Source organism: Canis lupus, chromosome 12 (genome assembly GCF_048164855.1).
Source record: "Canis lupus baileyi chromosome 12, mCanLup2.hap1, whole genome shotgun sequence".
Classification (NCBI taxonomy): domain Eukaryota; kingdom Metazoa; phylum Chordata; class Mammalia; order Carnivora; family Canidae; genus Canis; species Canis lupus.
The window spans coordinates 40,146,161-40,217,767 of NC_132849.1; the positions used below are offsets into that span (position 1 = coordinate 40,146,161).

General features: G+C 45.1%; 1 protein-coding gene across 1 annotated transcript; it reads left to right on the plus strand.

Moving 5' to 3' along the window:
* The first annotated feature begins 11,100 nt into the window (after window positions 1-11,100).
* CAPN14 (calpain 14) lies at window positions 11,101-49,261 on the plus strand. The gene is made up of 23 exons (XM_072770625.1): window positions 11,101-11,225; window positions 12,593-12,678; window positions 24,887-25,162; window positions 26,418-26,487; window positions 27,295-27,413; window positions 27,550-27,686; window positions 28,172-28,346; window positions 28,928-28,993; window positions 31,172-31,257; window positions 32,463-32,537; window positions 33,615-33,778; window positions 34,699-34,862; window positions 35,362-35,370; window positions 36,748-36,953; window positions 37,901-37,937; window positions 38,399-38,455; window positions 39,779-39,836; window positions 42,464-42,528; window positions 43,631-43,699; window positions 44,341-44,419; window positions 45,034-45,150; window positions 45,505-45,560; window positions 47,872-49,261. The coding sequence occupies exons 1-23, from the start codon at window positions 11,171-11,173 to the stop codon at window positions 47,896-47,898; spliced, it is 2,253 nt and encodes a 750-aa protein (XP_072626726.1). The 5' UTR covers window positions 11,101-11,170; the 3' UTR covers window positions 47,899-49,261.
* Window positions 49,262-71,607: the final 22,346 nt, after the last annotated feature.

Consider the following 71,607-nt stretch of genomic DNA (forward strand, 5'->3'; position numbering starts at 1 on the left):
TTAAAGATGTGGTTTATGAAAAACAAAAAACCTAGGGATAAATCTAACAAAAGATGTGCAAGAAAATAATAAAACTCAACAGAAAGATGTGGTAAGAAATGAGAGAGTCCTTGCATGTCTAATTATGGAAAGATTCCATGTCTCAAAGAGGAGAATTTTTTTTTACAACATAATTGCTAGATTCAATAATTGATAGGATTTAAATTAAAATCTGAATAGGGTTTTTCCTTGGAAGTTAACAAGGTGATTCTAACAATACTCCAAGAATAGCTAAGACATTGAAAGAGAAAGAAGAGGAGGAGGTACCGGAGGAAGAGGAGGAGGAGGGCGAAGGAGAAGACAGTAACTCCAACAGAAACAATGAGGTGAAGGGAACTTGCCCTAGCGGACATCACTATCAAGTTGCAATAGTTAAGATGATGTGGTTTTGGTTCAGAGAGACCAATGGAACGATGACATGGTAGAAGAGCCAGCAAATGTGGGAACCTGATTCACAGAAAAATTGCAACAGCTATCACATATATATTACTACAAGGTCAGAAAGAATGTTTTCAACAATTCAACAGAATGTTTTACACCAAAAGTATAAACTGAAATGGAAAAGATTAATGAACTTGGCCTTGGTGAATGTAAGCATTAGTGCTCAATGGAATAGACAAAGAGAGTGAAAAGAATTACGTTACAATACATAAAACCTCATTAGTAGTTAGAGAAGCACCAAGCCACCATTAGATAACACTTCACATCCACCAAAGTGATCAAAAAAAAAAAAAAAAATTTGGATGACACCAAGTGGTAGCAAGGATGCGGCACAATGGATACTTTGCCACGCTGTGCGATTTGTAGATTGCACAAATTCTTTGGGAGACCATTTGGGATTGTCTGGAGAAGCTGAAATCCTCCCCTCTGCAACTCTGCTCCTAGGTGTGATCTAGAGAAACTGTGCATGTGCCCAGAGAGATCAGGATAAGAATGTTGATGGCAGCTCTGTGTGCGGCAGCCAAATATTACCAAGAACTGAATTTCCCTGACTAGAAAGGTGGATAAATAAATTTTGCCATGTTCATACCATAAAGCAAATCTCTTACAAAATACACTTCATATAATAAAATAAATACAGTACAAAAGAGAAAATAGAGGAACTAGAACTACCAATGATAAAACAGCGCTGAATAAATCAAGCCAGAGGGGAGCTGTTATATGTAGCCTAACGCCATGTCTCTCAAGTCTGGGATCTTGCAAAAGCAACACCAGTGCATTGTTTGGGGATGCGTGGAGGTTTTTGAAAAGAGAAGCGAGGGAATATAAAACAATCAGGAAAGTGGTGTCCTCTGGGGACTACGAAGGGAAATGGAATTGGTGATAATTTACATGGGGGGCTCCAACTATATTTGCAATGTTTAATTTATTAAGTTTAAAAATGGATACTTGGCTGTTCATTTATAATTCTCCCTACCCTTTGAAAAAAAATCTGGTCCTTGGATGCACAAAATTAGATTTTTTTCATAATCTGTGTGTGGTTCAAAATGAGCTCTTTGTATTTGGCATTTTTTTTTTTTTAAGTAAGTTCTGCTCGTGGCATGGAGCCCAATGCAGGACTTAACACATTTTAAAATAATGTAATGGAGCACCTGGTGAACCCATCAGCCAATCCAAGGACTAGAAAAATAAGCAATAATTTACATCTACCTACGTGTTCCTCCCCTACCCTGCTCCCACCCCACCCGGAGTTTAGTGTGCTCTATTTCCTTGCTTTTTAAATTAATGTCAGCACATATACATGTAAGCCTGAACAACACATTGTTGAGGTCTACGGCTTCGGAACTTGATAAACAGCATACTGGGTGGCACGCAGTTGCTTGAAACTCCATTTTTTCTTACTGGACATTCTGTCCGCAGCATTGCTTTTCAGCCCTCTCTGGCTCCTGGGCGCCTCTCCTGCCAGATGCCTCCCCAACACCCAGCACCTGGCTCCTCTATTCTATCACCCCGACAGCTCGCAGGGGGTCCCAGTCAGATCCCCTGCAACATCCTCGCTGTGTGATCTTGGGAAAGGGACTTCACCCTCCAAGCCTCCACTCCCTGGTCTCTGGACTGGAGAGAGTAATAGGATTTGGGGGGATTAAAGGGGACAATGGGTGCGCAGGGCTTAGGTCAGTGCCTGGTCCACTGACAGTGCTGGATGTACACTGTCAGGCCTGCATCTAACAACCACCCTGACTCTCAGACACTGCGCACACGCTGCCCTGTGCTCTGGACCCGTTTCATAAGCTGGCGCATAAGTGAGTATCTCTTTTGGTTCTTTTGTATCTTAACTAAAGATGGCTCACTAGCTCAAAAGAATATAATTGCTAATAGAATTTGTGGCATTTGCTATAGGCTCTTGGGAGTGACACTATGAAATAGGAGACTTTCCCTTCTTTTCCCCTTTCTGTGTCCTTTCTCACCAAGATCACCAAGGTCTGGTCAGAAGTGGAGGAAAAGAGGTGGACACTGCAGAGGTGACTTGGAATAAGCTTGATTCCTGGTTCAGGGAGGCTGGCGGAGTGAGGAAGAATTCAAAGGGGGGCCCAGTATCCACAACCCCAGAACCCAGGCCCCTCTCAGCCTGGCCCCTGCCTGGGGAAACTATAGTTTACTCATTTTGTTGGCCTCCGTTAGAGGGGAAAGTGCGTCAAGTCAGCCAATTCTTATCATTGAGAATTAGGCTAAGCTTTTTAACCTCTTTATAAAACATCCTCATCTGTGACACCAGACCTAAGAATGATACTTATACTATTGTGGGAATAGAATGAAACAGTGTGGGCTGGGGATCTAATACAGTTTTATGCATTTAGATCTATCTATTTAGCTATCTGTCGATATAATTATAGACTAGATATATAGCGCTCAGTAAATAGCAGTTCACTTCCCCTTGAATGAATGACAACTAAATACACATAAAGACAGGGAAGTCTGGAATAAAAATAAGATTAGCAAATCGTGCTCCAGAAGTGTATAAACAGGAAAGGGGATGAAGAAACAGGGTCAGGCTGAGTTCAGTTGTCCAGTTGTCTAGGAACTGCTTTCCCCAGTCATGCCATTACTGTCACATCTACGTAATCGCTAGGACACATGTGTGTTGTACACAGCAATTCTTGTGGGAAGGAATGTAGTTTCATCTCAAGGTGTACCAGGAACAGAGCTAACCTGGAAAGTCCAACATGACAAAGAGGAAAGCCCACACCATGGAGGCAGTGGTGTATGTCTGGTTTTATTGAAATGCCTGCTCGATGAGCCTCTATGGCTCAGTTTTCTAAGAACCTCATTTCCCAAAGGCAAGACATATGTAACTTGCAAATGTGAGTTATAGTTAGAAAACCTGCCCACCATTACCTTCAACCTCAGACTCTGCTTTTGTAGCACCGTGATTCTGGTGGGGGAAGGGAGCAGGGAAGGGTAGGGCATTACCCTTGCAGCAAGGGGTCCTCACAACAATTCTGCAAGTGAAGACATGGATGTTTCCCAGGGTGGGACACTTAAGCACAGACAGGCTGAAAGCTTTGCCCACCCTGGCATCTTCTATGGAGGTAGCTATCATTCTACTTACTTTCCCCCTCCATCTGCATAAGGTGTGAGGCAGCTTACCAAAATCTCTGAATGCTAAAAAATAATTTAACCCTGAGGCAGTAGATAGGAGGGGAATGGGCAGGTAGGTAGGTGGTGCAGTGACTGTTAGGAGTGGATGAACTCACCTGGGGCTCCTTGAAGGTGAGCAGCTCTGGTGGCTCTGAGCTCCTTGATCAAAGCAAAAACAGAAACAAGTTCTGCACCCAGATAGATCGGTCTCTCCCTGTCAGCGGTCTTGGACTACTCCATTCTGCTAGACAGCCTCCCCTGGGTGAGAAAAGTGAAAAAGCAGTGAAATGCCAAAGCATAAACATCCAGAGCTGAAGGAGCCTAGAACTAGCAGGAGTCCCGAGCACCTTTCCCAGGTAGTAAGTTTTGTTGGTCCATCCACCAGGGGGAGCTAACAGGAGGCTCCTGGAGGAGGAAGACTGGGCTTTCATCTCAAAACCTAGTGTAGGGGGCATCTGATTGGCTCAGTCCAAGGAGCCTGCAACACTTGCTCTTAGAGTTCTGAGTTCAAGCCCCACATTGGGCGTAGAGACTAAGTAAAAGAAAAAAAAAATCCCTAGCTCAGGGCTAGTCCTTGACCCTAAACTTCACGAATGGCTGAAGTAATTCTTGATGAGCAGAGACTGGAAATGTGAATTTCCTACATCTGGCCAATGATTATAAAACAAGAAGGCCATGACCATCCCAAAAGGTGCGTGGGCAGAGGCAACCTGATAAGGCAGAGGATTTTTTTTTTTTTTAAACACGAGAGCAAACAACAGTGGAAGTTACAGCCTGCTCACATCTTTAAAGGTCAGGTTCTTAGTAGCTACCTTTTGCTTTGTCTCTATTTTAAAATCGTATGTCTTACATTTTATTTAGTTTGCATTTTGCTTTCTATTTCTGATTATAGTTTTTTTTACTTACTGAAGTTTAACATTGATTTATAGTAAAAGCTATTGATTTTATTATTTATGATTCCTTTTCTTAATACACTAAACTTAGAATTCCCTTGATAAGAAATTTGAGATTTTTTTCTTGAAATTGTTCTGTAGTTTAAAATTTTTATATCTAACTTTTAAATTCATCATTACTTTCATTATTGTTGTCGAATGGGGTGTTTCCAGATGCTTGAGAAGTTCTCTGTTAAATAATCTTCCATTCTCTTTTCCATAGCAAGTCTTCTTAAAGATAAATTAGTATAAATGATTAAAGAATGTGGGATGCCTGGGTGGCTCAGCAATTGAGCATCTGCCTTCGGCTCAGGGTGCGATCCCGGGGTCCGGGATGGAGTCTCGAATCGGGCTCCCTGCATGGAGCCTGCTTCTCCCTCTGCCTAAGTCTCTGCCCCTCTCTCTCTCGATGTGTCTCTCATGAATAAATAAATAAAATCTTTGAAAAAATTATTAAAGAATATAAAGTCTATTTCAGAATGATCTATTCTGTTGCAGTGAGCAATTTGTCTATTTTTAGTAACATGCCATTAAAATCACTGCGATCTTATGATACATTTTAATATCTAGGATGAATATCCACCTTCCCTTACTTATGTGGTTTTAAAATTTCTTAGATATTCTCTTTCCTCTTGTCCTCCTGTCTTCATCCTCTCTCACTCTCTTTTGTTTCTTCTAACTGAAAATTAATTATGCAAATTCACTATGCTGTTGTCTCCAGTCAACATCATACTATGAGTATTGCACATATCTTAGAAAACTATTGTTTAAGTTGGAATGAATGCTAATACTCAACTACATGGAAATTTCATTAATTGAATTAGCCGTACTCCATGGTGGACATAGAAGTAATTTGCAGAATTCTTGTCCACCATAATAAAAGCTCTATTTCAAATTTATCTATTCTGTTTTAGTGATCAGATGAAAGATGAATATTTATATATATATGTCTTCTTTCCTGGTTTTATTTACCTAATTTATATAAGTGGAATTATTGGGAACATCATTAATGCTTTTGATACTTATCACCAAATTGCTTTCCAAAAGAGGTACATCAATTTATATCCCTATCACAATGATACCAGAGTTTCTAGGGTTTTTTCCCCTTTTAGCAAAGTATGTTATTAATTAAATATATTCACTGGGACGCCTGGGTGGCTCAGCAGTTGAGCATCTGTCTTTGGCTCAGGGCATGATCCCAGTCCCTGGATCGAGTCCCATATTGGGTTCCCTGAGAAGAGCCTGCTTCTCTGTCTGTGTCTCTGCCTCTCTCTGTGTGTCTCTCATGAATAAATAAAATCTTTTTAAAAAATATTCACCAATGTGGGAAGTGGGCTATGATATTTCATTTTTTAAAATTAGTAGATGTATCATTACAAAAAGTTTGAAATTTTTCTTGTGTTTATTAACCATTTATATTTCTTCCATGATTGTCTATTTTTGTTTATCCATTTTTTGTGTGTGCATGCAGGTCATGAGAGACACAGAGAGAGAGAGAGAGAGAGAGAGAGAGGCAGAGACCCAGGCAGAGGGAGAAGCAGGCTCCACGCAGGGAGCCTGACATGGGACTCTATCTGGCGACCCCAGGATCACGCCCCGGGGCGAAGGCAGGTGCTAAACTGCTGAGCCACCCAGGGATCCCCCTATCCTTCATTTTTCTTTAAGATTTTATTTATTTATTCATTAGAGACACACACAGAGAGGCAGAGACATAAGCAGAGGGAGAAGCAGGCTCCATGCAGGAAGCCTAATGTGGGACTCAATCCTGGGACTCCAGGATCATGCCCTGGGCAGAAGGCAGGTGCTCAACCCCTGAGGCACCCAGGCATCCCTATCCTTCATTTTTCTAAAAACGTTTAGTTTTTTTTTTTTCATGGTTTTGAAAAGAGCTCCTTATTTACAATAAGGACATTAATCTCTCATGTGTTTATTCATCCTGACTGATTTTAAAGAAATTTTGTCAATTACCTTCTCTGTCTCTTCAATCCTCCACAATCCTCCACAAAATGGAATCAGTGGGATTTTTTTGAATCAGAATCTTATTAAAATTATAAATTAACTTTAAGAGGATGATCACGTTCTTAATGTTTGCTCTTTTCATCCAAGATGGTTTGACTTGCTGTTTATTCAAATATCTTCTTTATCTCTATAAACTGTAGCTCTTATCAAACAGGTCAAAACATTTCCTTTAAGATTATTCTGTTATTTTATATTTTTATTTTTTTTAAGATTTTATTTATTTACTCATGAGAGACACAGAGAGAGAGAGAGAGAGAGGCAAAGACACAGGCAGAGGGAGAAGCAGGCTCCATGCAGGGAGCCCGTGGTGGGACTCGATCCCAGGTCTCCAGGATCACACCCTGGGCTGAAGGTGGCACTAAACCACTGAGCCACCCAGGTTGCCCCATTATTTTATATTTTTATTGTTACTCTGAATGAGATATTTCTATTATGATAACTTCTGTTTATTGTTATATATAGGGATGCCATTACTTTAAAAAATTTGTCTTAAGTATAGTTGTTTTACTTAATGCTCATTAATATAATAATTTCTAGTTTATTCTTAGTTTTTCTAGTTATATGAGGATCATCCAACTAGTGTTTTTCCTCTTCACAAATACTATTTTGGTTTATAATTATATTTCATATTTTGAATTTTCAGAACAATGTTGAAAAATTTTTAAAAGGAAGCATTCTTGTTTTGTTCCTAATTCCTAGATACCTATCTAGCTTCTTCTTTCTTTGCTCCCTTGACTTGGGAGTTTTGATCTCTATCAACACTTTTTTCTTTCTTTCTTTTTTTTTTTGGTCAGATAAAAAATGTTCTGCTAAAACAGAGCATCTAGTATGTAGCATCTTCTCAAATTTAATGTGCATATATTGTGTGTATATAGAATCCTACATACCTAATTATATATATATGTAACATACTCTGAGTGTTCTGTTTTAGAAGTCTGGATAGCTGGTGATGCATTAGTAGAAATGAGACCATGGGAGGAGCTTGGGGGTTATCTAGTGATAGCCACCAAGGTACTGAAGCACTGTCCCAGTATCTTCTCAAAGGGTCTTCCTTTACAGGATGGGACAGCATTCACATGTTAGAGACATGAGATTTAACTTCTGGAAAACTCAATGTGAGTTAACACTTAGATGTATTGCCAAAAATAACTCTAAGGTTCTAGCTGCCTGAAGACAAACATAGGAAATGATGACTATTGGTATTCACCAAGAGCCTGTTAGATAGCAGGCATGATGCTAGGTGTTCTCACACAGATTACTCACATCATTTTCATGAGGACAGTTCAAAGTGTCAAGAGAGAAACTGAAGCTTAGTACCTAGAATGAAGCAGAGCAGCAGACATGCCACAGTTTTTATGAAGTGTAGTGTCTTGAGCTGAAATAGTATACCCCAGATATGGCCTGATGTGGCACATTTAACAGGGAGGGAGCCGGTCCCTGCATTGTATTATGAAGAGTTTAAGGAACTAAACTAAAATCTTTATTTTATTTAAAGATTTTTATTTATTTACTCAGAGAGAGAGAGAGAGAGAGACAGAGAGAGAAGCAGGCTCCATGCAGGGAGCCTGATGTGGGACTCGATCCCAGGTCTCCAGGATCATGCCCTGGGCTGAAGGCAGAGCTAAACTGCTGAGCCACCAGGGCTACCCAAGAACTAAAAATTTTAAAGTTATATTTGAGGGGCTATCACATGGGAGAGCAAACACTATGGATATAGCCAAACTACTACTGTGATATTACCCACTTGCAGATTTCAATTACTATCTATCTGCCTGCCAATAATCATGAACATTCCTATCTCCAGCCTAGGCATTCCCTGGATGGCCTATAGGCAGCACACACTCAGTCCCAGGGATTAGGGGGTCCTCAAAGACCTCTCAGAAAGCACTGAATCTAATCATATGGAATAATCATAATCATTATTTTAACAAAATTTATTGAGTGCTCTTTATGTACTAGCCCCTGAACTAAACACGTTGTATTCATTGAATACAATATTAGTCGGATTCCTCCACTAATCTTTCCAAGTATTGTATGATTACTGTGTTGTAGATGATTAGAGACCCTCAGAAGTTAGTTCAGAAGTTGATGATCAGAAGACGGTTAGAGACCCCAAGAAGTTAGTTCAAGCTATCCACCTGAAACCAGTAAACTAATAAGCACAGCTGCAACTTTTTACTCAGCTCTTTCTCATTTGCCTTTAACATTGCCTGACTCGCCTTGGGGAGGCGGATTTGGGGGCATTGCCTTCCTGTCTCTGTGTTTGGCTGCCTCTCAAATAATTCCTTTTCTTTCTGCATGTTCCGGGTCCCAGTGATTGTTTCTGCTGTGCATCTGGCAGATGAACTTGGGTTCAGTTACATAACCTGTAAATGGTGGAGTCAGGTTCAAGCTTCCAGGTTTATCTGGCTCTGAAGGTGAGCTCTTTCTAGGACACAAGTGCCACAGAATGGGCAGATAGAGGTTGAAGGCACCACACACTGGGGAGGCCCAGACATGAGAGCCCTCTAGGTGACTGATGTTTTCACAGCTGCTGCCTCGTTCCAGAAGCCTATCAGAATTATGCTTTTCAGTTAAAGGGATGTTCAGGTTTTTTTTTTTTTTTTTTTTTTTTAATGTTTTGAAAGGCACACACAAACCCTTCCATGGAACTGTAGGAGGACAACATGTTTCAGCACAAATCCCTGCCACGTTCCCGTTGAAGGCTTTCGCCCACACAACTCCATAAAAGCCTGTTGTTTTCTGGATGTAGAGAAACCCCTTATTTTCAGAGAATGCAAAGTTGAGGATGGCTAACAGATATTGTTAAGGTTAGGAATTCCTTCTATTGCAGATCCTGCAGCCTGCATGCTAAAGACACCACTTTAAGATGGTTATGCATGACAAAACGCTCAAGAACTGGAGCTGCCATTTTGGCAACTCTTCTGGAGTCATCACCCAGGTGGGATACTGCTGACTACAGGATGCTCTTGTCCTCCTTTCTTGGATCTCTTGGGCATTGGGCACCTGTCTTACTCATTTTTGTACCCCTGGAATTAGTTATGGTTTATTTACCATTGGGACTTCTTTCCTAACAGAAACCTGGCCACCACCTCTTGGAAGGAAATGCGGAAACCATGCTGTTTTCCTCAGCAGTCAATTTTCCCTGTCATGAGCATCCTAATGGCAAACAAACTTTCTGCCAAGAAAGATAGCCTAGGTCACAAGTCAAAAGGAAAATAACAAATCAACCAAAACAAAAAGCAAGTAGAGGTAAAATTGTAAGACACTCAGGGGAAAAGGATCTCAGGAAGAAGTAAGGGTCAGGAAGAAGAATGGTTAGAAATACATTCTATAGTTGTGTATTGATTTGGATGAGTTTAATAATGCCAAGAACACAATTAAGAATAGAGGCAGAAGACAAGGTGTATACAATGAGACAATGAAAGAAAAAAGTCTAGACAACATTTTTATCTGTTAGGGAATCAGACTAAGAGCTAAAAAGAGAAATGAAAACAAATCATGTTGTAGACCTTTTTAAAATTTTCTTTGGACAGTTTTTCTTTGAAGGAATAGTCAATAGCTTCATAATTGTGTGATTTCTCTTGTGCTAGGAAGACCCATCATGCAAAAAAGACTCCCTCAGTGGCTTATTATTAATAGATGAAGGTCTATGCATCAAGGTCTGTATTTTGTCCTGTTCTTTTTTTTAAGATGGATTTATTTGAGAGAGAGAGCATGTTGGAGAGAGGCAGAGTCTTAAGCAGACCCTATGTTAAGTGCAGAGCCCAATGTAAGGCTAGATCTCACCAGCATGAGATCACGACCTGAGCCAAAACCAAGAAGTCAGATGCTTAACTGACCATGCCACCAGGTGCCCCAATCAAGGTCTATATTTTGTAATTGAATCATTGGTACTTGACAATTCAACTATTATTAGCCACAAGCATCTTTTCATGATTAGGTTATCAGATTCCAATGGTCATGGGAGAAAATATGTGGGGGAAAAAAAAAGAGGCAAGAATGTTGGATGAATGGAGGTTTCACAAACTTGCTACAGAAATGCTAACATGTACTTACCCATCTGAGTGAAACATTAGGTGCCTGCCATATATGTGTCCTAGATATTGCCCCAGTATGACTCCAATTGTTGTGCAAACCTGCTCTGCTGGTCCAATACTAGATCAGAGAAGGTAGGAGAGAGAAGATGTAACTGGAATGGAGGCTGATGGAAGAAGGCTCTTGCTTCTGCTTCCATTTAGTTTCTTTCCACCCAAGATTTAGTGAGCAATTCTGCCCCAAGATTGGGGAAATATCCAGGCCCCAACTGAGAGATTCTGTGGGCTCTTGAAGTCTGTTTCAACAACTTTGCTTGTTTGCTTTTCTAGGATCAAGCAATTGACTTGCATCCTAATACCTCATAGGTCCTCTCTGCCCAGAACCTCCCTTCCAATTAGATGGATATCAGATGTGTTTCTGCCACCTTTCTGGGAATCCAGTTGTGCTCTGTGGCCAGGTCACTATTGCTATTTTGGACTATCTCTGATGCGATCTGCCTGCCCGCCTGGTGCTTAACCTAGTATATTTCTACATTTCTTCACCCTTTCTGCCCTCAGATCATCATGCCCTGCCTCCCTGATCTGCATGGCTTCCAGTGCACCTCCAAGCCCTTTCCAGGTACAGCAAACCCTGTCAGTTCAAGTTCACTTGGGTTATGAGTTAGAAATAAGTGTCCTTGAAATTCTGGTGAGCTCTTTGATAATGTAGGAAAACACTCTCTTGTTGAAAACAAGCAAACTTATCTGTTTTTTTTTTTTTCCAGACTTTGTAATGAATTTCTTAAAGGATATTTTCCTATGACATTCTGAATGTTTTGAATGTTTTGAATATAAAAATATTGACAACCTAGGTCTTAGAATTTACGTTGGAATCTTGGAGATGAGTTAGCCCACAAAGCCTCTTTTTATAGTTGTGGTTTTTGGATAAATTTCTAATGCTTGAAAGTCATATATGGAATCACTCAATTTTTCCTTTCATTCTTTTGAACTTGATGTGGTCCTTTCTCCAACTCACAAATCAAGTCCCTCTTCTTTACCTTGTTTGACCCTAGCTTTGAAAACACATAAATGATTAAACAAAAATCAAGCAAGAAAAAAATATCAGAGAATAGTATAATCTGTCAACTGATTCCATGAAGCTTTGGTGCTGCCATAAATAACTACCAAGACCTTAAATTCCAATCTAGAGGGCTGCCAGTAGTAACCTTTGCCAGAGCCATAATGCCTCTTGACTTTCTTGTTTTACTCTTGTATCCACAGAGAAAGGAATCAACACAAGAAATGATAAGAATTTATCCATAAGTATTTTAGTAGTCTTTCCCATTTATGGTTGTGTTGGACACCTAATAGTTTTACTTGTTTTTTTTTAATGTGAGTTGAATTAAACAATGGAGGTGACCCATATGAACATGAATGAACACTTGTGAGCGGTTATATGTACTATACTTGGCACCTTAACTTCATCCTCAACTCGACTTTTTCACTTATTGTTTCACTGCCTGAAATTCAAACAATCAGGAATTTGTTTGGACAAGGAGCTCTCTATTTAAAAGAAAAAAAATGTAAATCCTTATAGTAAGGTTAAGAATGTTATGGGAACTAGTTCCATTTATGAGAACTAGTTCTATCAGATTTAAGAGAACTAGCTCTCACTTATGAGGCATTTATGAGAACTAGTTCCATCAGATTGTTTTCTGGTGCCCTGAAGGAATGAGAATTTTGCTTGGAGGAAAAGGAAGGACCCACTTTGGAGAAAGCACTTAGGTTTGTGGAAAGAGTAGGTTTGTTTAGGGCACTTGAAGAGTCCCTGAAGTGGGGTAAGAAGGTGCCAGAAACAAACTTGTTTTCCTTTGAATGTTTGTTCAAGGCAGGTCCCAAACAGAGTCGTAGAGTGTTATAACAAAAAGCTGAGAGATGATGGAGTACAACTTCCTTGTTTTATGCAACCTACTAAGTCCCTACTAACCTATTTGCCTGGCTTTACAGAATCAGGGACAGAACTTGGACCTGAATCTGCATTTCTTAACGCTCATGCCAGTGCTCCTTCTCCAATATTCTGCTGCATAGCACAGGTAAGGGGTCACTCCTTTCCCTTTGGATTTTCCTCTAAGACCCAGAACCCAACAAGTGTTCAGGCCCTGCTGCCTTGGAGCTTATATAGGCCACTAGAGGCCTCCTGGGGACTTTACCACTTCTTAAGCCTTGTTTCCCCTGGAGAATGACCTCCTGGTCGTAAATCATGAATTCACTTAACCCACTTTTATCCACAGCACACTACTGGGTCAAGGGATCTCCATGTTGTACAAAGATAGAAGGATTCATCCCCAGATGAGGAGGGAACATCTGACTTCTGAATGACTATAAGTCATAGGGCTCATGTGAGAGGCCAGTGAGCCTCCCTGGCCTTGTTTCTTTCACCCTGAACAATAATTCACAGGAGGGTCAGAGGAGGAAATGGTCACTGGGTTTTGCCCTCTTCCACACAGTTCATGACAAACCTAGTGGGGACCTAACAAAAATAGCTCTGACATAGAGTGAGTGAGTCTCAGCCCTGCACTGGGCGTGGAGCAGGTAGGTATCCAAGGTTGAGAAGCAGCCCCAGCCAGCAGTTCCTGAAATAACAACCAATATAAGAGGAAAGATAAGTGCCAGTGTGAGGGCATAAAAATGAAAAAGTTAGGTCTGAGACATAACTTGGAGATCAGTCATAGCAGCAGTCCTCTGCATGCACATAGATTGCTACGGTTTTTAGAAAACATTTTCACATTCATGACTTGATGTATTACTAATAGGGATGAATCATTATGCTGATTTTTCAGAAGAGAACATTGAAGTTTTCTTAACCAAACTGGATTTTATCCCCTGTCTTTTGATTCCTAAATCCACTATTCCTGCTATCCACACAACACCCTCTGACCAAATAGTGTAAGGAGGGCTGGCTGTTTAAACAAGAAGGGGGGTGGCGGGCGGCAAAGAGTTCAAAAAATTTTGAACTCAGGAGGAACGCTTTGGATTTGACTTACTGGTGACAGAAAGATGTGGTTTATTGATCAATGTGGTGAAAAGCTAGGGGATTATGATGCGCCTGGGACTGAGTTCCATCTCTGTTACTAACCAGCTGTGGGTTTGTCGGTGGGGTCACTGCTCTGTACCTCAGCTTTGTCTTTGTAAAATGGGGGTAATAGTACCACCTCACAGGGTTGCAAAGATTCATTGAGATTCTGCATGTGGTGTACTTAGCATTGTACCTAGCATGTCACAAGTGCTCGATAAATGTTGGAATTTTGGCTATTGTCTTAGTCTGCTCAGAATGCTATAGGAAAAAAACATAGACTAAGTGGCTTTAACAGCAGAAATTTATTTAATTTTATTTATTTATTCATAAGAGACAGAGACAGAGGCAGAGAGGCAGAGGCAGAGACACAAGCAGAGGGAGAAGCAGGCTCCATGCAGGGAGCCCGACGTGGGACTCGATCCCGGGTCTCCAGGATCATGCCCTGGGCTGAAGGCAGCGCTAAACCGCTGAGCCACCCAGGCTGCCCACAGCAGAAATTTATTTTCTCATGGTCACAGATCAAGATCTGGTAGGCTCAGTTTCTGGTGAGAGCTCTCCTGGCATTTGGACAGCTGCCTACTGTCACTGTACCTGCAAATGGCCTTTTCTCCATGTGTGTGTGTGTGCATGCACACACACACACACACACACACACTGGTATCTCTGGTGTCCCTTCTTATAAGGACAGTAATCCTATGGATTACTTGTCACTATGACCTCCTTTATTTCCTCATTTAATACAAATACAGCTACACCAAGGGGCTGGGGCTTCAACATGTCAATTTATGGGAAGACACAAATATTCAGTCCATCATATCTATTATTACCAGTATTATTTTTCTTACCAGTACTATTAAAATGTGTGAGGGATATTTGCACCAAAAAAATCAAGGTGTGTAGGATTAGAGTCAGAGCAAAGGCTACAGCAGAGAAGCCGTTGGAAGGAAGAGGAGGAAGGAGTTCCAGATATATAAGGGACTCATTAATTCCACTGATAGTGGGTGCCAGGCATTGCTCCATGTCCTGTGGGAGCAATGGAGTACAAGCATGGAGTCAAGCAAATGAGAGCTGACTCAGTCTCTGTGCTGAGCTCTGCACAAGCCATGCTAGGAGCCTAGCACAAAGGTCCTGGGGTAGCCAAGAAAACCTAAAGAGGAGTCACCACATAAATGCCAAGAAATGTTTGGAGAGAAGAATAACAAGTGTGGAATACAAGGAAACAATCAATGGAGGTCATTTCTAGTCCTGAGTGGCCAAAGACAAGAAGACAAATGGACAGAAATGGGGGATCCAGGACATGGGGTTGGTAAAGAAGAGGGAGATTTCTTAATAGCACAGAGGAATCACTGTGTTCCTTCTCAGCAGAGAATATCCCTGCGGGCTCTATCAAACTCTAAAGACCACAAAAGACCATAAACATTGTATTATTTCCTGTAATGAAATAATGTTCTAAGTCATATCTCCAAATACCTTCCCTTATCTGGAAGTGAGAAGATGACTAACTCTCTCTTGTCGAGGCATTACTGAAACAAATTCTGTCTGTGTGGTTTTCTAAGAAAATAATCGGATTTGTGCAATACCGTCACAAAGCCCTGGGTGCTCCACTCCCTTCCAGAGAACTTACAGTGGGGAGGAGCTGAGGCTCTGGGAGCCAGAAACCCAGACTTACAGACAAGTACATATGCTTAGAAAGGTCCATATATAAGGCTGGTCTCAGGCAGCAGGCTTGATTACACTGGGACTAGAGCCTGTCCATTTTCTTAAAGGAACAAGATCTTCAGTGCAGGTAAATTTCTTGACCTCCAAGGGTCAAGTTTAGCCCAGAGTCCCTGGGGGCCCCTGGAGTGCCTGGGTTCAGACAATGAGAAAGAGGTAGTTGCTTCTGCTAGTTTGAACTTTGTAGGTTAGAGTGTATATGGAAAGACTCCAGACCTTCAGGAGTCTGAAGACCTGAATTGTGTTCTCAACTTTGCTGTCCCTAATACACGTGACCTTAAGGGACAGACTTCAGCCTTTTGGCCTCAGTCTCATTATTAAGATAAGGGGATCTTTGGGCATAGGGGATCTCTGGAGTTCCTCCAGTTTTGGTTGTTATCAGTGGTTATTTTGTGGAGTAATTGATGTCGCTAGGTGCTGTCATTTCCCAGGGCTCAGACCATTCCAGGGATTTTCTGAGCCTCCTTGATTTTGGAAGGGATCTGGAGGTGGCTGGTTCTTGTCTGGGACCTTTTGTGGGATTCTGATGTTCTGGGAGGCAGGCTGTTCTCTGGGTGCTAATAGACAGTGAGGCTAGTTTGACTTCTGTGAAAGCAGATGTGAGGAAGACACCAGTGATGATGCTTACATTCTGTGAGAGGGAAATAATTCCTGAAGGAGACCAGAATATGTCACCCCAAAATATGCCTCTTTGATATAAAACTTATTTTGAACTGAAGGCACTTGAGAAGTGGTAAACATAGAAAAGTTCTCCCTTTTCTGCCTAAAGGCGGGAAGTAAATTTTCCTTTTATTGGAGACATACTCTTATAGGCCCAGAAAAAGGTACTAGAGGAATCTTCATATAAACCTACTGAAAATAACCCTTATCTTCCTTGTTCTTATCTTAATTAAGGAAATTCTTGTCTTAGTTAAGGAAAATAAGGACTACTTAGTTCTAGCTGGGCTACCTCTAGCCCAAACTTCTTTGTCTTGTCAATTATTCACAGATTAATTTTTTCTTTGTCTAAAAGATAGGAAAGTTTCCAGCTCTGGCCACTTTAAGTCTTCATTTTATAAAGGCTCCCATGTTTGTGTAAAAATTCAATAAAATTTGTGTGCTTTTCTCTTGTTAATCTGTTTTTGTCAGATTTATTTTTAGACCCAGCCAGGACCCTAAAAACTTCAAAGAGAACTTTTTCCTCCCCTACATCTCTCACGTAGTAGTTATCAGTATGGCACTAGGACTCATTTAAAGAAGAAATCACCATGGTTGGAGCCATTTGCTGGCCTCTGGACATGAGAAGTCACTAACTGGGGCTATGGATGATTCTGGAGGAAGGCTGGCAGTTCTCAGCTCAGTTCATAATCCTTTTTTATGGTTTGGGTGGGAGGTCATCTGGATATAGGCTAAACATTATTGCTCCAGAAATGCCAGGTATAGTCTATAGGAACTCAGGGCTGGAATAGTGATCTTAACCATGAGCTGGTGAAGTAGACCTAGGTTTTTCAACCTGGGGACTCTCCCTGACCAGGCAGGATGAGAAGGTGTCTTTGACTTTTAGAATGAAGATTCTTAGGCTGGTGGGTGCTGACCATTATACAGAATGAGCACCTTGCAGTGAAAAGAAGGCCTTCTGTAGAGTGGGAGCCTGGCCACTGGCCCATAACTTCCCTGTGGGCAGAAATTCTAACTCATCTTGTACTCCTATCATCAAGGGTGATGCTTGGCTCATGGGGAAGCACTCAATAAAGCTTGAATCTACCACTTTTCAATCTCCCTATAAATCTCCTGACCATCAAACCAATCAATAGAAAAGAGTAGAATAGACTCATATATTAGTGGTATAATTGGCTTTGTGATAAATGTGTTCACTCCAAGGGTAACCAGTAAACTGATTCCTAACACATAGATTGGTTTTCCTTTTTTTGAAAGTTATGTAAACGCTGTCATAGGGTCTCTGTGTCTAGATTTTTTTCACTCAGTACTGGTGTTTGTGAATTCTATCCATATTGTAGCAAGTAGTTCTTATTTGTTCAGTCTCAGTGCCATATAGTATTCTGTTGTGTGAATGTAGCCCAATACTATTTATCCATGTCCATGAGCATGTGGATAGTTTCCCAGTCCAGACCTAATTTGAATAATGCTGTTATGAGCACTGTTATTATAGGTCTTTTGATGCATAAATTTAACCATTTTTGTTGGATAATGCCCAGGGATTGTTGTCATGGGGTGTATATATGTTTAGCTTTAGTATTCATGGCCAAACCATTTTCTAAAAGATGTTTTTGATTAACTTACTTTCCCCAGAGTTTTGTCTTAGTTCCTAACGTCACAGCTTGGCATTCTAGAGTGCAAATCCTAACCTAAGCTGCAAAGCCATCATTCCTCAAGTCCAGGACTGAGCCTTTGCAGGAGGCAGGGGATACTCTTACCCAGCATCCTTCTACCCAGTTTACATACTTGGACAATGGGCAAGCAAGTGCTAGGTCAAAACAGATTGAGGACTGTTCTTTCTGAGCAGCTCCTTTTACAATGGTCTCTGCCTGTCACGCAAGATCAGAAACCCTTAGAATACCTTTTCTAAGGTGAAAACATTGGTACATCATTGGGGTGACTCAGCTGTGAGGAGAAGAATCAAATGTGCTGGAGGGGCAGAGAGGACTCTGGGGAGGAAGAGAAACCTGAGCTGAACTTTGAAAGGTGGATGCATTTGAAGCAGAAAGAGCAAGAAACACCTTATATTTGTGTGCACATAAAAAGAGAAGTTGGGATAGAGAAGAGGTGTGTGCTGTAGGCTGTTACACAGAAAGGTGCCCAAACACCAAGAGCCTGACCATTTGGTTTGAGGCCATGGGCTGTGTGGATCTGAAGGGAGTGATGTGGAATGGCCACTTAGAAGATAAATGCAGGACCAGTCAGAAGAAAAGCTACCTCTCTCTGACCAGGTAATGTATCACTAAATCTGTGATTCTTTTAAGATATAAATACTCCTGAAAAAAAAAAAAAGAGGAACTAATTTAGATCTGTTTTAAAACTCTTTCCTATTCAAATGTGTTTGAAATGTTCAGAAGAGAGAAAAATTGAAAGGGTTAATCCATTGAAAGTGTGGAAGGTGATGGAGAAATAAGAACAGGCTAGGGTTTGGCCATTTCCTGGGTGGGAGCTATAAAACCAGAAGCAGGCCTGAGGGAATAGAGTGACCCCACTGGGATTCTGGATGAGGGGCTCACTCCCGTAAGGCTGAGCAGGCTGAGTGCTCATTGGACATCCTCAGAAGTCTCACCTGTACACAGGAGTGCTGACTGGGGCGACCACCAAGTTCCTTCTAGCCTTTGATTCATATACAGTGACATCTTCCACACAGGCTAAGTGGATATTCCTAAGCCCAAGGAAAGCTATCTTTATGTGGGGTGTCTGCACTTCTACAAAGCCACAGATTTATGCCTGTTCAGTGTTCCAGGAAGTCAGATGAAAGATGGGGCTGTTGGGAGTGGGTAGAGAGCTCCACAAAATTTTCACATCTCCAAATAAGCAGTAAGCCAGCCCATAGGAACCCCTAGCATCACCAGCGAAGACAGGGCACTTCCTGCCTCTCCCCTTGTCTACTCCCAAGGTATATGTTCTCTTTGGAGACTTTTTTCTTTTTGAAGGCGAAGGCTGATCTTGATTTTGCTTTGTTTCCCAGGGTGCTTTGCCCTGGAATCTGCATAATTCCCCTGGAAAATAATCCCAAAGCCAACATGGGTTAGAAGGAAAGGCTGTTAATGAGGCTCCTGAAAGCAACCTCAACCTAAAACAGTTCTTGGGGATGTGACCAGAACAAGAGAAGAGCAGCCAAATGATTGACAGCTCACAAAAAAATTCATATCCTGTATTTCATTTCAGCTTCACATCAGGAGGGACAGAGAGGGCAGGCTTTATTATTCATTACATTTTGCAAATAAAGAACCATTTATTCATTCATTTAGTCAACCTGTCAGCAAGCATTTATCAAGCATCTGTTTATTCATGATATATATTGCCTAGCTCTGGGAAGCCAGAAAAAAATATATACCATTCTTATCTTCTATAGCTCATAGTTGGGCCACATTCATTGTTTCCTCAAAGTCAAATGTCTTCCCTAATAAATAAAGGAATGCTTAGGGTCTTCTGCGGCAAACTATATCTAAATTAGACATACCTAAATAGTAAAAAATTTCATGATCTTTTCAAACCATTAATTTTGCTGTTGGGGAGGAAAAATTTTCCTCTACCCTTCCAGCTTCTTTTGGCTGGTCTAAGAATTAAATTGACATGAAACGGATGAACAGGAGAAAATCAAACTTAATTATGTAAGCAAGAGGGCTCCAAAAATATGAGGTCCACAGGTAGTCAGCAATTGAAGCATATTTATATGCCATCCAGAACTAATGAAAAGGATGCAAAGATCTAGGGCTTGAAAGGAAAGGAAGACAATCTGTCCAAAGATGAAAAAGAGTAAGAGTAGAAAAATGTTTGCTGGGCTTAAGCAACAATGGTAGATAGAGAGGAATTTTAACCAACAGACTTTTCTAGGTCCCATCCTCTCTACCGCATATAGTTCATATTGTCCTGTAGTTATTTATAGTAATGGTCCCTTTTCTGAAATAAGTCCTCTATCTAAATTCTCTTCGGCAGTTAGGAGAGAGCCAAAAAAGACAAATTTCTTGAATCTTCTGTTTCTTAAAAATAAATAGCCTAATGTAATCCACATGCCAAAGAGACACACCTTGGGGTGGCAAAGTTTGCTCCCCTACATAGCAGAACAATTTCCTTTTTTACAGACAGGTCGTGATCTGTACATAGAGATGTGGGTTTTCCTATTCATAATCAGTACCCACAAAACCACCTGAGAACTTCCCAGGAATGTCTGATGTCATCACATCTAAAAATGAGTTAGAGATGAGACTTTAGCAAAAAGAAATGGTAGGCTACATCTTTAAGTCTTTTTGAGACATAAATGTAACTAAGTGTTGAGTCTATAAAAAATTAGTGAATCAATTAGAGATAAAACTCTGTTGCATTAACATAAGTTCTTAATGATGGACCTAGTTAATCACATTTTATTCTATGAATTCCTGTTTGGAGCCTACCACCATGTCTAGCATTGTGCAATATCAGTTTATGTGAGTTAGACTGTGATTTAAACAACTGTGTCTGTAAAGGGCCAGCCAGTAAATATTTCAGGATTTTTGACTGTATGATGTCTGTTGCAACTACCTGACTCTGCTGTTGTAATGTATATTGTGGAGATAGCCATAGACAGTACATAAACAGGTAGTGTAGATATATTTCAATGAACTTTATTTACAAAAACCATCAGTGGCCAGATTTGGCCCATGGGCCATGGTTTGCCAATTCCTGCTTTAGACTAAAGTTTTTTCAAACTACTTTATATCATCTATTTTGAGTCCTAAGAGTATACACAGTATACGTGTATGTATGTGTTGGCTCCATTTTACAGGTAAGGAAGCCAGCTCAGAGAGGGTAAGGGGTCTGCCCATGGTCACACAAGTAAGAGGGGGCAAACCCAGATGCCTCCCGGGTTTTCTAATTTCGAATCTATTGCTCCATGACCACAGCCTATGACACAAAAGAAATACAATCCCTGCCCAAGATAAATCAGGTAGAGCCGACAGTTAGTCTTGTTCCTTTGTTCCAGCTGTCAAAAGCCTGGAATTGATCATGTTTCCCATCCAATGCTTTTTATCATGCAGACCGACCATTGTGCAAGAAGCCTAGGTTTCTTTTCCAATTTTACCTCTGACAGCTTGGTGGGAGTGGCAGGATGCCAGAGTTCTCTGCAAATTAATCATCCCCTAGGAGGATTCTACAGGTCTGTAGCACCTGTGAATGAGAATGTGGTTCTTATTTGTTTTGTTTCCTTTCCAGATCCCCAAAACTACCTTTATGTGTGTGTGTTTAGTATAGGTACAGTGTCTGACACATAGTAAGTGCTTAGGACACATGTGAAATAACCGAATATCAGGGCAGGGACTCAAGGCATGGAACACTCAGGTGTCTTACTTGGTAATGTCCCTCAGTGTTCATCAGCAATTTAGAACCAAAAGGCTTCATCTGGATTATGAGCACCAGGGACACCCCTCACCATCATAGAGCTCCACCTTGCATCTAATGTCTATAGAGAAGGCAAGCAGAGCCAATGTAGGAAAGGGAAATGGAGGTTCTATTTGCTGAGTAAATAGATGCTCAGGCATGGGCAGTGTGCCTTTAGGCTGCACACTCGAATACCGTGTGCCTCAGTCAGCTTTTCCCTCTTCATTTGCATGGTCTGATATTATGGGTCTGCTCCAACACCATGTACTTATAATAGTTAAAATTAATTTCCAACTACAACCAAGATGCCCCTGGCCCTTTGCAGAATGCTGTGGCAATCTGAGAATGAGCCAACTTCAGCCACAGGTTGTAACTTACAGAAGACACATAAGAACTGCCAACTCCCCACATTTGGGTCTAGATTCCCCTTAAGGGGCCTTAAGAATATTGTTTAAAGACAAGATATTTATGTGTTTGGCCTCATTCTGAAATTTGGAGGGTGAAAGCATCTTGTGATGGGCATTTTGTCCTCTGAACCCCAGCAAGGCACCAAAACTTGTCATGAGATGCAATGTTTTCAGGCATGGAGAGCAATCTGAGTGTGACCCAGCCCTTGGGAGGGAGGGCATGGGAGGGGCTGGTCTGGTTCTGAAGCCAAAGGACCTACTGTTACTTATCACAGCACAAGCTGTGAAGGATTGCTGTTCAGGTTTGAAGGGACAAAAAAGTAGGACTTAGCCTCTTTGTGGCCTTGTGTTTGTGATAGTCCATATCAGGAAGAGACTCAGGGGAAAACACAAAGCCCCAGTAACAGCATTTGGATTCCTGTAACCCAGATTAGGAGAGTGCCAGGTCTTCCCCCAGGAAGTATGCATGCATTTGTGACAAATAAGAACAGCCAGAAATCGGACTGCCCTAACCTCCAAGAGAGGTAAGGGTGTGAGGCAAACAGCATTCCATCAGTGTTAATCCTGTGGGGGATAAAAACAGGTATTAGGCAGAGGAGGTTTCTGTGTGTGAATCAGTCAGAGCAAAGCCCACAACGGGATCCAAGAACAAGACCATTTCATGAACTGATCACTAGCAGTACATGATGGGCTAAGAATAAAACTAAGGGTAAGTGTTTAGAAATGTTTATAGTAATTGATCAAATAATTTTATTTCTGTTGAATCAGAAAAAATTTTTTTATTTATTTTATTTATTTTTTTAAAAGATTTTATTTATTTATTCATGACAGTCACAGAGAGAGAGAGAGAGAGAGAGGCAGAGACATAGGCAGAGGGAGAAGCAGGCTCCAAGCAGAGAGCCCGATGTGGGATTTGATCCCAGGTCTCCAGGATCGCGCCCTGGGCCAAAGGCAAGGGCTAAACCGCTGCGCCACCCAGGGATCCCAGAAAAAAAAATTTTTTTAAAGGAGGGCTTATATTTTATATATCTTTTTAAAATTTCATTTTTGTATTGATTTATTTTCATTAAACTCTATGACAAGCTGAAAATAAAAAATATAGGTGTTTCACTAGTGATAATTTGAGGAGCACCAGTTAGGAGGCAGTAAGGTGTCCTATGTGGTAGACAGTGACAGTCTGGATGAGGAGAACTCTGTGAAGACCAGACACACAAGGGAGATTTCTTGGTGGAGGAGATAAAGTTGGACTTTGGAGGATAGACAAGATCTTGACAAGTGAAGAGGCCCCTCAGATCGCTCCTACAGATGGAGGGAGTACTCATACTTGGCATAGACTTGTCTGTAGGCTGCTTTTAGTGCATATACTTTCTGTCCCAAGTACTGTACTGGTGCAAATGGAGGCAGTTGGCATTGAGTGCCAAGCACTGTTATGAGAGTGAGAGCCCTGGGTTCAGGAGAGGGCTCTGATGAAATTTCCCTGTGTAGCACTGGGAAAATCACTTGATCCCCATGAAGCTAGAAAAGCCATGAGGGCTGGTACTGTCTCTGATGAATGGTGCTTAGCTCAAGCCTGGCCAATAACCAATTCCCAATAAAATTTTTGGTGAGTCAATGGATGAATGGGTTTTGGTTTTAACACTTGAAAAATGAGAGAGGATAGATAAGATTGGTGGTTTTCAAACCATAAAATGAGAAATCTTGCAAAGATGCACTGTGGTCCAACCTGCAAATTTAAGCCTGTACACTTGGTTTTCTGTAGGATTTCACTTGAAGAAGGAACTCCACCGCTAAAATAATTTTGGGGAAACACTGGATATGATGACTCATTACTGCACAAAAACAGATGTAGGAGATATAAAAATATGCTAAAATTTTGGGTTTGGTGGAGTCCACTTGGCCGGCAGAACTCTTAATGTGAAGCTTGTTGACAAGCTTCAAAGAAGGATCCATTGATCTCTCACAAGTGTATGTAAAATTTTACAGGCTATTGAGTATCACTTGAGAATGCTATGATTGCATGCAATAGAAACACATAACACTGGCTAACATGGAGAGCACTGCAGAGTCTGGTCATTACCAAAGCTTAAGTAAGCAGATGGTTTATCCTTCTCATGTAATAAGTCTAGAGGCAGGCCACCAAGGCTGGACCATTTGTTCAAGGAAGTCATAAAGATCCAGACTCCTTCTAGCATGTGGCTTTTTCCTAGTGGTCCCTCTCGAGGTGTTACTTCTACTTTCCAGGAATGGGAATGGGAGGAAGTCAAAAGGAAATTTGGGAAAGTCACAGCTTTTCTAAGAGCCCCACCTGGGAGACTGCCACCTTTATCTCACTGGCCTGCTGTATATTGGTGGCCAACCTGTCCTGCAAGTAGCTCTGGGAAATCAAGTGTTTAAAACTAGAATCCTATTAATAAGGCAAAGGAAGGAATGGGTAGGTCCAGGCAACTGTCAGTATTCACCATAATATGTATGTGATTTTTTTTTTTTTACATTACCAAAAATGTCTTTAAGGTAGGAGTTAATTTGAAGAATATGTAGAAGGAGGAAAGCAAGAGACATGGTTTTGCAAGGAAGACAGAGGAGGACATTAGAGCAGGAGGAAGGACATGTATGAGCTTGGGGGTGACAGCAGGTGGGCCCTGCCAGGCAGGATAGAAGGGGCAGCTGAGGCTCCTTCCTTGTCTGACACAGGGACCCTCAAGCCCTATGACCCGAGCTTCAACTTCCTGTTGCTCTCCTCCCTGCCCCACCCCCAAGCAGCAATGTCCCTGTGACATTGGTATAGTCAGGGCCCCAGGTCCCAGCCCTGAGCCTGGAGAGATCCCTCCTTTTCCTCAGGTCTGGGCTGGGGGAGCCCAGAGCCCCCACCAGAACAAGTGCTCAAAGACCTTCAATCCCTAGGATGAGAATCAGACCAGGTGCTGCAGTCTGCCTCACCGCTCTATCCTCTTCCTCCTCCTCCTCCTCCTCCTCCTCCTCCTCTCCAGGGGAATGGCATGCTATCAACAGGCAGTGAGTAAACTGAACGTGGGCTCTCCATTCCAGGCAACAGAGACCATCCAGGAAGACCCCTGGGGTCTGTATCTACACTTGGCCATGTCTCTGTGGCTACCTTTCCGAGCCAGATGGAAGCTGGGGCGGAAGAACTCATTGGGGGACTCCTCACAGCTCCCCAGGCAGGACTACGATGCCCTGAGGGAAGTGTGCCTGATGGAAGGCCGCCTCTTTGAAGATGACAGCTTCCCAGCCAGCCTGCACTCTGTGGGCAGTGGGCCTTTATTGAGGAAGCTGCCGCCAGGCCTGCAGTGGAAGAGGCCTCCGGTAAGGGAAGAGGGTGCTTCCCTACAACACACTCGCACACACACACACACACACGCACACACAGGTCAACCCAGACTTTCCTTGAGATGGTGTTCCAAATGCCATGTCTTACTGACGTTGGTCCCCACATGAGGGGCATGGGCGAGTGCCCACATTCCCATTTTCAAGATGGATAAAACCAGGGGTGGCGCTGAGAGGGCCTGAGATGTGGCTCTTCCTCAGCCTCTACCCAGAAATGGGGGGGGGGGGCAGCAGCAGCTGAAGTACTGTTGGGCCTCATTCAAGATGGCAGGGCATCCTGAGCTGCCATCGATGTTACCGGCCAGAGAGGCACATTCTCACATATCTTCACTCCCAATCCCAAATCAGGCCCACGGAACACATAAATTAAGAAGTTATTAATCACCTTACAACAACACTATTCACTTTCTAAAGTGCTTTGACAGTTTCTTTAAAAGACAACTTAATGTGTTCAAAGGCAATCCAGCCCCCGCCCAACTTGATTTACACAATAGATTTCCCAAACATGGCTAGGGAATGAAGTGGAGTCCTCAGCCTGGGCTGCAGATTCCCTGCCCTTCTGGGCCCTGTTCAACCTTCTCACCAAAGTGTATGGCCCCAGACTAAGTCCCTTATGTGTGCAAAATTCCTGAGTGGGCCTCCTAAACTAGAGAGCCTCCAAGATCCTTCTTTTCCCAGAAAATTTGGGAACCGCTGACACAGAGTCTATCACACACCTGACCTTGGGTGAGCTGTGCCAATGCAGAACCTGAGGGTCTTAATGCAGGGGGAAGAGCAGGGACTATCTGCTTTACCTCCTATGGCTGCCTCACCCACATCTCAGCATGGAAACAGAAATGCAAAGATGACATTATGTTGGGGGGGGGGAATGGGAGGGACTATTCTAGGACTAGAATAAGGAGAGTGGGAAGATCTCTAGGAAAAATGTAAACATCCCCTAAGAGGCATACTTCCATTTTAACAGAAACTCTAAGGAGAGGCATTTTGGACACAAGTGTTATACCTCAGTATCCACACAGAGTCCTCCAGGACTCCGGCTGACATGGGCTGCCAGAAGCAATGGGAAATGAGACGGGCTGAATCTGTACGCCAGACTCTCTGGGATAGCCCCAATTTCACATATATTCTAAATCTAAGTCCCCATAAGTGCGGTCTTGGGGTATGGGAAGCCATGGTCACTGTAGCTCAAGGAGCTTCTTCTTGGTTAGAAGGACAGTTCTATCTATCCCCACAGGAGCTGCACAGCAATCCCCAGTTCTATTCTCCTAATGCCAAAAGGCTGGACCTGTGCCAGGGAGTGGTAGGTAAGTCTGTACAGCCCTTGGAGACACAGGCCTGGCAGCTTCAAACCAGGCCCAGCCAAGGCAGAGTGGGGTTGGAAAGGGGGGAATTGAGAGATCCCAGTGGGAGAGATGGCCACCCCGAGCTCCACCTTGAAGTGCTGTGTCTTTTGCCAGGAAAATCATAACAGCTGGTCTTCTGGGGATGCATGGGAATGCCAAAGCTTGCCCTGGGATAATTCTCATTACCAGTTTACAGGTCCAAGTTGTCTTGGGAGGATGTGCTCATTCTGCTCTAGTCCCCACAATGAGTCCTTTTTGGCACAGAATTCACTAGATGCCCAGGTAGAGTTCAAGCAAGTCTATCCTCATCCCCAACTTTCTTTTCAGGGGAATAGAAAAACCCTTGGCCACAAGGGAAGGCACAAATGTAGTGATACCTGTTTCACAGACGTGGAAATAGATCCCAGAAGTGTTGAGGCTTTCCCAGAAGAACATAAACCAGTTACGGAGGCAGGACTTTAGAAGATTTTGGTTGTGTTTGTTCCTGAGGATGTGGCATTCAGGAAGCTAAAAGGTGGTCCAGGAATGTGGCTCAATTCTTGGTGGCAAGTTGAGATTCCAGCCAATGCTCCTGCCCACCTTCTGCTTACTCACTGTCTTTTCCCCCCAGTATATCTTTCCCTTCTACTAAACTAGGCTACAAGCCCAGAGAGGGAAGCAATTGGGACGAGGCACAATAAGTCTTCAATAGATCCCGGCAGACACTTGTAGAATGTGCCTGGATGTGCAGTAAGTACATCCACGCAGACACTATGCTCTCTGGCTTAGGTGACTGCTGGTTCTTGGCTGCTTTGCAAGCTCTGACTTTGCACCAGGACATCCTGAGCCGGGTCGTACCCCTGAATCAGAATTTCACTGAGAAGTATGCTGGCATTTTCCGGTTCTGGGTGAGTAACCTCCTGGTGCCCATGACTGGAGGAAGCCAAAGGAAAGAGGGTTCTTAGAAGAGTGATGTTTTTACCTCCTGGGCTGACCATCTTCCATGGCAATCTTCACTCACCAGTGGGTACCTTCCCCTTCCAGTTCTGGCACTTTGGGAAGTGGGTTCCTGTGGTGATAGATGACCGACTTCCTGTGAATGCAGCTGGCCAGCTGGTCTTTGTCTCTTCTATCTACAAGAACTTGTTCTGGGGAGCTCTTCTGGAAAAGGCCTATGCTAAGTAAGACAAATCTTTTTGTCTTTTCCATTCCATTCCATTCTGTTCCCTCCCCTCCTCTCCCCTCCCCTCCCCTCCCCTCCCTTCCCTTCCCTTCCCACCCTTTCTCCTCCCTCTGTCTTTCTGTCTCCCTCTCATCAAGGTTGGGAGAGTGCAAGAGGAGATAGGTAAATTTTATGATGTGAGACACTGAGGCATGATTCAGTGAATATGGAAGTGGTGTATCCAGAGTCTCTTGTGTAGGGTTTATCCCATCTGAACAAGTGTTTGGGAATTTTGCCTTCCCCTAATGGATTGAGGTTTTTAACAAGAATAGGAACTCAGGGTATACATTTTCCCCTTTGCCCCTGGGATGGAAGGAAGGGGTAGCAGGCACATGCCCAGAGAAGAGCAAAGGAGGCGGTTCACTAGACTCATGTGGACCATTCCAGGCTACAGTATAAATTCCCCTTCCCTTCTGCTACCATGTTTACTCCTTCCCTGGGCAGACTCTCTGGCTCCTATGAAGACTTGCACCGTGGACAGGTGTCTGAAGCACTTGTGGACTTCACTGGAGGAGTGACCATGACCATCATTCCAGCAGAAGCCTCTGGCAACCTCTGGGACATCCTAACCCGAGCTACCTGCAGCAGAACCCTCATTGGCTGCCAGACCCACTCAGGGGTGCGGCTGGACACACTAGCAGCATGTCCTCTCTTGCTTCTATCCCCTTTGCCCACCAGTCCCAAGACCCCCATCCAGCTCTTGCTTTTAGAGTCCTCATGTTCAAACCAGAGCAGCCAAGTTGAGCCCTCGGGGCAGGCGAAGCTGCAGTAGAATGCAGATGGTATGGGGACACAGGTGCTAACAGTGACTAAGCGTCAATGTGGTGCAAAGTGCTTTACTAGCACAACTGGTCTTTAGTGCCTGATTTAGTAACGACCAAGCACGGGGAGCTAGATAGAGTAGGGAGCCCTGGAGTGAGTGCTTCCTCTGTGAGCGACCACCATGGCACCCTGTGTGATGGTTTAGCTGCTCTGAGTCCATCCTCTGTACAATGGGACAGGAATCACTGCAGAATGGCCCCCTGACGTAGAGGCTCCAGCGAGACTATGGGTGCTGAAGAGCCTTGGCCACTGTGAGGACACAGCGTGGGTCTGTCCCAGCCTTCTGCATAAGCCCTTGCTCCAGCCACACAGGTCCCCGTGACCCCCAAAGAAGCCGTAGGCAACAGCAGGCTGAGAGGAGCTCTCTTGTCTCCACAGAAGGAGAGGGTGCTGGAGAACGGGCTGGTGGGCGGTCATGCCTATACCCTCACAGGAATCAGAAAGGTGGGTGGAACCAGCCTCTCTGTTTCCCTTTGGGCTCCCCCCTCTCTCCCTGGGCTTCTCACCTAGGCTTCAGTGAGCATTATTATCTGTTCCCAGTCTAGGGGGCACATTCTTGGAGGGTTTTACGATCTTTGGTTTTATCACCAAAGCAGGTGGTGGGTTCCCTGAACGTGTGCACCTGTGTTCTGGAGATATGGGGGGGGGTCCAGCCAGGGGCACCTGCAGGGCACCCTCCCAGCCCCCCTTGCCTGAGGGCGGCCCTGCCAATCAGCCATCCAGCCCTGCTGGGCCTCACAGCCCTTTCCTAGAGACCCCCTTTGCTCTGGGCTGCCACTGATGACCTGCATATCTGGGGCTTCCTGCCCCAATTCCTGCTTCTTTCTCTTCTCACACACTCCTTTTCATCAGCCTCCCAGGTTCCTTCCATGGCTATTCACCTTCCGAGCTGTGCTAAGCATGGAGGGAAAGATGTCAGACAGGGACCCTGCCTACACAGAGGTCACAGTTAGGAATGGAGACAAACCATACGTAAAAATGGTATGGAAGCAAAGTAGAAAGTGGAGGGAAGAAAGAGTAGATGAAAGGCTTTAGGGGCTCAGAGGTAGGAGAGAAGACATTTGACTGGTTGGGTTGGGGAAAGTCAGGAAAGACTTTGTAGAGGAGGTGGCATTGAGCTGGCTCTGGAAAGGTCAGGAGATTTATCTAAGGGAGAGGGGTGCTTCTGGGGAAGGGAGCTGCAGGAAAAGCATTCGGGTGAGAAATCTGTAGGTTCCATCTTAAAGAGCCTTCGATGTCCCCGCATCCTCCAAATCCCTTTTATTCTTTCAAATTTCTTGAACCTAGCTCCCGCCTATCATCTTCTTCCTCCTGGATCTGCACTGGTCATGTCTGTGTGTGTGCCAAGAACTTTTCATCCATCCTCTTATTTCGTAACAAACCTTCAATTTTATTAATCTTTAGAGTGATATGTTTAGGTCTGTATTTTGTTTTATATTTATTTAACATAGCAAAATTTAGCATTTACGATGTCCTAAGCAGTGTTCCAACTGCTTCACGACTGTTAACCCAATCTGTGTGAGGGGATATATTAGCGTCCTAGAGCTGCCATTACAAATTACTACAAATTGGGGGACTTGAGACCATGTAAATGTATTCTTTCACAGTTCTGGGGGCCAGAAGTCTGAAATCAAGACTTTGCAGGCTCTAAAGGGGATCCTTCCTGGCCTCTTCTAGCTTACGGTGGCTCCCTGCATTTCTTAGCTTGGGAAACGGAGCTCCAATTTCTTCCTTCATCTCTGCATGGCCTCTTCCTCTGTGTCTTCCCCTTTTCCTTTCCCTTCTCTTGTCACTGGATTTAAGACCCACTGTAATCCAGGGTTATTTCTTTTCTTCTCTTTAAAGATTTTATTTATTTATTTGAGAGAGAGAGAGAGAGAGAGCATAAGTAGGGGGAGCGGCAGAGGGAGAGGGAGAAGCAGGCTCCTCGCGGAGCAGCAAGCTGGACTCCAGGCTCAATTCCAGGACCCTGAGATCATGACCTGAGCTGAAGGCAGATGCTTAACCAACTGAGCCACCCAGGTGCCCCTCCAGGATGATTGCATCTCAAGTTCCTTAATTTTATTTTCTCTGCAAAGACCCTTTTAATAAATAGGATTACACTGGGGTGCCTGGATGGTGCTGTCAGTTAAATGTCTGATGCTTGGTTTTAACTCAGGTCATGATCCAGGTCCTGGGATCATGCCCCGAGAAGAGCTCTGCACTCAGCAGGGAATCTGCTTGTATTTCTCTCTTACTCTCCCTCTGCCCCTCCCTACTGTGTGTTCTCTCTCTCTCTCTCTCTCACTGGAATAAATCTTTAAAAATAGATAAATAGATAAAATCTCACTGACAGATTTTGGGTAGATCTATCTTTGGGGGGCCACCATCCAATGCATTATAGCAGACGTGGCTATAAGCCTTGCATTACAGATGAGGAAAAAGACCCAGACAGGTAAAGAACTTGCTCTAGATCTCAGCAGCTCATAAAAGACAGAGCCACTTTCTCTTCTCCCCATGCTCAGGGCCTTTGGTCTTCCACTTCAAGGTCTCATCTGGCAGGGAAGGATCTCACCCAGATATCTGCAACATTTGCATTTGGCACTCAGCCCAGACACCTAAATTGCTTCTCGTTTTGTGCAGGTGACCTGCAAACATGGACCAGAATATCTAGTCAAGCTGCGGAACCCCTGGGGCAAAGTGGAATGGAAAGGAGACTGGAGTGACAGGTGAACACGGGAGACGGGCTGGCAGGGGTAAGGATGGGGCAGGGCAAGCCTGCAAAGGAGGCTGCCATCTGCACACAAATTCAAAAGTGTTCTTTGGTCTCCAGCTGAATTGGGAGAGCATTCGGATTGTGAAGGTCAATCACTCACATTTATGAGACGCTTAATGACATATAGATGGTTTTCTCATTCATTATAATAATTGAGCTAATGTTTATTGAGAGCTTGCCAGCACTGTGCTAAGCACTTTGAATTTTTTTCCTGCCCTTATTTATTTAAAACTAAAAATTACCTTGACTTCAAATGTGCTGCGATGTCCCTGGTATGCAGTCTGGCATATTTCCTTCAAGCACTTTGAATATTTATTATCTCTAATCCTCTGAACAGTGCTCTTATAAGGTGGGGAGTTTCATCCCCATTTTACTGATGTAAAAACTGATTCTTAGTAAATGAATTACGTAAGGTCTTTGGAGTCTAATCCAATGTTCTTTCCCAGGCACAGTTTTGTGTGCTTTTGGTCTCATTGAGTCAGAGGTAGACAGATCTGGATTGGCCCCATCCTTCTGGCTCCGTGTTGTGACCCCTGGGCATTCTGTCCAGATCAGAATGTGATTCCCGTGTCACCCTCCAGGGACTTAGTTTCGGGCTGGAGTCTGAGCGACATTAGGGCTCACCTCATTTGTTTCCCCCACTCTTAGGGTCATAACCCTGTGCTATCTGCTGTCAAACGTCTGAAAACAGTGGTTTTAAAAAAATATTTTGTTCCATTTTTAGTTATTTATGGTGGAAAAGTGATGTAGGAAAACCTTACTCCTTCGTGGTCAAACATAGAAGTTCAAAATGATGAGCTCTGAAAATACGTAGTACCGATGTAGGTTCAAATGTGCTCAGACATTTCATAACCTTGTGACTTTGGGAAAGTGACTTAATCTCTTTTAACTTCTATTTCCTAATCTCTAAAATGGCAATAGAAATTCCTACCTAGTAAACTTGTTGTTAGCCTTACATGAGATAAAGTATGTGAGGGGCCTGGCCCAGAGCTTGGGTTAATGTGATGTTATTTTTAGAAGACATGATGTGAGATTATTAGTCTGCCAAGCAGCATGAAGATGAGATAAATAATACACTATCGAGCATTTACTGGAGTATATCTCCCATGTCTTCCATGATCCTTCATTCCCTACAGAAGCACCCTTTTCTGTTTTCAGCTCAAGTACATGGGAGCTACTGAGCCCCAAAGAGAAGATTCTACTGCTGAGAAAAAGTGATGATGGAGAATTCTGGTATTTGACTTGGGGACTCGGGACAAATGCCCTGGCTTACATTTGGACACCTAGCCTACAAATATTTACTGGCCACACATATGTCAGGCACCTCTTGTGCAGAGATCAAGAAGACCTGTTAGGGATTCACAGCCCCTGCAAACAGTCACAGTCTCTATGATGAGAATAGTGACAGCTGGCATGATGCTCAGTGGACATTCAAAGCAAAAGCGAGGGTGGCCACCTCCTTCTCTATGAATTCTGTTCTGTCTCTTGTATCACCCAGTACACTCAATCCCAAGGTATTGTCTTTCCTGTCCTACAAAGGAGATGAGGAAAGAATGTACATAAACTATAAGCTACCTTAGGTCATCATGGCATGACTCCCACCCCCCCAAAGTCACTTATCCCCTTTTATGAAAAGCCTGAAGACGCACTGAGCTGATGCTGTTTCTGGGTCTTATGCAAGCCTCATCTGCTCCCCTTTTCCTTCACTTTTTGCTCTTACTATTAACTTCCACCCTTGTTCCCATGGGCCTCCCTTCCCCCATTTTGTACTCTTTCTAGACTACTGTGACCCCTTTCTCCTTGGAAGTGGTCACTGAACTCAAGAACTCTGAAAATACTATTAACTTCTACTTTACAGATAAGCAAACTGAGCATCAGCCAGTTCAGATAGCATGCCTTGGGTCACAAAGTTAGTGAGTAGGGGGCTAAGATTTTTGTCAATTAACAGTTGAGAACTGACTTACGCAATTATTATTGAACATTTATATCTCAATTGGCTAGCTATGAACGTCTCAGTTCAGCTTTATCACTGCGGTCAGCGAAACAAGAACATTTCCCCCCCCACTCACATGTTGCAGGAGGCTGCTTCCAGCTATAGGTTGGGGCTGGAGGGTGGTTTTTTGATGGCTCACCTCTCCCGCTGCATCCTCACACTGACCTAGCCAGCTCTGCTCTTCTATGTCCAAGGCCAGCTCAGCTGTACAGAAGGGTGAGATCATGGGGCCGGGGCTGCTAGGGCTGCTTGGTTCCAGCCCCTGCTTTGGTCCTGATGAGTAGACATCATACTGTTATCCCCATTCCTCTCCACAGGATGACACTGAAGGACTTTCAAACACATTTCATGCTTCTGGTTATCTGTAAGCTGACCCCAGGCCTGCTGAGTCAGGAGGTGGGCCAGAAGTGGGCATGTACCACGCGGGAGGGGAAATGGAAGAAGGGAAGCACAGCTGGTGGCCAGATGAAGTTGCCCCGAGGTAAGCATGTGCACAGGAGCTGGGGCTCTTGGGGTTTCAGTGGCAGGTTTGCCAGGCAAGGGTGAAGATGCAGGCAGAGCCACTGTGGAGAGTGGTGGGGCCTGCGCCCTGCCCAGGGCATCTGGCTGAGGCTTCAGGGACTTTGCTGACTTAGCTGCATGCTCTGGCCCTGGGTTGTGTCCTACTCAGCACCGAGAGGCCACTGGCACCCATGGATTGTAGAAGGGTGGGTTCAATCTTTGGTTTTAGGACAAAGCCATCTCTTTGCTGAAATAACCACCCCTTTAAGGCAGGATCAAAATAGTAATTTTATCATATGTATCAGGCCCTCCTTCCCTGGAGGTTGGTGGTGAAACAAAATCAAGGATTCCCAGCTCACCAGTTACAGGAGACAAACATGTCTGAATTCTCAAAGAAGAGAGATTTGGTCACTGTGTCCCTTTACCCACAAGGGAGATGCTGAGCCATCTCTTTGGAAGGAAAGATCCATGGGGTATGATCCCAGTGGGCCAGGTGCCCTGGGCTCTGGCTTCTCCCTCTTGCAACAGAGGTCCCCCCAAAGGCTGAAGCTGCCCTTAAGCTAAGGCTTGGTCTCTGTTCAAATGCAAATCTGCCTGGGATCATAGACATGTTCTCCTCAGATAGTTAATATAGTCGCTTCCTCAGGCAGTCAATGTTTATGGGGCACAAAGTCTATGAGAGGAACTGTGCTACGCAAAGAGGCTATAGTCATGAGAATAACTCTTGGTCTGTGTGTCTATAGAGCATAGAGATTGGGGTGGAAGAGGTGGGGTGGGAGGGGGATACAGGGAGGCTGAAGACCCCACTCTGTGCAGATGGACCTCTGGGTGGGAATCCCTAGGCAGGTGCAATGCTAGGTGAGGCAGGGGCCTGGCTCACCTTACTGTGCTCTGCTCCAGACACATTCTGGAAGAACCCGCAGTTTCTGCTGTCTGTCTGGAACCCTCAGGAGAGCACAAGGTTCCTGAAGTCCTGCAACGTGCTGGTGTCCTTGCTCCAGAAGCCCAGGCATAGGCATCGCAACTGCAAGCCTCACCTTGCCATCGGCTTCTACCTCTTTCGGGTAAGTGGGCCTCTACGGCCCATGGCCTCATAGGGCATCTCCTAGCCCTGGTCATCCTTCCTTCCTGTTCCCTGTCTTCTTCACCATCTGCCTCTGTCTACACATGGACCTGGGTGCAGACCATGGCTCTGTCTCTTAGGAATATGTGATCTAGAGCATGTCACCTGTTAACACTTGAGCATCAGCTTCTGCTGTAAAGTGGGGACACTGATATTTATGCAAAGGGTAGATTAGAAAAACATTGTGTACCAATGCTTCTCTTTGTGCCTGGCACACAGTTTGTACAATCAATACCTGTGTTCTTTCCCTCTCCCAAAAAGTCAAGGTTGCCTTCCCTCACCCTTTTCCAGAATTCCTGATGATGGATGAAAATGTCACTGACTAGAACAGCAAGTCTTATGGGAGAGAAGGGAGCCCCTGGGTGGGCCTCTGTTAGTTTGTGTTTCTGGAAGAGTTGCCTTCCCTGCCCAATGATGCTTCTTTTTTTTCTGTTTTTCAGTTGAGCAAAGTAAGTGTCACACTTGAGCAGCTGGCCCTGCTTTGGAGTGATGTCAGCTTGACCATAGCAGCCTTATGTAAGGGGCTGTGGGGACGTCTGGCAACAGTGCTGAAGTGATGAGCACCTGCCATTCTTTTTACCTAAGGACCTTGAGAAATCCTTCTGCCTCTACAGGGAGGTCTCTGAGCCTGGTGTAGAACCAATACATTCTAGAATTGATTAAATCCCTGCATAAATACCTAGCGGTGATATTGAAGACCATCACAGCATAGGAAGAACAGTAAATCACCATCTTGCCTGAGATGTGAAGCCCATAATAAGACAGATTTGTAGCATATGAGATATGAGGAGACCATGCAGCCCGCCTCCTTGGGGACAAGGGACAAAGACTGGGAATATGGGACAGAAACAAGCAGAGGACAAGAATAAGTGTGGATCTCATGTGCAGTGGCAGCCTAGAGGGAGCACTTGAGAAGCTTAGAGATAACTCAGCCTCTGCGAGGTGGCAGCTATTACTTTGTTTCCCATCATAAACAAGAGTGGAAAACTTCATTTTCTCAGATTAGACTGAATGGAGTAAAAGGGTTTTTGTAAAATAAACCATTTCTGCATTGGGTATCTTGGGTCAGTTTTGTTTTTTTTTTCCTCCTGTAGAAACAGTGAGGGCTCCTAAAGTAGCCTATAAATTTTTTAAGTTATTTATATCATGCATGTTTCTAAATAGAATTTGGGTCAGCCCACAGTAAAATTGTAAACAGAACAAAGCTATAAGCCAGTTAAAAATATAAAAGGCAAGAAAAAAGTCACATTTGGATAAGGTAAGCAGTTGAGTCTACCAGGAACACTAAACGTAGGACAGCTAATATGGCTAATTATAAAATTTAGTTCTGAGATTCCTAGTAGCCAGGGCAAAGATGGCAACAAGATGGTTCTCTAGTTCTCACTGTCTGATAAAAGAAAGCATGCGTCGTCAGAAGATACATGTCGTTTCCTTAGTCTTGAGTGGAGCCTATGATATAAATATTTTTATGTGAATGAGTAATGTCTTTGTTATCTGTACATAAACTGGAGTGAAGATCCAGTACATGGTCCTCCTCTCCCTCCACAATCCTTGAGGGAGAGCAAAGAGGAGAGGCAGCAAGAAGGAAAGAGAGGGGAATAAAGGAGGGAGAAAGAAGAGAGACAAAGAAAATGAAAGAGAGAGAGAGAGAGAGAATATGAGATAAAACAAAAAATACATGCCCAGGCAATGTCAGAGCCAGAGCCTGATTCAGATCTTCTGAGATTTTTGTCCAATTCCCTTTCCCTTCACTGAGATGATGTAGGATGCCCAATTTATCTGTATGTAGCTATTTTAACTAGGGCTCTTCCGTCCTCCACCCACAGTACTATGGTGACCAGAAGAGACTGCCTCCTGAGTTCTTCTGGAAGAATGCCCCCGTAAGTTGGCCTGAAGCATTTCTCACAGAGAAAGAAGTGAGTCGGGAGCTGCATCTGGAGCCAGGGACGTACCTCATTGTGCCCTGCACCTCCGAGGCTGGCCAGGAGTCAGAGTTTGTCCTGAGAGTCATCTCCAGGAAGCACATCTTTCAGTAAGGGCACGGGATTCCCCTGGAGGTTGGGGTCCACTCGGGCCAGGGGAGGTACGGAGGAGGAGGTGGAAATGGCAGAGGATGGGGTCTCTGTGGCCAACACAGGAGAGGGGTAAGGAGAGCGGGGAGCTCCTGCATGGAGAGCATCCTTCCCCTTTCCCTCCACACTCTACTAAGAAATAAACAACCTGCTAGGCAATCAAGAGAAAAAGCTAGAACAAGCCTGGCCCCTACCCTCCAGAAGCTTGAGGCTTAGAAAGGACAGGGATGTATGAGCAGTGGTTTATGCTACACTGTGTCCAGTGCAAGCATTTATCTACACAGAGGGTTAGCAGAACAAGGAGGAGCATCTGAGCCAACCTCTCATGGTCCTGGGGGGAACAGGGGTGGCTTTGAGGAGGTGTTCACTTCTAGAAGATGCATAGGGGTTGTTCACATGAGGGGAGGCTGTCATCAATGAGCAGGCTCAGATGCCATAAGTGTGTGCAACGGAATCAAGAGACACATGTCCCAGCCCAGCTTCTTCTGCCTATAATTGTTTTGACACAACAGCCCTTCGACGCTTAGAATCCAGTTCTCTTTCTTTTTTATTTCATGGTTTAGCTCCAGGTGGTTTGACTCGACCTCAAGCCTCACTGCCTGTCAGTGCTGAGTCATATATATGAGTAGGAGTAGTTCGGTGTGGGTGGGGATGGTAAACGGTGGGCCCGGCACAGGGCTCAGTGTGAGCAAAGGCATCAAGATGGGCAACAGCACCGGGACATGTGGGGGATCCACTTGTGCTGGGCCATGTGGCTGGATTGTCAACTCCAAGGAGAAGTAGGGGGGAGGGTGTGAGAGCTGGGCAAGCCCACATGGCACATCAGCTAGGGAACTCGTTCCCCAGGAAGGGAGAATTTTGGCCAAAATGCTCCCAAGAAGTAATCCTGCCTTTTGTTTTCCCTCAGTGAAATTGGCTGCCACACCAGTGCTGTCTTCTCTAAGGTACGTAGGCAGGTGGGAGTGCATGTGCTGGGACTGTTTCCAAAGCCTGGGTGGTGGGCTTCTCCCCTCACATTCACATGTTGGGGGAAGAAGTCCACAGATCCTGAGGACCCCACTCTATGGCACCCATACTACGTTATCTATGTGCCCTAAGAGCCTGGGTTCTGCTCCTTTTGCACCAGGGCATGGAGGGTCCAGACTCTAGGTACATGAGTTATACATTGACTCGCTTCTGTTCCTTTCTACCTTAAAAGAAACAGGTGTTTCTTTTACCTGTTTCACTGTTTTTGCTACTTCCCCAAAAGCAGTGAGAACTGGAGAAGCAAAGGATGTGTGAATGCCGTGGTAGAAAACTTAAGAGCATGCTCAAGGTCCAACTTATGGATTTCTGGGGCCTGTGTGCATGAGCGTCCAGTTATCCAGGTGAATGACAAAGTCTTGCCATGTGTCTGTTCCTCTAGGAAATAGTGGACCAAAATGCAGGGCAGGATGAATTCTTCACAAAACTCTTTGAGAAGGTAAGTTGGCCAGATGTGGTGGTGAGCAGGGGGCAAAGCAGGGGCCAGAGTGGAGCATAGAATCCCACGGGGGATGTGTTTGTCTCTGCCTGCTCCTGGGTACAAAGTGTGACGTGAGACTACTGTTCCCCAAACTGCCACTTTCTATTCAAGTCCTCAAGTTTTTAGACAAGTAAGTAGAAGTGGATCTTCTCCGGAAAACTCCTGCAAAATGAGTATCTGATCTTGGAAGTGACATTGATTAGTTGTAGGAGAAGCAGCTTTGATCTTTAATCCCTGAGAAAATGTACTATAGAGTTAGGAAGCAGTGTTGGCAGTTGCAAGAGCGTGGTAATGACGAGCCCTAGGGATCTCGGGGAGTCCAAGGAGAAAGACCCCTTGGGTGGTCTCCTAGAGAAGAGATAGGGCTGGTAAGAGGGCATTAGGGAGGAGGAGGGTCTAGGGCTGCACACCTGTCCCCTTGAGGTCTTTCCTTGCGCTGACCCAGATCAGGAGGCCAGTGGCATGAGTGCAGGACTCTGGAAGCCACTCTGTCCCTAATCTGCAGGATGCTAAATCCACTGAGGAATAGGACAAGAAGTACGCTAGAAATCTGGGGTCTAACAGCTTAGTGATGTCATCAAAACTGGAAGAGCATGAGCTCCTTGTGTTAGTAACACTAGATTTAATTCACAACATGCCTACCCTTCCCCCCCGCCCCCGATCTTCTCTCATATTTGCTCTTGGCATTTTGCCTACTGTAGCCAGAGAGGATAGTCAGAGTCTTACACATGCCGTTCATAAAAAGTTTTTTTTCCATACCAGGGGTTTCCAAACATTTTCTGTTATAGTCCTTTCATCAAATGGAATCTCACTGAGAATCACTCTAATACATATAAAACAGATTAAAATGATGTATTATGAACGTGTAACTGTTTTATAAGCTCACACTGATGATACTGACATTTCATTTATGTTTTTTAAAAGTTAAATGTTAATATAAAGGGTTTCTTCTGATAAACTCTAAAATTAAAATTTGGAGGCTTGGCTGAAGATAGCATATTAAGAATAAAATTCAAACCAAATTGTTTGCTGAGCTCCTAAAGCATCTTGATAAAACGCAATTTGAAAAACATCATTATTAGACTGCTTCCTATGAGTCTTGCCCCACTGGGGTTCTCTGGACTTGACACCCAGGGTTACTTGCTCTGCCCAGAAGTAGCAGAAGTAGCGTGCTGAGCAGGTATAGGAATGACTCCCTAGCCCTCTTCTCCCGCAGCCCCTCTGCACCTAATGAGCTTTTGGTAATGATAATTTTCTCCTGCCACTCTGCTCCCACGTCAGTATCCAGAAATAAATGCAATGCAGCTGCAGAAGATCCTGAACCACATGACCTGGTCAAGTGAGTATTTTAGAGTTATCTTATAGGGCTCTGGGGACATAGCTTATTTGAACTCTGGGTCTGCTCTCTTTCCCTTGTGAATTGTTGCACGAGGGTCCCCTAAGGGGCTGTGTATTGCACCAGGGTGGATCATGTGGTCTGAGGAAGTAGTAGAGAAATTTATACAGCTTGGGAAATAGGTGTTGTGTTTTGTTTTGTTTTGTTTTGGTGTTTGTTTTTTGGGTTTTATTTCCTTTGCTTTGCTTAGTTTGGGTGTGTAGAGATATAGGACTATGAAAATAAGGATTTCTAATATTTTGCTAGTTTGAGAAGAATATCCAAGTACTTCTTTCTTGGCATATAAATTTCATGTGGAAGAATTGTACCCAGCCTGGCATATAAATGTATTTATATACGATATATGTATTGACTAGCCCACTAGGAGCTTTCTAATGAACTTGTATCTAAATTGACCAACCTACACAAATTTGAAAGAGGGGAGCACATCCCCTGAGAAGGCTACAAATGGCTAATGTGGATACCTTCATATTAAGCCTGAGATAAATTATTAGAAGAGCTCAAAGTCTGTGGAAAAAATTTTATATGTATATCTCAAGTGGGAAGAACATGATTTCTCCAAGGAGGAGAATGAATTTCAAAATGAAGAAAGCAAACCAAGCGATTAGAAGGTCTTTGACACCTAAGATGTGTGATTGCTTCTCCTTTGTGTGAAGCCAACACTTCAAACACAAACAAATTATAGTCCAGGGTATTGTATAACTCAGGGCTTGAAATAATTTCCAGATGGTTCCTCAAAGTCAAGTTCGGGTATAATAAGAGAGCCAAAAGGAGAGATTCTAGAAATTATGGAATCTAAGAATTCCCTCCACACCCTAGAAAATGAATTTGAGGGAAATCATCTAGAAGGGATAGCTCGAGCACATTTACAGTTTGTAAACGGTTTTGATCACAAGTATGCAAAATGGCATTCCAAAGAATGTGTGGACAAATCGCTTTCATTTGGTCCAATGAGAGAATTTTTGGATTGCCAGATCAGAGAACTACTGTGGTTTTGGGCAAAATACTTGGTAAAGTATCTGATGGTAAATGATGGCATATGGGTTGGAAAGTAGCAATATGAGATGTATTCACAAGTCTGATTACCATTCCCAAGAGTTATATAAATATAAAACCAGAGGGATAATTCTATGTCATGGATGAGAGTCTATCAGTATGATGAGAGGCCCTGGTCTCTCCCCTTGGTCCCCTTTACTTTCTCAGCTTTTATCAATGACTCAGAAGAAGATATGGGAGGTAGACTTATCAGATCTGCAGATGGCACAAAGCTGGAAGGAATCATTAATAAACTAGATAGCAGAATTGAAATTCAGAAAGCTCACAATAAGCTGTGCCCAAACCAAAAAGATGAAATAAAGTCAGAGTGATAATTAAAAACTGCCATTTCATTGTTTTTTAAAACTGATTGCGTAAGTTCCTTGCAGAAGAGATCTCATTTTTGTGGCAGTTTATGTGAAAGATATCTGGTTAATTTAGTTGACCTGGAGCTTAACACAAGCTCACAGTTTCAAGTTGCTGCTAAATAAGCTAATCTAAATTCAGGCTATATTTAATGGAAACATTTAGATTTGTATTTTTGAAACTACTTTCCGAGAAGTATCAGACGTAGTATTAGGAAGTGTTCCATGAAATAAAAGGGGTTAGATTCTGTGGTCAATTGCACTCGGGAAATTCTGCATTAAACAAAAACAAAATTTCATTGTTGGCTCCTCAGTACCTACTATATGCTAAGATGCATGGTAAATGGAGAAAAGGTTCTATAAATATACAATATTTCAAGTATGTTTGAACTCAAAACACTTTCTCTACAGAACGTCATCATTGGAATGTAATTTGGGAAATACTGCTGGAAATTTGGGGGAAGTCGCAGCCCATCGTACTCAGCTTCATGAAACTGCATCTGAAGGAGTCCATTCTGGTCTTGCTACCACATTTAGAGAGAACATGGCAAAGCATAGGGCCTAGAAGGAGGCGAAGACTGTTTAGAAGCCACATTTAGAATGGAGGGGAGACGTCGAAGAGCAGACATATGCCTGTTTAGGCTTTTTGGAGGCAGAGCTAGGACTAGGGACTAGGGACTAGGGACTGAATTTTGCAAATTTTGCAATTAACATAAATTGCTCCTGACTGGAGCTATCCATCCATGTGAAAAAGCGAACACCCAAAACTGAGAGACCTTCCACCAAACATCTGAGGATAGGATACTCCAATTCAGGTGGAACTTGAACAAATTGATCTCTTAGATCTCTTTCAGATTTGTAGTCCATGCCTCTGTGACATTCCTATGTCCTAGGAACACAGGGCCATGCTCATCTGACCCCCGTAGAAGCAGAGGCAGGCTGTAACTGGGGGGACTCTGCAGGGTTTTACAGTGTTCCTTGAGTATAGGAACCACCACTGAGCCTTCTCTCTCTCCACTGCCCTCTTGTTCTTATTCTCTGCTACCCTCCATATATGATGGTCTTTAGAACCTACAGGTGGCCTAGACAGCATGGTCTTTTCCTATTCAAAAAAAGGCTGTGCCATCCTAGGGCCAGCCCCCCATGCACACTCTGTCTATCTCCCTGCAGGTCTGGGGAGTGCCAAACCTCGCTTCAGCCTGGATGCCTGCCAGGGAATCCTGGCCCTGCTGGACGTATCTTTTCAGGTTTGTGGCAGGATGCCCCTGCTGCTGGTGGAGAGCTTCAGTCTGAGCCAGGCTGCCTGGTTTGAGTCCCAACCCTAGTGCTTCCTAGTCGTGTGATCTCAGGCAAGTCGGGTAGTCTCATTGTGCCTTCGGGCCCTCGTGTGCAGCATGGAGATGCTATTAAAAGCTACTCTGGGGCAGCCCAGGTGGCTCAGCGGTTTAGCGCTGCCTTTGGCCCAGGGCGTGATCCTGGAGACCTGGGATCAAGTCCCACGTCGGGCTCCCTGCATGGAGCCTGCTTCTCCCTCTGCCTGTGTCTCTGCCTCTCTCTCTCTCTCTCTCTCTCTCTGTGTGTGTGTCTCGTGAATAAATAAATAAAATCTTTAAAAAATAAAAATAGAAGCTACTCTGTAGTATCTGTGTGAGAATACAAATAGGGTAACGCGTGCAAAGTGCTTAGTGCTGTCATCGAAGAAGTCTTCAATATTAGCTATGAATAGCAAGAATCTTATTTGCTGACAGTGAGGATGAGGTGGCTGTGGTGTGGTGGTTGGGGGCAATTCTCTGGGTAACAAGAAGCTGCTACAGGAGGCTCAGGGTTCCGAGGTTTCCATTTGGTGATGGGGCAGTGGCTGTTCCCATCTACAGATCAGGAGATCAGAGTTCAGGGAGTTCAGTGGCATGCTACAGACTATGCTTTCCTGGCTCTCAGTCTTGTGAGGTTTCTAGCAAACCTTCTGCCTTTCTAAGTGGATGATTTAATCACAGTTTAATTATGCATCTAGAGAGGCACAAAGAATGGATAGTTGGGGGGGCGGGTTGCAAATATAAAAGCAGTCTTTGCAGAAATGTTGCAGAGGACAGTGTGGGGTGGTGGTCAGGTGTGCAGGCATTGGAGGAATTCCCAACCTTATTACCGGCAGGATGAATTTCAACAGAATCATGCAGGCCCCATTTTATCATCCATTACAGGGGGTGGGGAGGGAGTAAATACCTACCTCACCTATGAGGTAAAAATGAAGTAACGTAAGTAAAGCATGTGACTTGGTACTAGACCCAACTAGTATGGGAATGCAACTCCCCAGTGGCTTTGACCTTAACACTCTATCAGCTTAATGCGTCCGGTACCGTGAGCATCCAGGAGTTCAGGGACCTGTGGAAGCAGCTTATGCTCTGTCAGGTAAGAACAAGCCTTACCCACACCTCCTAGGGCAGGAGCAGAGATGGTAGTTCTGTGAAGCTGCATTAGGTACCACTCCCCTTTCAGCCCTGTGTACCCCGGTGTTCACCCAGTCTGCTCTACCCTCCTTCAGTGGGCCCCCCTGCTCTCTCTCTCTCTCTCTCTCTCTCTCTCCTAAACTCAGAGAGCCCATTGCAACAGTTTCCTGAATTTCTAAAATGCACGTCTGATCACATTGCTTCCTTACTGAAAGCTTCTTGAGACTCCCCATGGTCTTCAGATAAAGTCTAAACTTCGCATGGCACTGAAAGTCCTGCATCAATTGGCTTCTTCCTATTTTTCCAGTTATTACTCACTACTATCCCCCTTGTCTCCTGGGTCTGAAAGTTGGAAGCCCTTCAAGGTTTGGAGAATGTGCCTAAGTCAGGAACATTTAGCTATACCCAGACTGTCCATCCACATGATAAAAAACTACTCCATTCCTCGGGATCCCAGCCCCCATGCCTGTTCTTGACCTGGGCAGCAGGCCCTGCTGGTGGAGTCTCATGCTAGCCACTGGTCTGCTGCAGCATGGATGTTGGAGCATGGTGGGCTCTCAGGCAGTGCTTGGAAATTGAGCCTTTGGTGTGGGCTCTTCACAGGAGGTTTTCCACAAGCACGACCATAACCAGTCGGGGTATCTGAACAGGACCCAGTTGCAGGCTGCCATGAGGGATGCAGGTAGGTGCAGGCTGAGCAGGTGCCTCAGGGCACACGCTCGCCAGGGTGGGAGGGGAGGCGGTGTGCGACTTCTGAAGTAATCTTAATGCTCAAAGTTGCTTTGGAGTCCAGAGGCCCGAAGATGTGGATCTGCAAATAACGGAAACATATATTATTCCTATCACTATGGTCACAGCTAACATTAATGAGGGTTGGGGCATCCATGCTCTCATTTAATCATCCATGCCGTGTGATAATCCCGACTTTACAGAGGAAGAAGTCAAAGCTCAGGGAGGTTAGGTAACTTGTCTGGAGCTTGAACCTGGGACTATCAGGCCCCAAAGCGGATGTTCTTGACCACTCTTGGGCAGACTACCTCCTGCCTTGAAGGCCAGAATCCCACTTGATAAAAAGATCCTCATCCTGGTGGCCCAAGGGGGCAGGAATGGGAAGTCAAGATGGAGATAAAGTTAATGGACTAAACAATTAAACAATTAATAATGAACCACACAAAAGAAAACCTCCATGTTATCAGGATTCAGGTCCTGGAAGGGGAGGGACAATTGAAGGGGCCTCAGATGGAGGGGAGGGGCATGAGGTCCCCAGCACCCATGGCGAGTCTGTGCTTGATGCAGGAATCATGCTCAGTGATGACGTCTGCCAGCTGATGCTGATCCGCTACGGTGGCCCCAACCTCCAGATAGACTTTGTCAGCTTCGTCCACTTGATGCTGCGTGCAGAGAACATGGAGGGTGAGCTGGTGGGAAGAAGTAAGGGCCAAGACTTCCTCTGCATTCCTCGTGGATTGCCCACCCATCCCCACTTCAAGCAGGAGGGAGAACAGCTGCCAGCGCAGAAACACCAGGCCAGGAGCTATGAGGTCCCCTGGCTCTGTGTCTGAAAAACCTGCATTGCCCCAAACTCATGTATGCCACAGCTGTCCCAAAGGCAAAGGTCTGAGGCAGCTCATTTACCCTTGTAGGTGTGCCACATGTGGCTGCACATAGGCTGAAACTGAGTTTCCAGGTGAGGGGACAGATGGGAGGAACCAGTTCGTAATATCTCCACCCACATTAACTGTGTTCCTTTCTCCTGTGTTTTCACAGATGCCTTCCAGAACTTAACCCAAGATGGCAAAGGTATATACCTTCAGAAGCCAGAGGTAAGCCTTTCTCCTTGGGGTGGACTCACATCGTCTTAGGCAGAGGTGGCCATGGCAGGTCAGGCTCTTGTGAAGGAGCAGGGTTCTGGGGTTTTCATTCGACTGAGTTGGGGATGTAGTCCTGCATTCATTGCACCCATCTATTCATTCATCCACTCTTTACTGAGCACGCACTCTGTGCTGGCCACATGTGCAAGGGGCCTAGACACTGACTCAGTGGACCCAATGACTATGAGCAGCATAATGCCATGGGACAAGTCCATCCAACTTCATCACTCACTGAGTTCCCCAGTTACATGTCTGGGAGTCAGAGGGCCTCAGCTGGCTGGTTTGTGATTGGTGGGTGAACAGGGGGCTTTGCTGGGGTACTTTCATTGGAAGCTCTGGTCAGGCTGGTCTCGCTGCCTCGGGACAATGGCAGACATGCAGGGGAGCGAGCTTATACATGCAGGGTCTCCGAGATCAGGCACATTGTGTCCTAGAACTCATTCTGTTGTCTAAAGCAAGTCACATGGCTGAGCCCACTTCCAACACTTGGGGAAATAACCTTGTCTTCTGTCATGAGAGGCACATCAAAGTCACTTGCAGAGGGCATGGTCACAGAGAGGGTGAAGAACCCAGGCCAGCAATGAACTCCAGCACAGATGGTAATAGTGGAGCATTTCACAGAGGCCTTTCTGGAGGAGGTGACATCAAAGTTGAAAGCTTGAGGATCAAAGGGAGCCAGGGAGGCAGAGTGGAGAATAGGAAAGGCTCAGGCTAGAGGGAACAGTATGTGTGGTCCTGGCTAGAGTAGAAAGGATGAAAAAACTGGCTTACATGGAGTCTGAAAAGATCAGGATCAGATCTATCTCAGGAGCTGGCTTAGCCTTTCCCTTATGGGCCGGGATTCTGAGCTTGTCTGGGTAGCCTCTTAAACTTCGTACGGTGCTTTGCATGTAGTAGGAGCCTGACAAATGTTTGTTGAGTGAATGAGGTGATGTGCTGACAAGACAAATCCGTGCCTGACACTGATGGTCTTCCCTGATCATACAAACCACATGGGTTTACTGAGCACCTGCTATGTGTCAGATATGGCACTAGGTAGTGTTTACTTCAAAGACATTAGAGTTTGGAGTTAAATCATCTGCTATTTCTTTGTAAAAACACATCCTCTCTTTGGGCTGTTTTAGAAGGGCCTCATAACAGGTAAGGTTTCTTCCTTGATCTCAAATGTCCATTTTATGTACTGTCTTTCCAAGATACTGGGACCCTCAGTATGTGACTCACCTCAATCACAGTCATATTTGAATGTAAAGGTGGGAATCAGCTGGAGGGGCAATGGTTAGAATCTTCTGGTTCCACCTCCATTTCAAATCCCCAAGCTTCTGTCCTGATCTACTGCAGGCTCAGAGCTGGGAGAGCAGGACAACATAAACGTGCAATTGAAACAAGGCAGCCCACAGCCTGAGCAGGCTCCAGCGGTGCAATGTGCCATCATGGGACGAGAACTGGACTGAGACCCAGGTTGAAGCCACAGCACTGCTTGTAACTAGCTGTAGGACCCTAGGCAAATCAACTTCAATATGTCTGGGCCTCAGTGTCCCCACATGTGAGTGAGCTGGGAGCTAGGTGGTCATTAAGATCCTCTTCAGTTCTGATCATCTCTGGCTCCACGAGAAGGAGATCCTCAGGGCCATCCAAGGAGGTCTATAGGAAGTGACAGCCAACTTGTTGGAATTTCATGCTGGTTTTCTCTGACACCATTGGTAACTCCACCACTGTCACCTTCATCACCATCATCACCATCAGCAGCATTATGATATAATTGGCCTGGGGAGTGTTTTCTCTAGAGGTCTCCTCTATGTGAGTTGGGGGGGATTGTTCATCACACCCACATAAAGCTGTCAGACAAATAGGCCCATAAATGTAAACATGCAGAATATGCTCTAATGGATTTCTGCTACCCAGTTGGTCCACACACCTGCACACCACTGTCATGAGCATGCCCAATTGAATTCATGGCAGAAAATTGCACTGAGAATTGAATACAGAATCAGCCTGTATCTTGGGTATCATCATTCACCGGCACCATTAGGAGTCAATGTTGATTATATTTCAGGTTGATTTATACTTACTACCAGATGGTGTGGTCCCTCTGGCTAAACCATCCATTACTGTTCTGTCTCCATGGCTTCCCAAGAATGAGGGGGAGGAGGTCCCAAGTCCTATGTCAGGCTCCCAGGTCTGGTGACTGAAAAATAAAGCACCCTTAGCTGAATGTCAGAAGTGGGCCTGAACTGACCATAATTTGCTTCCCCATTATGTCCAGTGGCTGATGATGACTCTGTACTCCTGAGAAGGAGCCCTGTCTGCTTTCAGTGAAGACTCTGCATATGCCTCAAAGGTAGCTTTTGGCTGAGACCAATCCTCACTCAACCCAGTTACTGTTCTTCAGGACCACATCTCCGGTCATCATCTTCTCCGCTGGGAAGATTACTTTTCTGAAGATATCCCTTTGGATAGGGAGTGTGCAAATAGGGAAAGGAGTTAGCAAAGATTGTCTTGGACTTGTGAAGACCAACTGTTCATTCTCAGGCTGCAACCTTTCCACAAGCAGATATGTTACCTGATGTGGCCTAAGCAATCTGACTCTGGAGTTGGTGCCATAACCTTCAACAATATCGCTTCCATGGCTGTCCAATTTAAATGACCTTAGCCAAATGTTATCCCATTTAGGGTAACAGTCTAGGTTTCAAGATCTGAAGAGGGACTAATATGTCCTTAAACAACTGAACCAGCATCTAGAAATTGGTGTAGGCATAGGCTAAATTTCAACTGTGTGGAGGTGGAGTGGAGCTACACTGAACTTTCAAAACACAGAAAATGAGAGGATAGGCAGAGTCTAGGTGGGTTGAGCTGACTCTGGCATTTGAGATCACTGGATGGTTTTCTGCTACAATATCTCCAGATGGTCGAAATTGGGGCAGGAACCAATGAATTTAACACCTGAATTCTCCAAGAGCTCCTGCATGTAACAGGGACCCATCTGTTTACTTGACCTATGGACTATCAGATACATTTAAAATCAGTCACCAAAGCCTCTGTGTGCCTACTTTAAAGAGCAACAAATCCATGCTATATCAGTGGTGGTTGGTATCTCTGATTTTTTTGAACTACCATGCTGCCTTGCTTTCACAGCATCACTCCCCAACCAAGAATCTGGAGGAAAACCAGAATAAAGGCCACTTCCCCAAACCCTACATTCTACTCATAGGTTCACAACTCAGAGCCATTTGTTAAAATTCTGTTTATTCTTGATTTCCAAGCTGTTCTAGACATGTTCAGACATGACTGCCTGGTTTCCAAGCGAATAAAAGACTAAAGGAGGAATCTGAATGATAGGATAAAAAGATGTCCATGGACAGAACAAAAGGAAACCTGATAGTCCAATAAATGGGCACTGTAGAAGGAGCAAAAGCTTTCTAAGCATGGCATAAGGAAGTAGAAAAGTATTTTACTTAGAAAAAACTTTATTGATTCCAAATGACAAAATGTAAAATGGTTTTCCATAAAGTTCCAGGTATATGAAGTATTGCGGATTTTAAAATGATGATTATATGTTATAGCCAAGATCTTTATGTCTATTTATTTGTCAGTATCATTGTCTTTAGATTCTGCGATTGTACATATTTGTTTGAATTAAATAGCTATTGCTTCGGTCCCATGAAGGCAATTTGGAAGATTTTTGGGGGGTGGGAAGGTGATACCCTCATCCCATTCCTGACACTTGGACTGCAGTGCAATGGTTTGCTTGGTGCAGATGCCATTTATATTGAAGTTAATCAAGTCTGATAGAGCCTCCCTTCTAGCTTCTCAATGATCTGAACTGCCCTTCTATGTCACCCATGTGTTACCCTGATTCATATGAGTCTATCACTGTAGTAGCTTAGGGACACCCCCACGCCATGCTGACCTTTCCCATTCCTCCCAGTGCCCCCAAAGCTGAGTGCTGAGACCAGGGGGCAGAGGCATTTTCCTGCCCAAATATCCCTTTTCCATCCTCTGTCACTCCAGGGCACGGGAGGCAAAGGAAGATCCAGGACAGGATGTACTGCACAAGGGTCAGAGTGAAGTCAGGCTGAAGGTCTGAGAGGTGGACTCCTACATTTCCTGGAATTCAAAAGCCAAAAGTTTTAACCTGATGGAGACAAGCAGGAAGTGTGCAAACCTAGTAAAGGAAGAGCAAGGAGTCAGTCCTAGGTGCCAAGATAGGTGAGGTCAGGGAGTCCAAAGGTTGGGATGTCCACCCGTGCAACATAAGCAGGCGGGGCATATCAGGATGAGCACTGGTCCAGGCCTTTAAAGTCTCAGAGGGGAATAAAAAAATAAAGACCCTTACTGACAAAAGAAAAGGCCAGTTGTAAGAGAGTACTAAAATACCTGCCCTTTATTTATCCTGCTTTTTCTCTTTTCTTGCTCTCATGGTTTGTACAAACCTCAGTTACCAATAAGAACCTTCTAGATTCCAGCTGGAGCCTGGGGCAGGGCAGTCAGCAGCCAACTGTAAATAGCACTGCTTTCCTGCCACTGTCATGCTGGGTTAGAGAAATGATTTTAGCCTCTGGGATGCTCAATCTGATGTTTCCCCCAGTGAAATATATGCATTTATATTTATAATGGGAGAAAAGGAGGAAATGAGTTTTTCATGGGTCATGGGTAGGTCGAAGGGGGCCAGCTGTGCTGGGCTTAGTTTTGGAGCAGGTTACGTGCCCAGCTCTCAGGGAGCTTTGGAAAGATGGTCATCTAGGGCTGCTGACCCTATCTTTTCCCAGTGCCCTGAGAACGCAGGGGTATAAAATCCAACAGCAGTGAAAGTGAGGAGACATTGGGAAGGAACATTCTAGGGATGACATTGGGCTTCAGTTTACTCATTTGTAAAATGGAGCCCAAAATGTCTACATCACTTGGTCATTAGGAAGATAAATAATGCCTGCATACTACAGGCACTCAATAAATAAAGCATCTCTTTTTTTCTCTTAGGCAGTACACATATTTTTTACAACTGTTATAATTTATTTTTATTTCTTAAAATTTACTTTTGTTTCTAAAAAGCATGGCCCCTCATAATGACAGCTTTTTGTAAACACTCCAGATTTCACAGTACATTTCCACTTTCTTCTTCTTCCTCCACGTCCCCTCTCTGAACTCTTCAAACCGTGTCTTTGAAGTGTGGCCTCAGGAGGCCAGCCCCAGGCTCCGAGGTCAGGGACCTGGCCCGGGGACCTCTGAGAAAGTGGCCGTCTCCTTACGAAAGCTCCTCCTACGCCAGGCAGACAGCGGCTCTGCCTTCTGCTCATCTGGGACCTTGGGAGCAGAGGGAGTTGATGCAGCCCAGTCCAGGCTGCTAGCTGGCTGCTTTCTGGACCACAGACCAGGCAAGTTCTGGAAGAGTCTTCTAGGAGATGCAGGCTGGCCAGCACGTGTCCCAGAAACTCTGCTGGACGACTGAGTTGTGATCTAGAACTGACCGTATAGTGAGAAGGTGTGGCACGTCCACAGTCGGGAATGCAGCCCCTGGCGGGACACTTGTGTCCTCGCTGGGGTGCCCTACCCTGATGGGCTGGGCAGTGGGCTTCCATCTCATGGACATCTGTCCATCCAGCCGTGCAGCCAAACGTTCGGCCCTCTGCGGGAAGACGCTTGTCAGCCTTCCATAGCGGCTCAGGCACCGTGCTAGGCCTCGGGGACCAGAGTGAAGGTCTACTGAGGTGGCAGGTGACTGGCAGGTGGCCTGGCGCTGTGACAGGTGGGGCAAGGCTTCTTGGGAGATGATGCTTAGTAAGGATGTTAGAAACTAAAGAGAAAACAGCAAAGTTCCCCACAGAGGGTGCCGCACGGGGAGGGGGCGGGGGGAAGGCCCGGATGTGAGCAGTGGAGCAGTATGTTTGGAAGGCGGCCAGCGGGTCAGGGGAGCCGGAGCCTCGCTCTGTTCCAGGGGGCCGCCGGGGCCCAGGTGGCGCAAGCAGGCCGTGGCCAGGGCCCCGCAAGCCCTGTCACCTCATGGCATCCGGATCCTCTACCCAGGGCCGAGGCATCCCCTGAGAACCTCAAGCCTGGTCCTGAGCCGTTCAGGCCCTTCTTCGGCAGCAAAGCTAGGAAGTCAGCAGGGTGCAGGTAATGACAGGAGGCAGATAGAAGAACCGAGTCCAAATCCCTGCCCTAGTTCAGGGGAGCTCGGTCAAAGGACATCATCTTTCTGAATCTCCACAGCATCACTGATAAAATGGTGAGGACAACGCTCACCCCACAAGGTGAGTGTCATAAGATGCCCAACCAGCCTTTCTGGCTTTTGGCCTTGCACCTGATTTCCCTGGAGGCGGGCGCCTTTACTCCCCCGGTTGGTGGCCTGTGCTGAGGCTGTTCCAGCACTAGATGGCGCGCTGTCCCCGTGCAAGGGCTCCTTCCCACCTGTGGGCGGGCAGGTGACCACTTCGGCCACTAGCCTGGGAGATGGGGCGGCCTTAGCGCCCTGCCAGCCTCACCCAGCTCAAAAGGCCAGCTTCAGCCCACCCAGGCTCATTTTCCTTTTCTTGCTTCTTTTTTTCTGCTTAGTTTTTAATGGATGCCCTGCACTTTGTTTTAGAAACACTGTCCTATGAGTAATGTACAGCTTTTTTTTGTTTGTTTCTGAAAAAAGCAAAACTATGTTTTTAAGCCCTTAGTGTAAAAGCATCTCCTTGAGAGATACAACCACTCCCAGGCCACACACCCACGAACCCCAGCATCTTGCTTGGCACCCAGCTTGACACCTAGCTCATGTTTGGGATTTACTGATGAGTGAACAACTTTTGAAGTAATTCAGGTGAATCCCATCATGAAAAAGTCAGTGCATATTCGAGATGTTAACCAAAAATGTTAGCATATAAGGATTGCTTAAAGAAACATACAATTTTCCTCTGAAAGGGGCTTTCTGCTGAGGCCTAAGAAAGTTTACTCCCAGGGCATTCAAACCACTGCTGGAAAGCTCATCAGACTCTCCCTGAAGACATTCTTCTCTGGGTCAAGTTCCGAAGCATTTACTTTCAGATTGCAAGAGACAGTGGAAGCTCTGTGAGCAGTAGGAGGGAGCGGGTCCTGGGCCAGATGTGGACCAAGGCGAGGCCAGGTCGGAAAAGTCCTTATCTCTATCCTCAGCTTGCTCAGTTTCTCCTGCTTGCAAAAGAAGAGGCTGGGAGGGGGGTAGCCCAACCCAGGCAGGGTGGTATGGTGGAAGGCGCAGGCCTCACCTTGTCAGGGAGTCTGGCTGTATTTTTGCTCCCCTGACCAGCTGTCCACGCAGCCATAGATGAGTTCTCTGACTTCTCAGTTCAACGATTTAAAAAGGTTATGTGTGCAGTTGGAGGAGATTGGGTTGTAAAACTTCTAAATCAGCCTCTGGCAGGACATAACGAATTTACAAGAACACAGTCTAGCCTTAAAAAAAGATGCGTACTTGAGTCCAGCTCTACCATCCACTGGTATAAGTTACCTTAACGAATCACCAAGTGTTCATATCTACAGTCCAGAGGACGCCCTGTGGATCACGCATGATCACATACTTCAATTGCTCAGCACAGAGCTGGGCCTCTGCTGGGCCCTCTCTACTAGGGGAAAAGCTAAACGGTTTCTGAACCACAGCAAAGCAGAGGCCACGAGGTTCTGATGCCTGATACCCAAGCTTCGATTCTGCTTGGAAACCATCTCTTTGAAAGCTTTCGTACAAACGATCCAGGTCCTGGATTCATTTTCATTTTGGCTGAATGAAAGGATCGAAATGATTGTCGTCCTTGTTCTGACTTCCCATTGGCCTCACATCAAGTGTCCCCCAAGAGGAAGCCTCACCAAGCTTGACATTCTACTCACACAGCTCTCAGACCAATTTGTTCACCAGCAGTAATGGTGGGAGTCAGCCCTGCGAGGCCACACAGCGGGCAACAGCATGTGCTCAGGCACAGCAGGTGGACCAGGTGTGGGTCCCTAGGTTGCCCACCTCCAACCTTTCATCCTTGGTACCACACATGCTAGTGGGCCCGGTTCAGGCCTCTCAGCAAGACTGGCCTTTGGGCTAAGCCTCCCATTGCGTGCAGTTTGGGTCTCCCTGGGTGCACCTCAGATGGTAATTCATGAAGAACGTTCTTTTTCTGGTCTTTGGCTTCCTTGAGAAAGGAGAAATCAGAGATTATTAGGGTGTCCTTGGCCTGGGGTTTAATACTGAGAGGACCATGGTGGTCTCCTCTCCTCAAACTGCTACCATCTCTGCATGAGGAAGGAACTTCTGGAAGGAGTGGGCCACAGGCAGGCTTCCTGTGGACTCTAGGAGGCTGTAACATGTAGTTAGGTTAGTAGGCATTGTCTGGAAGCAGTTCTAGGAGATTGTCGCTCAGGCCTGCTCATTGCTCCAAATCTTTGTCCTGTCAGTGTGGATGAGTGTGTCTGACACCCAGGCTTCCAGGAGCAATGGTGGCTTCAGGTCAGCCAGAGCCTGGCTGTGAGGCTTGGAATCTGGGAGAAGAGGTCTAAATTCTGTGAGTTCTGCTGTGAAAGATGGCGTCTTCCAGGGGGTGGGAATGATCCTGCGAGGAGGTGCTGGTGACATAGGAAACACTCTTGACCAGAAGCCGGATGGCTTGAGCTTATATCCCCTCTGCCACCAACAGGCTGTGTGATTGTGTGGCCTCAGGAAAATCATTTAACTTTTCAGGTGTTGGTGTACTCACCTTCTGATTTGGTGGTAACTCCTGCCTCACAGGATGGTGACAAAGATTAAATAAGATTTTGAGTGTGAGAGAGCTCTGTACACCATATGGTGGAGGTTTTGCCCACAGCTGGGGGTTACAGCTCTAGGAACAGGCCTGGCATCAAGTGCATTTGCTAGATTATTGGAGAATATTTGATGCTGCTCTAGAAAATAAGAGAAACAAATGGTTGAGGATAGATCACGCTAAGTGTAGAAGCAGACGGCTTGAGAGACACACTTGATGTAGATAAAGGGAAGCACGTGTAAACACAGATAGGGAGGGAGGCGCACAACAGACACCGAATATTCATGACTCACGCTGAATATCCACAAGGCACGTGAAGCCCCAAATACTCAGGATGCAGCAAACACACAAGAGGCCCACAAGGCGCTCCCTCCTCAATCAGCCGTCAGTGCCCCCCATATGGTTCCATTCTAAGCCCTGGAAATGCAGCTACAGAGCCATGGCTCCCAGCTGACCAATTGGCAAGCTGCAGTTGTGACGGGCCGGCCCTGCCCCTGTACCTCTCTGACAGTTGGGCTTCAGACCCTTCTTGCCTTTAAGAAGGGCTCCATGCTCAAGCCTCAACTCTGGTGTCTGTAACTCCACCAACAGCACGAAGGGCTGAGGCAGCAGAGGGATGGACACATGAGCATTGCACCACCCAGGATTCAGTAGTGTGGTCCTTCCACCTCCCTCGGTATTTTGAGTGTGTTACTTACCCTGTCTCTCCCCCTTTGCTTCCCACTGTGTTTTAAAGTGATTCATCAACCATGTGATCTGAGCCTCTTGGTCTGGTTGTGAGCCCTTCCATTTGGTCACTGGAATAGCGTGCTGGTGGTGGGGTCAGATTCTCTCACTGCAGCAAGGTCATTTCCCCTGTGACACCTGGGGCTGGAGCAGGGAAGTGGGGTTTGGGGCAGGACTGTGCGCTTTCAACTCTCTAGCGTGGCTACTGAGATGTGGGTGCTGTGTCTACATGTGTGGTAGATGGAGGAGACTCCTCAGTGCCCCCTTTCCAACAGTCCTCAGCACCCAAACCAGCTGCCACGCAGAGCACTGAGCCATGCCAAAGACCGCACCGCGTGGACAATTTCCCAGTCACCTTGCTGCTCCCTCCCCTTGTCCTAAGCAAAGGGCACAAAGAAAATGGGGTCAGAGCCCAGCCTCTGTCACATACTGTGAGATTTAAGCTAGTCAAGCTCTGTGTCTTGGTTTCTTTATTAGTAAAACCAGGCTCTAAGTAACAGCTACTGTTTATTAACAACCCAAGCACAGGTAAGACAGTCCTTTTTTGAATTTTACTTTACCATATGTACTTGATTTTATTATTTATATAGTTCTTAGTTTTGTTTTTTAAATAGGCTAGGCTAAATCCTAGTGCCCAGATATGAAAATTCAGCTCCTGTTCTTAAGGAGGTTGCAGTGTGGTTGGCGAAAAATGCAAGGAAGTCATCCCAGTACAGGGTATAAGGACCACACTGGGGAACTCAGCTTAGTTAATCCAGGAGTCTTGGAAGCATTCCTGGAGGACACATACTCAGCATGAATGTTTGGAGGAGAGAAGGATGATCTAGGTAGATAGGACCAAGCATGAGAAAGCAGACTCCTCAAGAGAGAGACACTGGCTGTCATGATTTAGCCTGTCTGGGAGAGATTGTTCTACTAGCTTATCAGAGGACATATTGGCAGAACTAGAAATGGGAAGAAGTTCAGAGAACATAAGTGGACTACCCAAGGTCTACAGGAAGCAGTAGGTTCTCATGACTTATCTCTTTCTGGGCCCTCTTCCCCAGTTCTTAGAAGGTCCTGATAAGTGCCTTTCCAGTTGGGTCTGCTGGCTGAGGAATGAGCTGCTCTGGGAAGGGAGGTGGGACAAGGAGGCTGCTCCATTCCACCGCATGTCTCAGAGACCCAGACAAAGGCCAGGCTGAAAGTGTGATGGGGACAGGGGAGCTCTGAGACAGGTGTACAGGCCAAGCCCTACTGTTCTGCCCAGGCCACAGTCCATCAGGCGGGTCTTCAAGGCGGTAGGGAAAGAAGAAGAGGCTAACATGTGGCTTCATAGATTGTTCTCAGCTTTAAGCTTTCCCCACTCAGCCAGAAAGCTTTTTCTGTCCCATCCATCTTTTCTTTTTAAATTGTATTTATTTATTTGAGAGAGAGAGAACATGCACACAAGTAGTGGTGGTGGGGAGGGCAGAGGGAGAGGGAGAGAGAGAAAATCTTAAGTAGACTCCCCATTGAGCGTGGAGCCTGATCCAGGGCCTGATCTCATGACCCTGAGATCATGACCTGAGAGGAAATCAAGAGTTGGATGTGCAACTGACTGAGCCCCCTGGGTGCCCCTCTGTCCCATCCATCCTGTGAGATGTGTAATAGGCACAGCCCGAGAAGCAGATGGGGCATTCAGTAAACAAGACAAGGCATTCTCCACCCAGATGCAAACCAATAAGACCAGGCCTTCTGGGCAGGAGCTTTAAAAATTACTTTTTACCTCTGTGGAATCTCACCGAATGCTAGGAGGCTGTTGAAACAGGATTTCCTTTCCAGGGGATGTTTGTTTGAAGGAAACCATCTTATTGTTGGAGGAGCCATCGGGGCCCAATCAGGAGAGAGAAATGCACAGTGTGGTGAACAGGAAAGCTTCAGATAAAGACTTTGTAACAGGAGATCGGGGTAAGGAGAGATTGGCTGACAAACCATAATGAGAGCTAAGCAACGCAACATAGCAGGGGTCAAGTCGTGTGCTAACCCTAGGGTTGAGATAGGGTGGCCGAGGGAGGGCCACCTTCCCCCTCTCGGAGCTGATCCAGACTTTGATGAAGAGGCCACATCTGTCGCTCATGAATGGCAGAGAAGTCACTGTGGTGTCATATGGCAGAGCCTGTGGAAATCTGAACCCTGGAACTTGCTGGAAATCTGCCCTCTAGTATGCCAGAGAACGCTGTTCATGGGAAGGTGCCCCACCAGGGGTACTCTGCTGCTAAACTCCCTTTAAATGTACTCTCCTCACACAAAATAGTAAAAAGACATGAATGCAAGGGCTGAGAATTAATAAAGTTAGTCATTTTTACTGCTTCATCAAAGACATTCTTAAGTGATATTGGCATATTTTCCCCCTTTTTTACCATGAGTGTGTGCTGCTGAAGGACGAGAGTACGTGGTTCAGTCACAATTGGACAGGTTGGTGCCAGGGCACCTGTGGTTTACCCACCACTGCTTCTGCACCATTGGGGTAAATGTCAACACAGGACACAAGGGCAAGAACAGCTTAGCACTGTTATTCAAATAGTTTGACTTCTCTGGGCCCTGGAAGGATCCACAAACCACCCTTGGAGATCTGGGGGGTTAAATGACCTGCCCAAGTTACAACCAGGAAGTAGAGTCAGAATTCAGACATGGGGCTCCTGGCTTCAACTCCTATACTCTTTCCACCAAAGCTGTTGAGAGGCCCAATAAATAGCATACCTCTTCCCTGTCCAGATTCTCAATAAGTTGAGAAATAAAACTAGAGTCTAAATGTCATTTTTATCACTGTTAGAGACCAAGTTGAGGGATGTAGCATCAGGTCTGGTGACCAGGTGGGCTTGCTAATAGCATGGGCACCCAGCCATGTGGCGCCCACCATGTGTGGGGGAGGCTGGGGAGGCAGCAGGGCGCACTGCCCCAGAGACGGGGCAGGACGCAGACAGTCTGCAGCTGCTCACCCCAGGAGGTAGAAGGTAGAGCAGGGCTGAGTGTGATCAGTTATTCCCAAATCTTGACCTTCTTAAGAGGGGAGAAACCCAGCCTTAGGACAGGATTCTCAGATAGTCACAGCTCTCCCAACCCACAGTTGGGATGTCTTCCCTTCATCCCATGTCTGTATCCTCATTCCATAGCCCAAGACAGTCTCCAGGCAGCCAGTTCCCAGGATTTCTCATTTCCTAGGTATGCCCAGCACCCCTCCTGAGGCCTTTCCAGCTTTCTACATCATGCATCAAAAACAATTAGATGCACTGGGGCGGCTCGCTCGGTTAGGTGTCTGCCTTCGGCTCAGGTCATGATCCCAGAGTCCTGGGATAAAGCTCCACATCAGGCTCCCTGTTCTGGGGAGCCTCCTTCTCCCTCTCCCTCTGCCTGCCGCTCCCCCTGCTTGTGCTCTCTCTCCCGCCCTTCTCTCTGTGTCAAATAAATAAATAAAACCTTGAGGGAAAAAATCAGATGCTTTTTCAGTCAGATAAAGGATGTTGGAAGTCCCCTTAATGAGAAGCAGCAGGAAGCTGGAGAGGAGAAGCAGGCTAGTTTCTCGTGGTCAGAAACCCCAGGTCAGGGCACCCAGAAGTGAGGGGTTTCCTGGAACCCAGCCCCCCCCCATCACGCTCATGTACTTTTAATGTCTCTTGGGAATTCAATCTGCAATTGCCAACAGAGGATGTGCCTTTGGAGTGACCAGATGGGGACACCCGCCTTCCAAGAAGGGCCACCACTGAGCACCTAGAAAAGCAAAACAAATCATTACATGGCTAAACAGTGAGACGAGCCTGAGCCGCAGCAGCAGAGGCCTTTCTAGTGATTAAATATTTGTGCTGCCAGCTGCGCACCCCCTGTCCCCCTGGACGGCGTTGTGCAACAGCGGTGAGCTCTGCTTCCCGACTGCGCGCCATCAGCTGTCAGTTACTGTCATTCCTCTGCTCACGCTGGTGCGACACCACGGTCCTCATGTGAGCACACGGAGCTTCCGTGGCTGTCCATGCTGTCCAACTTTGCAGGTGCTTTTATGTTGGTTTGTGTCACCAAGTGTGCAGGGCGGGCCCTCTGGCACCTGTGGGTGACCTCCCCATCCTTCCCCCAGCCCAGATCCCTTTAGGCAGTGAATCCCCCTCAGGAGCGTGGGTTCCTCTCAGGCCTGAGCAAGGAGACTCTGTGACCTGCCCTGCAAGCCGCCCATAAAGCACCACAGGGGTCAGTGTATTTCATTAATAGCTGCTGCCTGACATGTTGCTAGGAGCCCATGGGAGCTTAAATAAAGATCCTTTAAGCCAAAAGTAATAGTGTGCATGGGCCATAAGCAGAACCAACCTTTAAGTTTGGGGTTTTGAAACTGAAAGCTTCTTCTCCCTTACAAAGAATTAAAAAAAAAAAAAAGTGGTAAGCAAACAAATGTGGCTAATAGGCACTTAAAAGCTAATATTTAGGAGAAACAAATAACTTAAACCTCAGGTATGTATCTTCAAGTGTGAATCCCTCCTTAGAGCCCTAGATTTATGAGGTTTCATTTGGGGATTACCCATTTGTTCCCTGTGGCTTGGTGTCTTTACTGGTTGTTCTACTCTCGCTATCACAGCCCTGTAGGGAAAGTGGTCTTGGAAGGAGTCAGTTTGCTTCAAAACTGAGGCTCCTACTTGGTTTCAAACCATGAGCTCTAGGGGTTTGGGTGCTTTACATGTTGTAGGATACCTGGACACCTCCCTAGAGTATCTGACCAGTGGGGCCTTAAATCAGAATTCTCTGGGGACGTTTCAAACATGCACAGCTGCCAAGGTTCTTCATTTTAACACATGGCACTTTCGTGGCATGTCACGTTCTTCGAGTTTACAGATGGTTTTGTGTTGGATGTGTCTTAGGGTGGCAGCTTCCCTGGGGACAAAGGGAGGCACCTTAATTCACCGCCTACATATAAAATTCTGGGCCAAGATGTGAAAATCCACGTTTCTCACGAAAGCTCCTGTTTTGATGAAAAATCACTAAAATGGTTCTGACGTATGCAGAGAACAGTGTTTCTACCCACCTCTCTCTGTTAGCTTTCACGTATTCCATCCCCCTCCAAGAGAGGCTCTGGTCAGACGTTTCCAGAACATACCAGACTCATACCAGACACCTGCCCCATGGGCACTGGCAACTCTCACCTCCTGGCATAATGGCAAATGCTGGCTCGTGCATTTCCTCATCCTCGCTCCTCTCCTGCTCTCAGACCTGCACTTGGTCCGGAGCTCCCCAGTGCAGGACACTGAATCCGACCTGTTTGGCAACACATTTGCCTTGTCGAGGAGAGGGTGAGGAAATGAGTGTTTGGCTTGCTGGAGCCGGCATGCATGCATTAATTTTAGGGTCTTCATCTGCTTTGGTAGATAAATCACAAACATTTCCATGAATAACCACGTCTGTTATGCAAATTGGTTTCCATCCGCTGGTCTGTTGAGAATAATGTTCCATAATTACAACAGTTATTTACTTATGGGCAAATCGGCTTTCTTACCACCTTCTCCATTTGAGAGAAGCCTCCCACTGCTGTCGGAGCCTGTAGATCTGGCCAGGCTGATGGGCTCTGCATTTGTGAGCCTGTGGTCTGAGTTTGTAGACCTTTGTGAGCCTGGGGCCCAGGAGGATCCAGAAAAGTCCTACCACTGAGTGGAGATTAGAGTCCCTTCTCTGTGCTAGGACGTCTAAGACACAGTTCTCAAGGGGTTGACAGCTAGTTGAAGAAAGAGATCACATGGAACAAATGGAAGAGAAATGAGGCCTGAAATGTGTGATCCTACCTGGATCGATACAGTAAGTCTTCAGCAAGGAAGAGATTGGTGTGAAGAATTCTGACCTGGCTTATCCGAGGGGAATGTGCCCTGAGCTTTAGAAGAAGGGAAGGATACCTGGAGAGGCCTTAGGTGAGCAGGCATTCCAGGCCCAGAGCAGAAACTGGAAGAAGGATCTAACATAACATGGGCTGTCCGGGTAGGCCTCCCTGCCTGGAAGGACCCGATGGGTACCGAGCCACTACTCTCTGGCCTGTGTCATGTCAGGTGACACAGTGGTGAGGCAGGGAGGTATAGCTCCAGATAGGGAAGCTGAAGCAGGGAGAGGTTAAAACAGATTGCTCGAGGTTACAAAACCAGGAAAGACAAGGCTGGAAAAGAAGGTCGGATCAGACAACAACGGAATTTCTAGAATCCAAGAGAGAGATCCTAGAACTTGACTCTATGGGATCTTGATGTTCAGTGAAAGTGACAATGTCAGGAAGAAGACAAATCAGAGTAGGGGGTGGCTGGGGAGTGGGGACAATGATCTTACCTTCTTTTCTGGATCTCTTGACTTCCCTCCCCAAAATGTCTTTTTCACCTTGATTTTGTAAATTGAACCCAAAGAATGTTATCCATATTTTTTTATTTTCCATGTTTCACAGTTAAGGAAAATGAGACAAAGAAAAAGTACATCCCCAGCCATTTTGGCTTGTTTTACTAGCTGGTCACAGAGTGCTGACTCTCTTGGGATGTGATCTCTCCCCCTTAGTTACAATTAATAGTGGTACTGATGTCATAGGACATTCACTCCATACTTTCAGTATTGCCCAGAGTGCCTGACAGAGGTAAGTCCTTGTCTTCAGACAGCTTCCATTCCAACATGGAAGAATTTAGTTTCTACTGAGCAGAGGCATAGCATAGAATAGCTACAGGATCACATGCAGAAAAGCCTTTGTTTCCCTGGATGTCCTCTTGGTGGGAACAGATCAGAAATCTGAAAGATTGAGTATGCTAAAGAGTCTAAGTTATACAAAGAGACTGCTGACACATACAACCGAGGATTGAGCCAGATAAACCAAATATAGGATTTCCCCCTCATCTGGCAGATGGAGGGATATTGAGAAGAGAAGGGGAGGCTCGTGAGAAAGATCAGATCAGCTATGGAAAAATAAAGGAGTAATAGTTTTCTGCACAGTAGTTACCATGTCAGTAACTCCGCAGCCTGATGGATCTCATGGGCACAGGGGATTTATAGAGGAAGCAGTTTCTAGGTTATTCATTCATACCTTTATTCCATGAGTGTTTATTTAGAACTTACTCCATGTCTACAACTGTGTGAGGCTGGGCATTCAGAGATGAACAGACACAGCCTGGTTCATCCACAATTGGTATTCTAGTTAAAGGGACCCAAATGTTCAGGTTTATTAAAATCAGCATGGTGCTCTGAGGAGGGGTAAGTGTAAGGGGTTATGCAAGACCAAGGAGGGCTCATAATCCAGAATCAGGGAAGACTTCCAGGCAGAGGCAACATCTACTCATCATGCTGCAGCCACACTGGTCTTTTTGCAATTGCAGGTTCCTTCCCACTCCAGGGAATCCTCATTTACTGTTCCCTCAGCGTCATATGCTGTTCCCTCTCATCTTGACTCTTTACTCCCATACATCTTCAAGTCTTGGCACAAACACCTCTCAAAGAGGTCTCCCCTGGGTAAACCCTCCAAACCTAAATGATGATTCCTCTGTTGCTTTTTTTCCACTACTCTTTTCCTTTCCTTTATAACACAAATGTATTTGCATCTATGTGAATCTTTAAATATTCGTCTATTTTCCCCACTAGCATGTAAGCTCCTCAAAGTAGATTTTCCTCCGCTGTGTATATAATAGTGTCTGCGACACAGAGGACTTAATAAATCTTGGTGGGATACATGCATGACCTTACCCAACAAAGGCAAGTCAAGAAACCCTCTGAATCTGTTTCTTCATCTGCAAAATGGGATTTATGAACCAACTTTCTAGGGTTTCTGCAATGTGGTTGACTGAGTAACTTCCCCCAGAGATTCTCACATCCTCATCCCTGGAGGCTATAAATATGTTACCTTTAAGGCCAAAGGGTCTTTGCAGATATGATCAAATTAAGGATTTTCAGATGGGGGGATTATTCTGGATTATCCAGATGGGTCTGCTATAATCACAGAGGTCCTTGCAAGAGGCAGGCAGGAGATCCTCCAGATGGAAGGTGATGTGGTAACAGAAGCAGAGAGACTTGAAGATGTTATGTGGCTGGCCCCGAAGATGCAGGAAGGGGCCACAGGCCAAGGACTGCAAGTTAGAGAGGGCAAGAAAGGGATTCTCCCTGGAGTCTTGGGAAGGAGCCACTCCTGCTGATACACTGATTTAGCTCCAGGAGGCTCACTTGGGACTTCTGACTTTCGGAACTGTAAGAGCAAAAAAAATTACGTTATTTTAAGCCTCTCAATTTGTAGTAATTTGTTACAGCAGCAATAGGAAACTAATACATGTAGGGATCAAATAAGATAATGTGTGGGAAGACTCTTGGAAAAACACAAAGCCAAGAATCATTATTAGTTTATGACAGCTCACCCTTGTTTATTACATTTCTGTGCGGTGCTATGTAGGTTCCAGCTCCCATAATGAGGAGAGATGCTTGAATAATAGCCCTACACCCCAAGGAAGGGTATTTTTTCATAGTTTATAATTGCCATAGAGCTTGAAAATCTTCCAGGTCTTATAGTTCTTAATTATGCTCTCATGCATATGCATCAATTACCCACATGCTCCTACCTAGCTTGTTACTGCAAAGATATTTAAAAAAAAAATATTTGGAACAGTTTCCTCTGCATGCATCTCCCTCTGAAAATATCCTATGAAATATTTCACCTCCACTGCAATAATCTGCTCCAGTTGGGACATGCTTGCCAATCTTCCCTGCTCGACAGAATTAAACCTCCCCCCTCGTCTGCCGTTTCCGTGCCTGTTTATCCTACCTGGCAATTCTCTCCTCTTAACTCCCAGTGGCTTAATTGCAGGTTTGGTCTTCTGGGTGTGTGTCTGCTTTGCTGGGTATGATCTGCAATCCAGGAGGGGCCGCGGAGTGCCTGACCCAGGTGGTTATATTTAAAAGACAGTGGAGGGAAGGGGGAGGGGGGTGTTGATGTTTTTGCTTGCTGTTTCTCCCTAAAGAAGTGGCTCTGCAGGGAGTCTCAGTGCTCCAGAGGCCATTTCATCTGCAAATGACTTTGTCAATTGATAGCATGTGTATGAACTCCCCAAGTGGCCCTTCCAGTGATTTTCAGGCCCGCCTGACTCAGTTTACCAACTTGTGAGTCAGTTTTGTTCTTCCCTGGCCCCCTCTTTCCCTTCAGTTCCTTCTCTCCCTGACTTCTCCAGTGTAAGAGATGCCCAGAGGAACTCTGCCTGTGTCTGTTGGGAAGATCATAGATCTTCATGGGGCATTTTCATCAAACGGACCAATGCCATTCTGTTGCTGAGCTAAAAGGTGGCAGACTGTCTCCATTTTTGACTGTTACATTGAACTTCAAAAAAAAAATGTCATTTGTGAAACAAGAGATCTCACCTTTGGAAACCTCCATTTTATAACGTGAGTCGGATCATTAGGTAAATCCTTCAACCTCTCTGCAGCTGTGTTTCCTTGTCTGTAAAATGGAAGTAACAATAGAAACATGGCCATATTATGGGGAGGGTTAAATTAATTAATATGTAAAATGCTTTCACATACAGTCACTTGGAGAATGCTTGTTCCCTCCTCTGTCCGCTCACCCCGCTTCAAAATTTTTTTAAAATATTTTTAAAGATTTTGTTTATTATTTATGAGAGACACACACAGAGAGAGGGGGGCAGAGACACAGGTAGAGGGAGAAGCAGGCTCCATGCAGGGAGCCCGACGTGGGACTCAATCCCGGGTCTCCAGGATCAGGCCCTGGGCTGAAGGCAGCACTAAACCGCTGAGCCACCCTGCTCAGCAGGGCTGCCCTGCTCACCCCATTTTTGCACTTGAGGTGCATACACACCCTCTGGTGAGGTGGCTTTAAAGGAAGGTTCTAGGGTCTCAGTCCAGAGAGTTAGATTCGGTTGGTCTTGGGAGAAGCCTGGGAATCCGAACTTTGAGCAAGCTGCCCAGGTGGCCTTCAGACTGCTTTAGAGACTGCTCCCTGGGCTGTGAAGATGGTGAACTTGGACCATAAGCATCCTAAGGGCAGCACCTCTGGGATGTCAATTTGTGTATCATCACAGTGGCTGTCAAAGGAGACACATCCCACACATGTTGGCCAATGTTAAATGAATACCCCTGTCCTCTTTCAAGATTACCTGATTTATTTTTTTCAGGTTTTACTCCTTAGGGGGCAATTAGAAGGCTATGTATAGAGTATACTATGGCAACAACCCGTCATCTGAACGTTGAAACATGTACCCAGGGGATATCTGGGGTCCCCAGTGTCCCTCATCCCAGTGTGTCCAAATCGAATTATGTTCAATAAGCCTCAGTTCAGAGCTATGTTCTTTCTCCATGATGGCTTTCTTGGTTAGAGCTAACACTACCCTCCCCCACTTCAACCAGTTTCTCTCTGTCGTTTAAGATAGGTTAACTCAAAAAAATAAAAATAAAATAAAATAATAGGTGAACTCTGACAGGTTATGCATGTACATTAGCTCTCTCAGCAGACTGCACAGCCCTTTCTTGATAGTTTCCCCCCAAATATTTCTCAAATCCATACTCCCACCTGGGCACAACTGGCTGGGTCCCAGCTCTACCATCTTGCTTGTATTTACTACATTGCTTGTATTTACTACATTGCTGCTTTGGTCTGTCCACAGCATTCTTCCCCCCATCCAAATCATTTTTTTCTTTGTAGCCAGAGGGAGTCTTTGAACACAGCAATCTCATAATGTCAGCCCTCTGCAACCCTTCCTTACCCACCTGCCACTTAAAATCCTCCCATGGCACTGCTTCCCTAACTATTGGGATAAAGCCTACAGGTTTGAACATGACCTCAAACGTTCTGTGGAGTTGAGCTGCCCCTTGCCTCTCTGGTTTTATTGTATATTAGCATCTCTTCACTTGGGACATCTTGTGCTCCCTTAAATGCAACACACTGCGTTTGGGTACATGGCCTTTGCGCATGCTGGTCCTCCTCCTCCTAGAGTTCTCTTCTCTCATCCTTGCCCCCTGGCCTAGGTAACTTTGTTTTCTGCACTGAATGCAAATCTCACATCCTCAAGAAAGCCTCCAGTTCAACCCCCTCGCCCCAGTCTAGATAAAACTCCTTTGTTTTATGATCTCAAACTGTGTTCTTTCCCTCATTGTCCTCATCTTACTTTATAATAATGTCAGTAGTACAGATACTTGATTAATGTATGTCTCCAGGAGAGCAGGGACTTGTCTGCTTTTGTTCACCTGTGTCTCCTTTGCCTTAGAAGGTCAGACTTAACACATACCAGGTGAATAGTTGGTGAATAAATGAAGAAGTTAATGTGCAGCTTTTACTTTGAATGGGGGCTATTGTCTTGAACTCACTCAAAAAGCACTTGGTTGTATTAAGTTCTAGGAATCATAATTAAGCTGTTGGTCTCTAGAAAATAAGTCAGAATTGAAAAATTTGTGCAAACTGGTTTATGGCTTAACTTGGACTCAGCGACCATCCTGATTGATATGTTATGACTATCTTCATTAAGTTTAAGTCTTTCAATTCTCAAAGGAAGTAGATTTTGCTGACTAAATGACTTACAGAACAGACTTGGGTAGACAGATGGCTATAGAGTACTGTGTCAACATGAGTTTTGGAGACAAATGTTTTTCAGTGAGCAGGAAGGTGTCTGTATGCTCAGATAACTGGAGTATGAGCAGGTGAGTGTAGAGGTGGAAGATGTGGAATGTCTAGAGGAAGATCCTAAACAATCATACACCGTATTGTATATGGTACCCTCCATCCAAAAATGAATCTAGGAATATTATCTAAGACTAACTGTGGTTGAGGGGTGCCTGGGTGGCTTGGTTAGTTAAGCATCCAACTCTTGATTTTGGCTGAGGTCACCATCCCAGGGTCCTGGGATTGAGCCATGCTTTGGGCTTCCCACTCAGAGGGGAGTCTGCTTGTCCCCCTCTCCCACTGCCCCTCCCCCTGCTCATGCTTTTTCTCTCTAAAATAAATTAAAAAATTTTGAAAAGAGTAACTATAGGTGAGGGTAGGTGATGGGACTATAAAAGCCATGGTCAGAAAAAGGATGCTCAAAAGGTGTAAAGAAAATATGGAAGAACAAAATTATGTGTTGAATGACAGGCAGCAGTGCACAGAAAATTCAGGAAATAAAAAGACTCAAGAGATTCCCATCCCAGAAGCTGCAGTCAATATAGCTTAGGGTTCCTGCCCTAGTCAAAGCTTCCTCCTTGGCCAGTTGCTCCCAGCCCAGATTGAGAACGTTGATCAAGGCAGTCATGACTAGAGTGTGCAACCTGCTCTTGCCCTTTACTTCTCATATCATTGTTTGGTCTAGAGAAGTTTCCTGAGTGGAGCTGAGCCAATCAGATCTCTCTCTCTCTCTTGAAATTTGGAAGTGGAATACTGAGGGACTAAGAGGGTTGTCATTACCTGGGCCCAACGTGTATACAAGCAATGGCATCAGAGTCAGCTCCAGTGCAAGCCAAAGCTGAAATTATGAGAGTAGAACCCATGAGCAGCAAGATAGAGCAAGCTAGAGAGAGGTTGCAATCAAAGGACAATTTGTGTCAGAGAGAAACAGAGGGTAGCCACTTGCTTTGATCCTGTGCCTTTCAATTACTTGGATCCTCTTTCCAAAAGGCCCAGCTGGGTCAGGTGACTACAAGTTCTGTATATTCTCAATAAACTCTCTTTTAAGTAGACTAGCTTAAACGGGTCTCTCCATTCTTTATTTTCAAAAGAAATGTGAGAAGGAATCAGTGATTGAGCACGTGATGGAGTAAACAGTTCCCACTTGAATTTGAGATGTACCTGGGAGGACTCAACTTTCCTAAAGAGTAGAGTCACAAACATAGCCTCAGAAGAAACAAGCTGGAAAACTCATGCCTGTGACTAAGCTGAAAGCTAGTTCTCGTATTTATACATACCATTGGCAGTCTCTGTTACACTTGAATGAACGAGATTTTCCCGCCTGGACATCTGACCCAGCATGAGGTGGGCTAATGTCCTGCAATGGAGGAACACCTGAGCCTGAGGTCCAAAGTGGAGGGTCTTCTTTGTTGCTTTGAGAGATGGTAGTGGGAATGACAGGCAGAAAGAATTGCTTCAGCTTTTCCCTCTTCACCTCCAAGCGCAGCCTGGCCCAGCAAAGTGCTTGTAGTCCCTTCCCTGCTCTTCTAGATTATTGCTAAGGTCTTAGAACCATGATGATGCCCTTGTAAAATTACATTGGTTGCTATTCCTTTAGGATGGTGTCTCAGCCGCCAGCTCTAAATGCTTCAGGTGTTCAAAGCAGCAGATTCAGCACCCTCCTTATTGGCCTTGGTGTTGCCAGTTAGCCAGTAAGTATTTACTGAACATCCCCTGGGTGCCCATCTCTGCACCAGGTGTTCCATGTATTTGGCTTATATGTGTGAAGAAAACAGTTAATTGACTACTAGTTTTGCTATTCTGTTGGAAGGGTTCTGACGCTTTGGTGAGCATTGCCAGGGCAACCAGGCCAAGAGTCTGTTAATTAATTAATATCACAGTGATTGCGCCCAAGTCTAGCTAAAGAGAAGAGGGAGCTGGTTGGGATGATTTTCTTCCTTGTGAGGGATAGATGAAAGAGAAACATGGAGTTTTATAGCATAATAGATGTTTTGTCTTATTTTAAGGCTAACTGGGGAAAGACACTGAAAGAACTGGCATGAGAGGGGTTGTGGATGAAAATAGTTCAGCTCATAAGCAACTGGATGACCAGAAGAAAAATAGCGAAGAGAGAAGGAAACTATCACTGAAATATCTATCAGGAGAAAAGCTCAATTGCTGAGTTTGGGTTCCGGTTCCATGTTAAGGCTAGCCTTCTGATCAGGGTTCCTGAGAAGATCCACTTAAAAAGGCTTTCATGGAAACAATTGGGAATCCATGAAGAAAGACCCATACTTGTGTGTTTTGTGTATTTTTTTTAATATCGCATGTGTACATATTTAATAACAAAAACCAATTAGTGCTTGTCCGGCTTCCCCATTGGGAACACAAAGTAAATAAAACAAAGACTGTGTACATGATGGTTTTTTACTTAAAGATGCAAATTCATTCTTCCCACAGTCCTGGCTGTCTTTTTGTGTTTTGGGCTCCATTCTATAGCTAAAGGTCGTGGAGTATGGAGTGGACTCCAAAGGAACTCTAGTAGGGTGAACTGGGCTGATCAGATTCTTTCTCTCTTCAAGGATTTCACTAAGAAACTAAATTCATCAATAATTAGGAGCTTAAATGGGGGCTCAGGGGAGGTCACAGAGACTGGTGCTAGGCAGCCGTTTTGTTCTATGAGTACCCAGAAACAGAGAACAAGACTGGGGAGAGAAGGCAAATCCCTTCCTCATTCATTCTTTATTCATTTAAAACTGTTCGATGAGCACCTTCTATGCGTCATACTGTCTTCAGGGCACAGGTGATGCAACACTGCCTAAACAAAAATCCCTTTCCTCAGAGAGTCTACATTCTGGTGGAGTAAGAGAGAGATATAGAATAAATAAACATATCTTATATCTCCAGTCGTATGAAGGGAAAAAAAAGCCCCTAAGGCCATAAAGATTGATATTGATGGTTGTGAGGCTGTTATTTTGACAAGGAGGAAGGAGAGGTAAAACAAGGAAACCATCCATGTGGCTATCCAGGGGGATATAATGAAGTGGGCCACTGAGAGGATTTGAGACAAGGCTTCATGTGGTCCTAGAGAAACGGAGAGAGAAATTCTTTTGAGATCTGGTTGTCTTTTTTTTTTTTTTTAAGATTTTATTTATTTATTCATGAGAGACACACAGAGAGAGGCAGAGACACAGGCAGAAGAAGAAGCAGGCTCCCCACAGGTAGCCTGATGCAGGACTCAATCCCAGGACCCTGGAGTCAGGACTTTAGGCGAAGGCAGACACTCATCCCCTGAGCCACCCAGGCATCCCAAGGGATCTGGCTGTCCTTACTGTCCTTACCGTCTTTGGGTTCTTTTAGATCCTTGGCTACATATCCAATGAATTCCCCTTTTTTTTTTGCTTAAGCCGGTTTGAGTGCTTTTCGTTTCTTGCAGTTAACAAATTTCAAAGTCATCTGCAAATCCACAAGGTGAGTCTAAAGCAGTGATAAGCTCTCTAGAATTTCTGTTAAGGCTCCCTGGTCAGAGCATGTGGCTCTTTATCACCATCTGATGATATCCGTAAAATGCAGGAGCCTAACACAGGGGCAAAAAACAACCAGTCTGTGAGTAAAAGAGATGTCAAGAGGTAATAACTCTGCAACTGTTTCTTATTCCAGTTCAGCAAATCTTGAAAACGCAAGGAATTATAGTCTTGAAAGGATTAAAAGAGTCTTTGTGCCAAGATCATTCTATTTCATCTTGGGGATTTGAGGAAACTTAGATACATTAGTTGTGTTTTTTTATTTTTATTTTTTTAATGAGGGCCACTGTTGGTCCCCATCCTGGGCTCTCTCTAGAACTGTGTAGACCCCCAGGACACACAAATATCCCAAAGTCAAAAAAGGAACCTAAGGTTATGCTGTGGCTGGTGGCTATTACTGCCACTGGACTTATGTTGTAGGAAAATATTTATTGAGTCCTTTGATGCCAGACACTTGGCATATATTACCTCCTTCTATCCCTAAGGAACTAACCTCATTCTAAAGATGAGGAAACTGAAATACAGAGATTAAGTGCCTTGCTGGATCTGTCAAGTTTGTGGTTGTAAACTCCAGAAGATTACGGTGACTGACAGAGCAGAAACAGAATATTGAGATGCATTTGGGCTGCCCACAGAGAACCAGGGCTAAGCTTCCAGAGGTATGCCTAATGTCACACCACAGAACTGGTCTGATGAGCAAGCTACCACTACCCTTATAGAGAACCAGATGCCAGTGTTTGCCTAGCTGCCATTTTTGGGTAGGTATGCAGCACCATTGCTCCTGCTATTGATGCCAGCACCATGCTTCTTTTGCCACCTAAAATTCAACCTTCTAGCTGTCATGACTCCCACTGCTCTCTGTCCCTTTTCTCTAGTCTCATCAGCTCCCGTGTAAAAATTTGGCAAAGTGGTTTCTTATTGGGAGAGTGTAAATCTGGGTCCTAGCTGCAAGAGAGGCTAGGAAAGGAAGTGGCTAGTCTTCTCAACTCCCAAGACAGATTGGTTTAGTGGGAGAATTCCTCTAAAATAGAAAGTGGCTCAGAGGAAGGCAGCCAGACATAAGTCACATGCCCACCAAAGTGGTCAATACGGAATGTCCTGTGAAGGGTGGAGTTGGTGCTCCATTTCCAGAACCCATCACTTCCCATTCCCTCTGGTAGAGCTGTTGATAGAGTGGAAGGAGATGCTCTCTTTTAAAAATGTATTAAACAGGGATCCCTGGGTGGCGCAGCGGTTTGGCGCCTGCCTTTGGCCCGGGGCGCGATCCTGGAGACCCGGGATCGAATCCCACGTCGGGCTCCCGGTGCATGGAGCCTGCTTCTCCCTCTGCCTGTGTCTCTGCCTCTCTCTCTCTCTCTCTCTGTGTGACTATCATAAAAAAATAAAATAAAATAAATAAAAATGTATTAAACAAACATGGTGTTGAGTATTTTCATCAA

Excerpts from the sequence above, each read along its gene's own strand:
- CAPN14 (XM_072770625.1), top strand. The coding sequence starts at position 11,171 with ATGCCCTGCCTCCCTGATCTGCATGGCTTCCAGTGCACCTCCAAGCCC. Across the intron at positions 12,679-24,886 it reads TATTCTGCTGCATAGCACAG|GCAACAGAGACCATCCAGGA; the intron begins GTAAGGGGTCAC and ends TCTCCATTCCAG. Across the intron at positions 33,779-34,698 it reads CCAGATGAAGTTGCCCCGAG|ACACATTCTGGAAGAACCCG; the intron begins GTAAGCATGTGC and ends GCTCTGCTCCAG.